Source organism: Notothenia coriiceps, unplaced genomic scaffold (genome assembly GCF_000735185.1).
Source record: "Notothenia coriiceps isolate Sejong01 unplaced genomic scaffold, NC01 NC01_scaffold00035484, whole genome shotgun sequence".
Taxonomy (NCBI): domain Eukaryota; kingdom Metazoa; phylum Chordata; class Actinopteri; order Perciformes; family Nototheniidae; genus Notothenia; species Notothenia coriiceps.
The window spans coordinates 547,386-613,664 of NW_011368185.1; the positions used below are offsets into that span (position 1 = coordinate 547,386).

General features: G+C 39.1%; 3 protein-coding genes and 1 long non-coding RNA gene across 6 annotated transcripts; all 4 read left to right on the forward strand.

Moving 5' to 3' along the window:
• The first annotated feature begins 5,459 nt into the window (after positions 1-5,459).
• On the forward strand, positions 5,460-6,699 carry LOC104962974 (uncharacterized). The gene is made up of 3 exons (XR_800263.1): positions 5,460-5,546; positions 5,674-5,762; positions 5,885-6,699. It is a non-coding gene; the product is annotated as an uncharacterized lncRNA (long non-coding RNA).
• An 860-nt stretch (positions 6,700-7,559) lies between these two features.
• On the forward strand, positions 7,560-13,457 carry btbd10b (BTB (POZ) domain containing 10b). 3 transcript variants are annotated; one of them, XM_010791506.1, is made up of 9 exons: positions 7,560-7,659; positions 8,083-8,226; positions 9,849-10,045; positions 10,511-10,823; positions 10,945-11,047; positions 11,443-11,563; positions 11,820-12,017; positions 12,106-12,216; positions 12,421-13,457. In XM_010791506.1, exons 2-9 carry the CDS (start codon positions 8,150-8,152, stop codon positions 12,747-12,749), a joined length of 1,449 nt encoding a protein of 482 aa, XP_010789808.1. In that variant the 5' UTR covers positions 7,560-7,659; positions 8,083-8,149; the 3' UTR covers positions 12,750-13,457. The 3 variants fall into 3 exon arrangements, with proteins under 3 accessions (XP_010789808.1, XP_010789809.1, XP_010789810.1); XM_010791507.1 differs by lacking the exon at positions 8,083-8,226 and having other exon boundaries at positions 7,562-7,659; XM_010791508.1 differs by lacking the exon at positions 8,083-8,226 and having other exon boundaries at positions 7,583-7,659; positions 9,852-10,045.
• A 15,334-nt stretch (positions 13,458-28,791) lies between these two features.
• On the forward strand, positions 28,792-48,643 carry tead1b (TEA domain family member 1b). Its single transcript, XM_010791543.1, has 14 exons — positions 28,792-28,910; positions 30,886-31,016; positions 34,950-35,014; positions 36,700-36,762; positions 36,853-36,915; positions 38,992-39,003; positions 39,901-40,032; positions 40,300-40,346; positions 40,458-40,516; positions 41,127-41,251; positions 42,440-42,613; positions 44,300-44,440; positions 44,545-44,697; positions 45,613-48,643. Exons 1-14 carry the CDS (start codon positions 28,792-28,794, stop codon positions 45,724-45,726), a joined length of 1,398 nt encoding a protein of 465 aa, XP_010789845.1. The 3' UTR covers positions 45,727-48,643.
• Positions 48,644-51,563: 2,920 nt separating this feature from the next.
• On the forward strand, positions 51,564-53,046 carry rassf10b (Ras association domain family member 10b). Its single transcript, XM_010791509.1, has one exon. It carries the CDS (start codon positions 51,564-51,566, stop codon positions 52,857-52,859), a length of 1,296 nt encoding a protein of 431 aa, XP_010789811.1. The 3' UTR covers positions 52,860-53,046.
• Positions 53,047-66,279: the final 13,233 nt, after the last annotated feature.

Below are 66,279 nucleotides of genomic sequence, written 5' to 3' on the forward strand. Positions count from 1 at the left end.
AGAAAAATAAACTTCAACACATCTTATTTTCACAAATGCATGCTATTGTGTCCGAGAGTATTACAAAGCATGACCCAGTATGTTACTTGGAAATCCAAAGCAGCCGCAAAGGTAGAGACTGGTTCAAGGTATGTGCTCTGTAGCATGCATTGAAAAGTGCAGTACAACCATGTTCACAGGAAAACATTATAATAAAAAGAAAGGATTTGGCAGTTGCTCAAATGCGCTGTGGCTCACAAAATCCTACACCTACATACACTTTATTCTATTTTAAATTCAACTAGCTTTCAAACCATCTTACTGGCATTGTATTTCATTCATATCAAACCACAGGAGTTCCGGAGGAGCCCAGCAGGAGGTGTTTTTATCTTCATCTGAAAGTGGTTACCTGCGCAGTATACTGTCGTATTTGTACATCTGGTTTTTGCAGTTTTTACCCCAAACAATACTGCTGTGATACTTTTCAGTTTTCATATAATCTCAGAGCAGACACCGGTTAAACATATGACTCACCCACTGTCCTACTTGCTTTCCAAAAGATATGTAAGAGAACTGTAGTCCGTTTGGTCAAAAGGTGTTTACTGCTTATATACTGTAGGCATGTGTTACCAATGGTTGACATTTGGCAAACATCCCTTGCGGCATTTTCTGATTTGATGTGTGCAATGTTCCCCTCTCGCTCATTCTTGCTGTGTTTTCTTTGAAATCACAAATGTTGAATTCGAGTTCATCCGAAAACTGTACATCACTAAAATTATCAGTGAATTATTCATTCAGGCTTTCTTTTCAACAAGTTGTTCTTTGCCTATTGGTCTCAATCCATTATCATGTAGATCACTTCAGCTCTCAAATTTGAAAACGTTTTTGATACCAGTTGCCCCACACAAAGGTAAAGGTTGTCCTTGGTAAGAATGAAACATCATTAAGTAATGCCATATTGGGAAAAATGAATAAAACTGAGATTGTAGAAGGGTTGTCGGCAGGTGTCTAAAAACATAATCTCCATGGTTCACTATGACATTTATAAAGAAAGGCATTGCATTTTTAATTGTGAAAGGGGAAACCAATGGTTGTCCCTCTTTTCAGACACCATTGCCAACGCAATAATAATACATTTCTTAAAGCTTTTGACAGCCTGACAATCCCTGCTGCGTCAGTAGCGCCCCTATCCACTAAGTAATTGAATGAATTTGCCTCATTCTTCACCGACATTATTCGAAAAATTAGACAAGCTGTCAGTTATTCCATACCAGGTAGAGTCTGCATTGTCCTTGCGTCCACTTAATGCCAATTCCATTAGTAGGACCAAATCCTATTAGCTATAAAAACTTGAAAGTGTGTTACATTTCCCACAGGCCCTGAATACTCCAGTCATTAAGTGACTCTTAGAAAAGAATGATCTTGCTCTATCGAGGTAGCTCACCTGGAAGAGCAGGCGTCACAAGGCTGAGTCACTCTTCAAGGCTTTTCCCTCTTGACTTACTGTCTGTTCACTTTAATGAAGACAAAAACAACAACTCACTTTATTTATTTAAGAATTACCCAGACTTCAATTACATACATAATGTATAAAATACTAATGTATAAATGCATGGCCATAATAGGCAAAACTGCTGTTGGTCAGAGGTGTTGTGCACATTTGAAGAAAATGGCACGAATACTGACTGATGTCCAAAAGGCGGCATAATAAGGTAAAGTTAAATAGAAACAGCTGTCACAAAAAACTGTTTTCTCATTGTATGTATTTCGAACAAACCTACCAAACCTTCCAATAGATGGAATGATTTTAAGGGGAATTTCAAAGGTCTCCACAGATAATGTGGGTCAAATATTAAATACAGTCACTCGTTTTTTAAATTCTGTGTTCTGCCCTTTATTGTAGTGTTATTGTATGCCGACTGTCAGGGTGTTTCATTATTTCATCACCTCTTTCTGTGTTTCAAGTTGTTCTGCTCTATAACTTTTTAATTACCTTTAGAGGTGCATATTAAACTCAGTGTTGTTTTAGGCACATTAATTAGTTTTTCTATCAAAGGAAAGCATTGTAAAAAAATAAAAAAGGAATCTCAGTGGATCTTGGTCTTCTTAACTGAACTGTTGGATAACAGCAACCTCTTGTGGATGAAACTTAAAATATGATGTGCAGTTTTGATAACATTTGACAATTTAATATACTAATAATAATAATAACAGAAAATCCATGACAAATTATATACTGTTGAAGGTCAAGTTAAAATGACCGCAAAGTAGCTTTTACCATGGGATCTATCAAGTTGTGTCTTAACTTATAACAACATGATAAGTTATTTCATTAATATTTTTCATCATATATATTTTTAATCCAAATCTGATTCTCCAAGAAAGTAATGCTGTCCGAATAAAAAGTACAATATTGGCCTCTGAATTATGGTTGTTGGAGTGCAAGTATGCAAGTACAGAGTAGACACAGTCCCTCTGATTGCTCTTTACCCAATCTCCTGAACATACTTCACTTTATGTAAATATATATTCTATATGGGTGTAATTGTTTTGATTCTTTCCTCAAATATGAATAGATCTTATAGTATAAGATATAGTATCTGTATAGTCAAGGTCAACATTTACCCACAATGAGTAATCTCACCGCATCTCAAGCAATGAAAACCAAAACTGCAAGACTTTATTACAAATGATTGTAGAAATACCAAAATGCTCAAAGATAAAAGCGTGTTTGATGCATTTTTGAGAGCTTTTGAGGAGTTGCAGCCTATCAAAATATCATAACTAATTTGATAATCGCATTGAAATAAGTTACTTTTGTTCTAAAATATACTTATTGAAATATTTAATGGGTTTGGCATAAGTAGCACTCCTCCATTAATGCAGCAGAACGAGAGATATCGTCTTTTTTATATCATGCAGACTTACTGTAAGTGAAGATTTAACGCAGCTCCCTCTGGGGCCACAAAGGGCGAAATACAGATCTATGCAAATATGCTGCAGCAATGCACAAGACGTGTTCATAGATTTTACAGATTGAGGTGTAATGGGGAAATGGGGAAAAAAGGTTGGGGGGATGAATAATATGTTAGAATTTGTAATGTCAATGAGAATAATATTAATGATGATAACGAAGAGATGTAAAGGTTTGCGGCAGGCCATGTCCTGTTGGGCTCTTTCTTTGTAGTGCATGGCCTCCATGTGCACAACAGTGAAGAGACACTAACTACCAACTTGACACCACCACCACCTGTGCCGGGTAGTCAGATGGACATTGCAAAAGTTTGTGATAGATTGATGTGAGTGTGGGTATCCACTGGCATGTCCCTGCAAAGCTGTTTCAAGAAAGAATACAAACATTTGGTTTGGCAAAGAAACTGTTGAATAGCTCCAATGATTTGGTTGCCCACACATCTGAATGATTTATTGCTGCACTGGATTCTCCCCCCTCTAGGCTTCACAATGTGTTTGTTTGGTTTCACCAGTGAAGTTGGGATGATGTCAACAATCTAAATTTATCCTGTTAAGTTACATGATATCTTTCACTGAGGTGACCTCATTTCATGAAATAAGTAACTCCATTTATAGCTTTCTGGGAAAGCATTATGTGATCGCGGTGTCCTTCAATATAAGGCCTTTAAACGTACAATGCAAAAGCCATACAACTATATGAGCAGGAAATATGAATCTGAAAATCAATGAAAGAGCTATCAAAACCCAAATATGTACAGAGGCAGCCTATTTACAGCCAACTCATTTATATATATATATATCAAAGAGATGAGCCATTTTAGGTAAATTACTTTCTTTGTGACTTGGGGGTGACCCAAGTTAATGATTTGCGTGCAATTCTTCCCATCAATCCCTGTCAGGTTCTCTAGCACACCAGCTGCATACCATTGCTGAGATGGCTCACATTGTGACCGCATGAGGTAATGAGAGCAACTCACTTGAGTATACTACACATGTACAAAAAATCTAGCCTAGTTGAAACCACAGGTGGTGCTGAGTGCTGTTTACGAGCATGATGGAGAGAGTGGATGAAACTCAGGTCAGCATCAACTATATGGCCCTACATGTAACCTTCTTTTTGAGTGAGATGAGCAGGTCTGATGTAATAAACTAACGCCTCACATGGATTTCTGTGGCAGATTGGTGATGGTAAATGGGACAAATCTTCATATTCTTAACTTAAATAGTGAGCCTGACACTGTGTTAATATACATAATAATGCAATAATGCATAATTCTAATTACATGGTGAGAATAATACACGTCATGCAGTGTAATGCACAGTACTCCAAATGATTAATAACACTTGAACTGCTGCATAATGAAACATTTTGAGTTTTGGGGGTTATATCATCAATTGAAATGAAAACAAAAAATGAAGCCTCTCTACAGAAATTATAATGTGAAAACATGCTTAATATCCTGAGGACACTGAAAAGACTGGGCATATTGTGCAGTGCAGCATTATGACAGAAAGATAAAGGTCCTTCTGTGGCACTCTTTTCTCCAGTCATGGCATAGCCATTCCTTTGCGCCTTTTAGAAAATGTCTTTCATGGTTACCTAATGCACCTTGTGACACTGTGACAAGGTTATCCCTAACCCATATGTCATTTAACTGCAATGCTGCATTACATATTTAAAAGTTAACTTTATGTTTTTCAACACATGTATTTTTTCAAATGTGTAGTCGACTCATTCTTACTAGTGTGGCTGCAGAAAAGGTACCTGTATTTCAATGATGTGTTGTTTTAATCTTAATGTGAAAAATCTGTTAACATTTACATTTGAAATACACCAGATATCTGTGGACACCTCCACAGCTGATGCAAGGTACAGTAAGTACTCTCCAGGTTCTACAGTGAAGTAATTGACAGACAATTTGGCATGTTTAGGAGAACTCTGCAGAGATTCAGTCAAAGAGCAGGTGCAGTCGTCTGACTCGATGAACATCCTGCACTAAATAGTCGTGGCCATCTCCTGTGTGGCTGACAGCACTGGATTGGTCCCTTTGCTTCATCCCCTTCAAGCTGGCCCAGTTTAACCTCTTCCTGACCTTTAGATGCTTGCATGAGGTGAACCATAAAATAAATTACATTGCTAATAAACTAAGCTTGACAGTCATTGCCATTTCAAAGAGTATATGTTTTCACTGCAGTCCCACTGCATGAGACATTTCTAATTAGGGATCAATAACGAAATTAGTTTCATAAATAAAAAGTGTTTCATTTGACACAAAAGTCCTGATATTCAGCAAGACCAGTACAAATGTTACAAATTCAAAAACAGGGTGACGAACGGGGCACTTTGTGGAGGTGTTGAAAGATGAGTTAGTAGTGACTGGTGGTAGAGGTGGTGTCATGCAGATGCCTGTCCCCATCGATGCATTTGAAAAGTGACATCAACATCAACAGTGAAAATGGCTTATTGATGACCAGGGGAGGGCTACGCTGTATATAAAGGAGAGAACCGTCCGTGCACGAAAGACTGATCAAGAAGTTTGCCGAACAAATCTTGCCAAACCCTTTTTTTCCTGGATATAAGGACAGAAAACCTGGTAAGAATGACATGAAAGTGGATCCGTTGTTGAATATATAATTGGATAAGTGGATATCGTAAAGATATATATTAGGAGGCAATGACATTTGTTTTTTCTAATCACTATTTCACTTTATTTGTTTCAGCTTCTCAACATGTTTTCATTGAGGTACTTTGAAGCATTGGTTCTGATACTCTTCCTCGCCAGTTTACACATAGAGGCAAGACCACTGAGGTGAATTTATTTTATTCTCATTGAGAATTCTAAGAATTATTATTTAATTATTAGAAATAATTCATTATAATAAATAATTCATTTATGATGAATTAATTTCTGGGTATTTTTTATTTCTACAGAAAGAGAACCATCAGTGAGGTACAGCTAATGCACAACGTTCGGGAACACAAACAAGTGGGAGACAGACAGGACTGGCTTCAGGAAAAGTTAAAGGACATCATCGTTGCTAGTGCCAAACCACAACATGGACAATCGGGAAATATTGTCAATATTTGCCCAAAGGATGTTCATGGATTGAAAAAGCGGAAAAGTTGAATTAAACCTATTTTTTATATTTTATTGTATCAAACAGAATGCGACATTTGAGGATCTGACAGTGAAACATTTTTTCTAGCTGTTATTATATTGTATGTCTGTCCTATTGATAATTTATTATTTTGTCAATGTTTAATTAGATTTGTTATTGTTTGTTTTCTTATTTTATTTTAATTTATTTCTCTCTCGTATGTTAAATATTTGAATTATATTAAATTAATTAATTTGTTTACATTATTTTACAATGTCTAGCGACTGTTAAATTAAATATCTCAGACCATCATATGGAAGAAAATGTCTTCACACACAAGTTTCTAAAAGAGGTGAATATTACCTCATACTCCCGTTCTGACTACATGTTTTAAATTAACTAAATTAATGTTTTTTACTGTGTAAACAAGGACCAACTACTGTAAACAGCTAGTCTTATATGTACTCTATGTATTGTTTCACTTGCACATAAGAGGCATCCTCTCATTTAATTAATATAAGGAGAATACATTAATGTTTTTGCATTCTAGTCTTGACTTGCACAATCCTTTATGCCTTGTATTTTCCTCTATACTAAATGGTTTCTATTGAAACATGTTCAGTGCTGATTAAACATTTTAAAATCATATCACCAAGCTGTTTAGTATTTTTTCCATGTGTCCCTTTTATGAGCTACAACATCTCAACAGAGATGCTAATTGTGTTTAACATTTCTGGGAAGGTCAAGGTCTTGAGATTCAACAGTAAAACAAACCATTGTATGGCTGGTTTATTCATTTTTATGAGACTTTACCATGCCTATAGACATACTCCAAAGTTGCATAGCTGATTTAAATTCTCTGATCTTTCTATTTGTTTTATTTATGTAGGCTATTCATTTTTAAAATAAATGAATCTTTTTATAATTATAATTTCATGCATAACCATTGTAATTATATCTGTTACTAAGCTATTTTCCATTCTAAAAACAATTATAGGCATATTGTTTATCTATCACAAAACCTCTTTATTAACCTCGATTTTCCACAAGGATTAGAAACATTACAAATCCTCGGGCAAAATTAGACGTCCAACTGTATCTGTACTAGTAGGTTAATGTGATTATTGAATTTGTTTGATTCATCATGTTTCTATATTCATTAACATTTCCTTGTCATTAGCGTTTATATCTTTTCAAATGTATGTTTATTTCCTGACGTTTTCATCTTTATATACGTTTGTATGTGCTTACATTGATAAATAAAGTGAGCGGAGAAAAAAAAAAAGGAACAAAGAAACATGCCGCAAGTCTCGCGAGACTTCAACAAACGATTTCCTTTTAGGGAAATAGTAAAACTCCTTTACCAAATGTCGAAAAATAAATCGATAACCTTCAAAACATTTACGTTTTGTACATCTCTTTTCATACGTTTCAGACAAAGTAAATGTGAATAACTAGCAAGTTTGGCAACAGCCATCATTTTAGCTTTGTGTGCGTCTTGTACGTCACGTCTAGCCGTCGTCACGTCGGACGTCAACTCGTGTTTTGAAAAGGAGATGGCTAGTTAACTGGTGGGATTAAACTACAGCGGAAAACGTTGCCAAACTGGTAACTATACTTGATATATTTTTGCCCTACCCGTCTCGAAAATGACCGCTCCTATGTCGGTACAGTTCGTACAACACCACTAGCCGCAATGCTATCCTAGAATACTATGCTAATAGTGTTGTATTGTACCGCTAGCAACACAAGCTAATGTTAGCTAGCTAGGTATGCTCACGCAGCAAAGTAGTTTAGCTAAGCTAACCGTCAGCCTGACAGGAGCGTTGATTTGGTTATCAGATGTGTACAACTCCTCTAACCATCAAACGTCAAGGACAAACCACTATCACCGAGGTGGATTTAGACTCAAGTCAACAGCACACGTAAACCCCCTGTCAAACTATTACGTTAGCTGACAGCTGCTAGCCCGTGGTTTGCTAGCAGTTGATCTTGGGATTGAACTGACTTGTTGATTTCGCCATTAACCAGATAATGTACGGTGAAAGATCCAGACCAGACTCCCCCCTGTACGGGTGATGGCAGCACGTCTAGTCATATGACAGTAACTCCAGTGACACCGAAAACTGGGTTCGAAACGCAACAAGCCGACCTCAAACTCTGCAAGCATTCGAGGTGAGCCAGCTGAATCAGCCCTCCTGTTCATGCTAGCAGTGTAGTGTCACTCACTGCTACGAGTCTGCACTATACATTACTCACACATGAAGTGTAAAATGACTATGTGGCATTAGAGTAAAGCCTTGGTATCACTCAAACCTTTTTTAAATATATGAGATGATAAACCTACAGTTGGTGTACGTATCAGATTATTTATCCTCATGTTGTACATGAATCTGGTTCTGTAATAAGTGATGGTTGTAATCTTAGTACAAAGTAAACCGTGTGAAGTTCATTTGAAAGACTAGAGTAGAGCTAATTTATATAATCAATAACAGTATTAGTTTGCCTTTATTTCACTGGTTTTGTGATGGCATTATGGGCAATTTATCTGTTGGCAGGTCTGTTATCATGGCAACATTTCAAACATGTACTAACACCCTTTAAAGGCAAACATTTCATACTAATGTTATTTTTCTAAGCATTTGGCCCTCTAAAAAGCAAGATGCTTTAATCCCGAAACACCTCCTATTCGCAGCAGATGTGCACAAAATACATCACGTTTAGCCTCTATGACACACATGTATGTCAGTCATAAACCAGCAATGCCCACCACTCACACTGTGGTGTGGTTTTCCTAATCGACAGCATTAGTTTTGGTGCTTAAAGTATTTCTCTCCACTTTGTTGACTTATTTGAAAACTCACATTTTTGGCATTGGTTCCTCCTTCCTGCCCAGTGAAGTCCTTTTCCTGTAGGGTATCTTTTGTATTTTTTTGTATACTGAAGGAACAATAGAAAGGCGGATATGAACAGGCAGGAAGTGCTGACACTTATGCCTTTGGTCTTCAGCCAAGAAGGGTGTACCTCCGAGGTTTGCCTGTGGTCAGTGGTTGGGTTTGTACTGACCGCACCTAATTACCCTCTAGCTGTGCCTATCACATCTCCTTTTTTCCTTTTATTGGGTTCAATACCCTGTATACTGAGGTTTTATTTCTGACAGTAGTCTGATTTGACCTTCAGGTTTGATAAGCCTACACACTTCTTCTCTGATCTTAAGCTTGTACATGTCTGATAAGTGTTCTGTATTAAACATCAAACAGGATGTCAAGCTGCTTCCACATCCAACTTGGCTGCATTCTTAGTCTTGGCGTCATACTCTTTTACAAGCTTACCGAATGTCGTTGGTCTGGTTGTTGTTTTTAGGCCACTTATGTTAGCTTGAAAAGGTCTGGAAAATTATTTAAATTAATTTTGTCTTCTTTTACTTAAGCAAGAATGACCCTATCGGTTTTATTTTCTGTCCAAAAATATGTATGGCCAAAACATATTGGACCCTCTTACTGTTGTGAATGATGAATATAATGTACAGACTTCTATTAAGTCATCTTATTTTACAACGTCACCAATATTTGTGTAACTATGTTTTGGAAATCAAGTATCATTATGAATCGGAATAATCTTCCCAGCCCTATTGAAAATCCTGTTTAACTGTAAATGGTGTGAGTGTTACACCACTTACAGTTCATTTGGACGTACACACACATGTTTGTGTGTTATATATTTTAGAGTTTAACTAAAGTGCTCACCCGGGCTTGAGAAAGAGAGAGGAATGTTTGTTATGCTTTTGTTTTGTAAAGCAGCAGTCCGGCCCAAGCGTCTCGAGTGGAGGCAGAAGAGAGGAATATGAGCATGCATGGTGCCAGTGGAGGCTCTGACCGTTCACGCGACCGCCGCCGCTCCACCGATCGCTCCAGGGACTCCTCACACGAGCGAGAAGGCCAGCTCACCCCCTGCATTCGCAACGTAACCTCACCCACCCGCCAACACAACACTGGTGAGTGTGCATGCATAGAATAGAGGGCTTATAAAAACAAGGATATCATGTTAGAGATTCACGGCTCTAGGCAGCTACTTACCAGCTGACAGGATTTATCAAGTTGAAACCAGACATGGTTTGTTGGCTGTGAAACAAATCCAGTCAGCAGTAATCCACCTGTTTATGTTTAGACCAAGATGGCTTGTTTTTTGGAAACAACACGCATGTTTTGAGTAGGGTCCTGTTCAGTCTGGTTGTTTTGGATCAGATGGTACTAACAGTGGACCCCTACTGAAATGTATCGCAAAGAAGCTGGTTGCTTAAAAACGTTTCTCATAAAAACTAAAATGATCCAAAACAAGCTTTAAAATAGTAGAAAATGTACGTTAATTTTTAAGTTGCTCTATGTTTCTGATAGGATGTTTGTCGTCTGTTCAAAGGGAACTAGTCCTGTGAGTCATTGTTCTGTCTGTCTGTGTGCAGACCGTGAACGGGATGGTCCGTCATCGAGGCCCGGCAGCCCGCGGCCCCAGAGGGTCTCCCCCAGCGGCTCCAGCAGCAGCGGGGTGGTGAGCAGTCGCACTAGCAGCCTGTCAAGCACTGAAGGCACCTTCAAGAGCATGGGAGTTGGAGAAATGGTTTTCGTCTACGAGAATCCCAAGGAAGGAGGCGCGGGTGCCACTGTGGGGAACCGAAACATTAGGTCCTCAGAAAGAGTCACTCTGATTGTTGACAACACACGCTTTGTAGTAGATCCTGCTATCTTCATTGCACAACCAAATACCATGTTGGGCAGGTACAGTTCACTTTGACCCAGTCAATTAAATATATATGGATATTAAATAAGGGTTTAAAATAGCTATGGAAAATTCCATTGTTTGTGATTCAGAGACTAAACTAAAGTTTCTTTATTTCAGAATGTTTGGATCTGGAAGAGAACATAATTTCACAAGGCCCAACGAGAAGGGGGAGTACGAGGTTGCTGAGGGCATTAGCTCAACAGTTTTCCGAGCAATTCTGGTCAGTCTCTCTTACATTTGCTCTGCTTATAAAAATGACGGTGGACTAAAATATGACTACAGTCATAGACAAAATGACCATAGTCCAAAACATCACCCAACAAAACAAAACAAAAGGCAAAATATAGTAACCTTCATAGGAATGGGACTCATAGAAAAATTATCCTTATTCACACTTTAATTAGAGAACGTGGGATTAATAGGCAGGCAAATACAATCATGCAAGCTAGCTAAAGTAGCATGTTAGCTTCCCATTGATCGATGGTGCCAGGCGTAGTTTATCCGCTTAAATATACTTCATACTTACGTAATTATTTTATTGATATTTCATGTGTGTTATGGTATTAATAAAGTGTTTGAAATGACTGCCTTCTGTGATTTCTCTCTAATTGACAGGATTACTATAAATCTGGGATAATCCGCTGTCCTGATGGAATCTCTATCCCTGAGTTGCGTGAGGCGTGTGACTACCTATGCATCTCCTTCGACTACAGCACCATCAAGTGCAGAGACCTTAGTGAGTATTTCCTCTGGGGGGCTAGGGCTGTTAGTGTTACCCATTAACAGAAGCAGCTTGAGTCAGAGTAAGAGACACAGCAACACTGCCTTGCCTCGCACTAAAGCCTTACACAACACAAATAAAGCGGATTATCACAAATCTAATCTATTGTAGCTAGATTTTTCATTACTCTTATATTACGTGGTGTAGAGCACTGAGAGCCAGTATGACTTGGTTCACATTGTATAACCCAAACGCCCTCCGTTGTTATCAGGTGCTCTGATGCATGAGCTGTCCAATGATGGAGCTCGACGGCAATTTGAGTTTTACCTGGAGGAAATGGTTCTGCCTTTGATGGTGGCCAGTGCCCAGAGCGGAGAGAGGGAGTGTCACATAGTAGTCCTTACTGATGATGATGTGGTGGACTGGGATGAAGAATACCCACCGCAAATGGGAGAAGAGTATTCACAGAGTGAGTACACACAATTACAGACACACAGGTCTGCACGTATACAAAAGAAAGACGTGTGTTCAAATGTTATTGTTTCCTTTCTTTGCAGTTATCTACAGCACAAAACTGTACCGATTTTTCAAGTATATTGAAAACCGAGATGTTGCCAAATCAGTTTTAAAAGACAGAGGATTGAAGAAAATAAGACTGGGCATTGAAGGTAAGTTCGACCATGTTCTCCATTCAATCATATGGAAATACCAAAGTCATAAAATAAACACCAGAATTATTTCCTTGAATTTTTTTTATTGTGTTGAGCACGTCGCCTCCTGGTTAATAAACCTTTGTGTCCTCATTCTGGTGTTTTTGTATTCCAGGATGACAGTAAAAAGCTAATGATACTTCCACACTTCTCTTTTGACAGGCTACCCTACATATAAAGAGAAGGTCAAAAAGCGACCAGGTGGACGTCCAGAGGTCATTTACAACTACGTCCAGAGGCCCTTCATCCGCATGTCCTGGGAAAAAGAGGAGGGTAAAAGCCGCCACGTGGACTTCCAGTGTGTGAAGTCCAAGTCCATCACCAACCTGGCGGCAGCGGCAGCAGACTTCCCCCAGGACCAGCTGGTGATGCACCCCGGCCCCCAGGTGGACGAACTGGACAACCTGTCTAACCAGCTGCCTGGTGGCAATCACTACAGCAACAACTACAGCAACGAGCCCGACCCCGATGCGCCGTCACCTGCTGTCTGAGGACTCACTGGCCCTCTTCCAATGCCTCTGCCCCCCCCCACCACTCCTCCTCTTCCTCTAGTCCTCCTCCCAGCATGCTGCAGCATGGAGCGCCAGGGGCACCATAACCATATTGCCTTGACACCTCCTTTGCAGCCTTAGAGCCTCAAGAACCTGGTTGGCGGTAGAAACAGAATCACGAGGGACATAAGACTGGTGAAAAGAAGTTGACTATTATTATTTTAGTTTTAGTTTTTTTTTTACTTGACCAAAGGAATTTATTTTTCTGTTTGGAAAAAAAAAATTGTAAAACACTTATTATTAACATTATTATTTAAAATGTTATTGTTCTTTCATTTGATGGGTTTGACTGAGCACTCTCACTGTTTTCTCACAGGGTTTTATTTCACTGATGATATTGATTTTAATTATCTCGGGTGGCCTAACTACTAAATGTGCTTTGGTGGAAATATGACTTTCTGGTCATGGAGAAAAATCAGTTATCACCGCATAGTGTCATGATATCCAATTGGACGCCGCTCAGATGTCTTTGAATCTTGTAATTAGGTATGTAGTCATTGGCTGGATCTGATTTGTGATGTTATGCTCATCCCGCAGCCCAGATATAAAGCAGAGCACAGGCTGCTGTGGTCAGAATCTTTTTGTGCAAAGCTTGAAATTGTTGTTAAAAAGAAAACGCAAAATTATCAAATAAAGACATCAAAGGAAGTTTGTGTATATTTGATGTATGTGATGTTCACTCGACACAAGCTACATGTTTCACAGTGAAGATCACAAGCTTCGTCGTTGCTTTCCTGATGATGGAAAAACATCCTCTTCATCCTGAACTGATGTAGCGACTTAATGTTTTATTAATCTACCCTGGGTTGTTGAGCAGTGTATTGCTTGGTGGCCTGGTCTCCTTTTCCATATTCCCCACCCTTTCCCTCCAACAGGTTTTTTTACAGAATAGCAGGCCTCCTCCTCCCCATGTACTAGACTCCTTTGGTTTGGGATCTTAAAAATGAACCAGCCGCTTCTTTATGTGATAAATGTGACTTGTTTTATTTGTAACTTGTAGAAGATTGTATTGATCCACTCTCTCACCTGCAGCACTTACAGCAGACAGCAACAGAGTGGGACTAGGACAGGTTATGGATGAGCTGTCCACAGATAAGATGGACTACAACACTTCTTTCACCCATTGTAGCGAAGCACTGTAATTCCAGCAGAGCCGATCAGACGGCCGTACATTTATCAGTATGTTGTCTTCATGTGGACAGCAGGAGCTTTGGGGAGCCTCATTAACGGTTGATCAAGTGTTGTCCGTTCTGTAAGATACATATCTCGCTTGTGACATTCTGCTAAATCATTCATGCTGCTGTGAATGGTGCAGAAGCTTTTAGGTGTGTTCAGATAAAGAAAAAGGTTTCATTCTAAAATCATAAGTAGGCCAGCATCATATTTTTTAATCAGAAGAGCAAAACTTGGTTGATGGTAAGGATCTGAGCCTTCTCATCGTAGTTGAAATACTTCATTTACATTTGTTGTCAGTTGTTCAGAGTGAAGAAAGTACATGTGGACAAAATAAGTTCATAAATTGAAAGTTAAAAAAAGACAGGATCAGATACATGAGGAAACAGAGCTTTAATCAATAACTCAGAACCCTTTTAAGATGAGCAATTTAACTTGAATTAAATAACCATCTCAGAAACCGGATGAAAGAGGGTTTCCCCTGAAGCATAACATCATCCTTGCATACGACATGACCTATTTGATACTAAACAGGATGTGGGAAGAATCCTTTTTGTGGTGATCATGTAAAAGGCTGCATTTGTTTAGCTCATAGTCTGCTATTAATTGCTATATACTTAACTATTTTCTTCCCTCAATCAAATACAATCAAAAATAAATGTTCAATTTTATAATAAAAGAATCAATGTCAGCCTGAAACTAAAGTGTGAAGAGTGAACAGATGGCAGAAGTAATCACATTATCAAGTCGGTCATATGAGCGTTTTGTTGGCTCTGGGGATTAAAGCGCCATCTTGTCTTTCTGCTTTCCAACACAGCGTCCACCTATTACCAAACATCATAATCCCTGGGTTTTCTCTCCTATTACAACATTACAAATCTGGTTTGTGAGATCAAACTTAATGTCAGAATGGAAAGATACATATTTTATCACAATTATTTTAAAGTTCTGGATCTCTCAGCAATAATAATACTAATAATAAATAATAACTATAATAATTATAATTAGTACTTGGATGTAACATATGAGGGGCTCAGGTCTTCTCTGTCTTTTCTTTAATTGTCACCACAGTTGAAAACATTTTTATATTTTTCTAAAAGATGGGCAACTACAATTCAAAATAGAGACATGGATATCATAAATGTGTGAATCTCGAACAGTAAGAGCCCCAGCCTGGATATAATTGAAGTAGTTTCTGCAGTTGATTTGATATATTGTATGCACTCCTTCTGATAAGAGACACAAGGCGAGGTTTATTAAAATGGTATTGATTGATGAAAAACAAATTTCCTAGAAGAATGAACAACCTTCCTCTAGTTTTCATTTTTACTTTGGGAAATGGCTTTTGAAATTAGAAAAATCAATCTCAAGAGAAAGCTGTTCATCTTTGATAACATGACAATCTGACTGACTGTGTTTGTTATTGTTGTTGTTCAGCAGATATAGTAGTCATAAGAGCATGCCTATTAATGTTTCTGTTGTTCCTTTAACACAGCAACATTATTCAGCATCCTTAAAAGTAAAATAAAGGAATAGGTCATGACATTTAAATTTTTGTCCTTCAAGCGGTTTTTTTATGTCAAACAATCCCATGCAAAGAGGTTGTCTCTTCTGAAGAGACTTTTGGGCTCTCCTCTCTTTCACCACATGCTGGCAGTAGAGTTCAACAAACAGAGGAACCATCTTTACAATTACTAACTCTAAATGAACTCTTCCTAACAGGTTTAAATTTAATTAAGTTACATTAAATTATAATCCACCAAAAGCAATACCTCACAATTATTTGTACATTTATTTTAAACATTATTAATTCTCCTTTGATTGTGTTTCATTGTATAATGTTGCCAGAGATTATCATACATGTTGGTATGTTAAAGAATTAAAGTAATAATTTATTTAAGCCAAAACAAAAGGCCTAACATGAATCAACGTTGGAAACATTAATGATACCATGAATAACTGTTTCCCTTTTGAGGTTGGTTGTTTAAGATGATCAATGTTGCTGTTTCACTATTAAAAATGGATGGTCCAACACATATATGTTATTTGGCGAGCTGCTGCCTGGTTCCAAAGCAGACAATGTGATTTACAAAAGAAAAATCTGAACCAGAACCATTCCACCCTTGCTTCGTAACATATCTGTCATGACATGCAAAGGGACCTTTAAACATAAAAACAAATCACACTATGAAACAGGGATTCAGTTACATGTTCAAATGTGATGCCATTTTTTAAGATGCAATTTACTTGGTAATCAAATGTTTAAGTTTACTTCTGGATACAAATATGTGTCCTCTGACTGGAGATGTAAGAGTTTCCTAATTGATAATACATTTCTTATAAATCCCATTCAAGACAGCCACGAGAAGAGCAGCTCAACTTCAGTCCTGTGCTCATTGCTTTCACTTCAGTAAGCCCACAAGGGGTCTCTGTCAGCAGATGTTGATGTTCAGTGTAACTACAGTAAATCCAGGATCAATCCAGTTTATACACTGAGGTCATTGAGTTCACACCAGTCTGTTTTACTGCTGGTTTCTCCTTGGCTGTGGCAAATCCTGGCTGGCGGCACAACCTCCGCTTCATTACATTACTTTTTTTGACAGATGTTCATGCAACAGTCAGCAATGGGTGTGACTTTGTTTTGGAACGTGGGGTCCACACCATTTTCAGCTAAAATAAAAACAACTAGTGTATTGGGCCCCAACAAGCATGAATGTTGGGGCCTGTACGAACAATATATCTTTTTTTATAAAATATGCAAACACATAACAGACCATGAAATGATAAATCATACATTTTAGCCTTAGGGTTTCATGAAGAACACACACATCATGTAAAGAGTCAAGTGAATATTATCATAACAGTGCTATAAAATGTGTGTTGACTAGACTTTTAGCTAAGTGGCAAAAACATAGAGCTGTTAAAAATAAGACAGATATTCATAGACACCTTATACTAATTGTTTGGCTTTTTGGTGGCATTCACCTTTTGTAACAGCTGGGTGAGGACAGGCTGTTAAATCTTCTAATTTAATATATTCCTGGCAGAGATGTGTGAACATGAAACATTATACCTGATTTTAGCTCCAACCCAATCCAACCATCTGCTCCTCCTGTGGGATAAAGAGCCAGTGTTCCTCATACTGCCATGTGTAAAATCTAATGAGAAATGTGTCGCTTTTTTAATTCTGCATTTTACGAGTCGTATAACCTTTTCTGTCATTTACATTTTTATTTACACTTATGCATATATTGAATTTTGATAGCTTTAGTTTTACAGTTAATATTTTAGGATTATCTCCAAAAGGCTCCTAGATCAATTTAGATTTATTTGGCAGATCAAACCTATGTCAAAATAATGTGAGAGCAGAGCGAATTTAGGTACAAAAGAAAAAATAGCCTAGAAAGTCAACCAAGCTGTTCATCATCTTTACAAAAGAACATAACAATGAATACTTTTTCAGATCTAGGCGCACAAAATGCTGTTGGACTCAGGTAAGAGAACTAAAATATGTTAAATATAGATTTGGGGTTTAAAATACGAGATTAGGCCAAGCAACTTCATGCTTGATAATTTATGTTCAAGTTGAAATAGTTTCGCTCAAAACGTTAAAACTGTAGCTGAGCTGTCTGAAGCCAATATAAAAATACGTTGTTCATTTGACAAAAAATCGAAACATCTAACATTATCAGTACGTACTAGTATTACTGTACGCCGAAGGTAACTAAAATTGCCATTGTATTAAGTTTTGCCACTGGAGCAATATAAAAAAGGCTTTGTCTCTTGCCATACTGATACCTGATACATAGTACCTAGAAATCCAAAGAAATCCTATTACCTGGATAGCCGAGCATCTTTATAGACGATAAATAAAAACCATGTGAAACCAGAGACGTGGCAACATCACAAAAGGTCAAATTTCTAAATCAGACAAAAGTAATCTGAGACTGAAGGGTAGAATGTATATAATAATGCCAGTTTAAGCTTGGGGTGCTCTTGTCTGATAATCATTGCCTCCGTCTCACATGGAGGCCTTATCAGGAAATGAATAAGAACTCTTGATGGAAATGATTCTGTGATTACAAGCTGAGCTACAGACAATAAAAAGACAGCATGCTGTATTTGTTCTATAGATTGCTGTACTGTTGCACAAGGTACATTTGAACATCTTGTTATATAAAGCAAGCTCTCTGTTAAACCTTATTGGGAACCCGCGTGCAACAACTGTGTCTTTCAGGAGTGAGTCATAAGGTACAAAATATTTTGGGGCATATCGGCATGCCGGGACATTTTGGTTTTGTGGAAAGTTTTGTATAAACAAATACTTTTTTTGGCCCCTTTCACAAGATGACTCTTGTTATTGTCGAAGTTATACTGGTGGACACTGTGACTGTAATGAAAGATTTTGAATCACATTTTATCTGATCAAACACTAGTCAAAACGAAATATCGTGGATGCTTTTTATCCACATATAAATGCTGGTCATCCCTTTTGTATTTCTTCTCATCTGACTTAACAGATTTAGTTAATACACCCAAGTAGCCTAATTGAAATTATGTGATATTTTAAATGAATAATGTGTAAGAATACATGTGGAAAATGTACTGCATACCAAAGCATGATTTCTTCTGTAGGCTACTCAGTGACCTGTCCTTGTTTCAAACAGCCAGCAGAGAAGCAGCAGCCGGTGACCACCTGACAGGAATGGAAATCCCAGTCTCTATGTTTTATTAAATCAAGAATTCAAACTGTCATTTTATTTTTGTCAAATCAACAGACACTTCGTTTTATTTTCACTGCCATGTCCTTCCCAGTTTCATTTAGTTTAAATATAACCTCAGATTCAAGTATGTGTGGTGACAAAGGGTATTGTCTACTAAGGTGAGCCCAGGTGAAACTGATTAAATACTAATTATCAAACCCTTGGACGTGGTCACGGTCACTGTTATGTGTGTATGGAGAGTCTAGATGTCAAAATAATGAGTGAACTGTAGCACTGGCCAAGCAGAAATTTCACTTTCACGTTGGCAACCACCTACGTAGCAAACGTTAGCTGTTAGCAAAGATGGAGGGAGGATATGAAGAAATGGATTTGTTTGTTTGTGAACATAAAATTACCATCACAGCAACAAGCGAAGTGGGATTAACATGTCAGAGAATTTGACTTATTTACCTCCATGAAGAGCAGGAAAGTGGCCTTGAAATCAAATAAGGTAAATTGTGGACTCTGCGTTTTTTTGTGTGTTTAACTTGCTTTGTGCTTGGTGATGTTATGGATGTTATATTCTTGTTTGTCTCGACACGGTAGCTGGTGAGTTGTTGCTGCTGACTTCCAAAGTGAAATAAGCACCAAAATAGCATTCATTGGTTATTCAGTGATTTGTGACTGAGCCTGTGTGCATAAGGGCTGCTAATTGTTTGTGCTTGTATGATCCAGCTATGCTGTACTTTACTCTACCTTGTATACTTGAAGTCTATTTCATGCATAGAACTAAAGGTGTAGCTATAAGTCATGTATTTGATATGCACTGATCACTTTTAAACACTCATTTCTGTAGATGGTTTCTGATCGGTTCTGGTATTTGAGTAAAGACTTGGTAGTACATTACATTGCATTTAGCTGACGCTTTTATCCAAAGCGACTTACAATAAGTGCGTTCGACCGACAAAATACAACCTTGAAGAAAACAGAATCATATAAGTACATCAGGTTTCATAGAGCTAAAACATTTCAAGTGCTACTCAACTGGCTTTAGATAAGCCAGTCCTTTATTAGTATAGTGCTTTGTTAATAGTTCTATCGCTCGAAGTGGAGTCGAAAGAGATGAGTTTTCAGTCTGCGCCGGAAGATGTGTAAGCTTTCTGCTGTCCTGATGTCAATGGGGAGCTCATTCCACCATTTTGGAGCCAGGATAGCAAACCCATAGTAGGCCTTCTAGGCTATGTGAAGCTTAAAGGTGGCCTGGGTATGTAATTTATTTCAGAAACACTTTTTGTTATATTCCATGGAATGCTCTTAACATCCCGGTAGCAATGAATATATTAAAAGCATTTAATATATTCATTGCTACCGGGATGTTAAGAGCATTCCATGGAATATAACAAAAAGTGTTTCTGAAATAAATTACATACCCAGGCCACCTTTAAGCTTNAGCATCTGAAGTGTACTTTTTGTGTACTTTCGGGTTAATAATGTGGCCTTTTTGGCAGATTAACTAAAGGTGTGCGGCTGCTGTGCTGGGGAAAGATGAGGCTGAATTTACAATGGGGTTTAATGGAGACATGTTGAACGTTTTTGTCACTTCATGCCCTCAAGAGGCATTTTTTAAAATTATTTTGCTTAATTCTTTTTTATTTTTCAAGCTACAAGATGTTTTTCTACGTTTTTCATGAACAATTATGTCTCAGGAATGTAGGGTTTGGGAATTATGGCAGGTTTAAAAGAAAATATGAAGGCAAAATGTAATCTGTCCCTCCACTCTAGCTGTGACATCACACACTCTAAAATCTGAAGAAGGCCTCTTTACCATGGTCTGAGCAATGTTTAATATCTCTAAAAGTACGAATCAAATTTAAAAGTTGTGTTACACGAATAATGTTAGAAAGATGTGTAACATTTTAAAGTTGGAATGAGGTTTCTGAGTGAAAGTATGAAGGAGCAGTTAGCAGTTGAAGAAGGAGCAGTTAGCAGTTGAAGTTGCATGAAGATTGTTGAAGTCCATTATGTTAAAAATGTGATGAATTATGGGATGTGTATCTCTGGAATTATGAAAGTTATGAATGATAAAAATAATAGCCATCGATTCACGACCGAGCTGAACGTTTTTATGTTTGAACGGAGTTTCTGCGATGTTCAATGTGGGAGAAGAAGAGGCGCAAAATAACCCCTGCAGAATAATAAAGAATTTTGTGCGTAGCATAAATAAAAACGTGCGTAGCATAAATAAAAACGAGTTGTGGTTTTACAGGTGGTTCTGTCTGGCACCTTTTTTTGCTAGGCTTTCATGTCATACTGAATTGAACAAAAAGATACAAGTGGTATTGAATTCATCTTCTCAATGAAATTGCGCCAAAAGAAGCGAATAGACATATTTATTTATTATAGTCCTTTTTAAAAGAACAATCAATATATGCCTGGGCCAAGTAATGTGATATCGTAAGACTGTCAAATGTATCTGTGATGTGCTCTGTGATGGTGACCATAGAGCCACGAGTCTGATTTAAAGGAGTGCAAGTTTATAAGTAAAGCAGCACAAACTATTAGTCAGTAGCAGATGGTACTGCGGCTGCCACCAGCTGTGCCCCCTCTCCTCCCTCCGCTTCCCCCATTCCTGGCTGGGTGATGTCATGGAAAGAGGGAATATTTTCTCTCTGCGGTGTTGGACTGTCTCACAGCCAGTCAGTCAGTGTCAAGTGAAAGAAGAAAGCCCCTCAGAGCATTTGCTTGCAGCTGTCATGTGACCCGCTCCGGCCAAACGAAATGTAAATCCTATGAGTTTCAGTGAAACCCCTCAGCTGCCACTACAAAGATGTGGGCTCAGACAACAGGACCCTCCCCACCATCTCTTCCTCCAATTCCCTCGTCCCCACATAGCGAGCTGCCAGAGAAACTGTCCCTCTGCTGTGGATTAAAGCATAACTGTTTTTCTTTTCAGTAGTTTTAAATGAGCAGTGCTCGATGAGGCCTAGATGCTACTCAGCCAATGTTGTCAATATCATGCATGTTACATCTTTTGGTAGACTATGACATTTAAACATGAAATTGTTTTCTAGATTTATATTATTTTTGAAAAGTTATAAAGCAAGGTGAAATAGGACTTGGCAAAAATATCAATATTATATCAATATTGTGATACAAAACTAGATATAAATATTGTCTTTTGATAGTTTCCTGTTTTTTTCCTTTACCCACTTAGTCATTATTATCTGAAATCTCCTGTTTGTAAAAGCACAAATAGTGCATACCATATCAACAATATCATACCATACAATAGGGCTGCACGATTTTGGGAAAAAATCTAATTGCGATTTTTCGGATAACTATTGCGATTCAATTTGCGATACTTGTTTTTAAGCGACCAAATGGAAGTTTATTGTAAAATGCGGCCATATCTCCGGCTAGGAAGGTTGCATCAACATGCTCCCGTCTCTAGCACCCCCGCACCCCGAGCTACAGGTGAAATAACTAAACTTGCATGAAACTTCCGTTGGGTTGCTTTAAAGTCAAGCTTCAGTTTAAGATTCACCCTGTAATAAATGTAAAACATGTGATGGAGCATTACTAACCTGACTCAGATGGTTTGTTTCACCAAGCAATCTAGGAAAGCTCCATTGGAAGCTATTTGGAAAAGGGCAGGCACTTTCAAAAATACTTGGCAGGTGATTGGATTAATCTGATCACCTTCTATCATGGGCCACTTCTGATGGCTGGTACATGTGGAGCACAGCACTTCTGATTGGTGTGGATGACAGACAAACAAGAAAAAAAATGTTAATTTAAAATCGCAATTTCGATTTAAAATCGATTAATCGTTCAGCCCTACCATACAATGTTGTAAGCAGTATCGAATTTGAGACATTTGGTCAAAAATGTCATGATATTTTATATTCTCTGTATAACCTAGAGTAGAAACTCAGCAAGACTCATACATGTTGATATACGTTTACTGCATCAAATACCAACAAAACCTTGAATGTTGGTTGCACAGTAAGTGCTTCTTTTTAAAATCATACAATAAAAACAGATAGATGACCAAATAAAATGTATAGTACATTTAATGGATTTAATGATGACTGAGGGAGAAGATAACCCACTGAAATATATCTCATGAAGATGGTATATAGACATTAAAGATATAATAAAAAAACTGATCGTTCAGGTTTATTTTCCTCAGGACAAAGAGTGTTGCTTCACTTTAAATTCAACCACCCCGTAACAAACCCAAATAATTGTCTTGTTTTTGTGTTGAATCTACCTTTAAAACCTGCAGAAGGGACGCCTGTAGTGATGGAAAGAGTTTGGTCCTTCCAGATGTTTCTCTGTATCTGGTTACATATCGTCTCAACAGTAGCAGAGTCATTGGGCTTTCTTTCCCCTGGGCGAACTCATTACTGAGTCACAACTGTTTGACACAAGACTTCCATGATTGTCTTGCATCTTCAAGTGGGTAAACTGAATAAACACAGTCGGGGTTGATTACAATACTGCTGACTGCCGGGGTTCAGCTGCTGTCTGTTGTTAAACAGAAGGGAAATGTTTTCATGTTTTTGTTTTTATATTAAAAATGCAGAACTATGGTTGCAGTCCTCTTTCTTAACATGTCAGAGTTTGTTGTGACCTTGTTAAAGAAGACCGATCGACATCACTCTTATAAATGGGTGCTAGTTCTGGCAAAGGGTCACGTTGTTCAGCCCCGCAACTGTTGCTGCCTCCCAGTGCCAATCCCATAATGACATGAAGCGAGACAACCCCCCAGAGCTAGGAAGGCGTCTAAGGTGTCCTGGGTGTTTTTCTTCAAAAATAAAAAGGAGCCCATTATATTTTGAATAGACTTTTTTGTTAGATATACAATATAAAATTAGACCAGGAAAATACCAATGCATTTTAGATGGTCTTGTGGTTTTCAGGACATTATTTCTGATGCTTCATTCGCTCTAAAGTAAGCAATATCCCATCAATCATTGACAATAAGGCCTTAGCTGTGGGAGTGGCCAGCTGTATGGATTACCTTTGTGTTCAAATGAACTCACGGTGTTGTGAATCGTTAGAGGAATGCTTGGAATGTGACTTATGTGATTACTCTTTCCCTCTAAGACACTGTTACAGATTTAGTAAGAAGAAAATCGTACAAATATCTACTGTTGTTGCCTAACATTTTTCTAGTCCTCTTTATGGCAAAATAAACAAACAATCAAAATAGTTTCTTCAATCAAAATGATTTAGTTACTCTTATCAAACCAGATTGACAATGCCCTCATTGTAGCATTTATTGATTAAATGCGTGAGAATACTGGAGCAGTAAAAATCAATATTCAGTATTTAATTGCATTTTTATTGTGTACGGTATTTGTGACATAGCAGAATAACGGTTAGCATTTCTGCTCAGTGTCAGAGATTAAAGTATATTGATTCACCTGAGCCTCCATGTCTGAGAGGGGAGTCAATTCAAATCTTGCACCTGTCCTGTTCACTATGGGGTGCAGGAAGTATAAGATATATCGTTAGGAATAAAGTATGTAAGGCAACTGTTTGGAAAACTCAAAAATAATGAATACAAATCAAATCATGGCTGCATGCCCTGTATAAAAACAAAGATGCTTTGTTTGCTGAGTGAATGCGTGTTCTTTGTGGTAAACCTCCGATTTCTATTTGTGCAGTGCTCCTTGCACTTCTTTGGAACGCCATCATGGAAGATAAGTAACTATTGGTGCTACAAGCTGCTACATGGGATTGATTTGTCTAAAACCAGCGATCTGTCTTTTAAGAGTGGAAGGGTTCAGCTAATCACGGTGAGGCTGATATGGGGCTGTAATCTAGGTCCATGGGGTTTAAAACAGCCACAGGCCATCACCACACGTAAACCTCTCATGGCATCTGAGATGAAAGTTGGCTACAAGGAGACCGGTATTTTGTCTTTGAGAGACCCTGGGGATGGCATAGTGTTCCATACACAGAGCTCATCACAAGAGAAGCTGCCCTGAGTGCCCTTAAGCCCTTTGTTATCCTGGGGTAGAGTGCAGTTAATTAGCAACAGTCTCTATAGCAACTGTGTTGTGGTACAAACAATTTCTAATTTCTGCTTCTTAGCTTATTGTGGTTTCTACCTGAAGTGTTTCGTATGTGCTGAGACCAGTGTTGGCTGTTGCTGTGCCCGTTCTCTGAGGCTAATTGTGGCTGCAATGGAAGACACCAAATCTGCATAGACTATATCAGTCGGCACTTGCCATGGCCCCAGAGTTTACTAAGGAGAATATTTTAAAAAGTAAAGGGAAATAGAGCACACTGGCCCCTAGCCAAAGGCCTACGATTCTCCACTTGCATAATTCACCTGCTGTGCTAGGCTGCATTCATTTATCCCAGAAATAGAGTTGATAAATGAAACAACACGCTTCACTCAAATTGTATGTTTATTCATTGAGTTATGTATTTGCACTTGCCCCGCAAGATAAATGACATTGGTGAATTTTTCTCAGTTACTGTTGAAAAAAAAGGTAAGAACTGATTTTTTTTACAGACAAATAAATATGTAAATACATCCTCCACTTGTAGGTTATACCACACCCAATTGTTTTTCTGCTTTTTGCTGCTATGAGGCGAGTCTACCACATGTATATGCATGTGTTGTCCTTTCAAGTTTATGGTGAAAACATATTCAATTTTAATGGGAATTTTAAGGTGACTTGTAAGCTTCTGTCATTATAAATGGTCTATATTTGGTAATTATTAACAGAAATGGCAACTTTGCCATTAAATGCATATTTCTCTCGAATAAAAGGAATGCCTGCACCACAGAGAGATATCCTCACTGTTGTATTCATCTTGTAGATGGACCATTCAACACTATGGTTCTGTCTACATGTGGGCTTTTGATGCAAAGATTTTCTTATTACTACTCTGTTGTTTGCTCTGCCATCTCGTCAGTGATCCAGCCCAGACCCCTCCTGTGGGAACTAAGTGGCACTTGGTTTGCAGAGATGCCAAGGATGAGTTAGATATAATGAGCAGACCTGGCTTGCCCCCGATGGCCCAGCACTGTGCTCCTGTGGGACTCGTCTCTCCGGGCCGAGCATGCTCTGAGACAGAGCGAGCAGACCCGATTCCTCCCTGCTGGGCGGATAATGAGGAATTCTGGGATCAGCTCAGGCTCTCCGAGTCACCTACATTCACGCAGAATGGAGTGTGAGGAACTTCATTGCAGGAGAGGCATCACACACCTCCAGAATAATCCCTCATTTGTTCCCCTGCCATTGTCTGTGTAAGACTACCGTGTTTTCACACACATGGTAGTGAAAAAAGTCCAATTATGCTATGTCTTCCTCAAAGGAGTAACTGTCACAAGAGTAAATAGTATTGATGCAGGTAGAATGAGGAAGGGTGTAAGTCATTTTGAATGAGTATTTTAGGGTTGCCTTGAGACAAAATGGTTATGTATTCATTGTGGGTTGCCATGGAGATGTTTTTTTTTTTTAACCTGACACGGTGACATGGAATCGAACATGCGTCTCTGGTTGATGCGAATGGGTCAACAAGCACAGATCGACCTGGTTTTGTGAGTCTTCTCCCAAACATAGTGTCTGACACTCTCCTCTGTGTCTCTATTACAGAAAGTAATTTGGGTTGATGTGATTTATGTAAATAAGTTGTTAATGAGAAGAGACAGAGACAAAGAGAAAGAGGAATATGTGAGAGATAAACAGAACCTCAATTTAGTTTGAACTGATTTTATGTAATTCTGCAGCAACATGTAATCTACAGGCTCAAACTCCCAGAGAATAACCAGAGATATTGGTCTCATATAAATAGTTAACATCATTTGAAAGCTTACATTAGAGAGCTTTGTACACGTTATATGAACGGTGTATCAGTGTGTCTTCCTGTGTCTTTAGTGGTGTGAAGCACTCTTTCATTTGGACTGATGCATTATTTAGGGTTCTGAGGCCTACAAAAACTGCTGATCTGTGTGATTCAAATATGTAATGTTTTTCTGTGATCTTTTCAGTTAAAAAAATATTTAGCTCACAGTCCTGCTGCACCTGTTGTTTTGCACTGCAGATGATTTCCACACATGGTTCCAAAATGCCCAGTGGACGCTAGTCAGAATGTTTGGTCAACAACAGACAAAAACATCAAGGCAATTAATCATTTCAGATCTAATTTATGTAATCTTCCGATTTTTGATTCCCTACTATCTTTAGCTTGCGACCCATGTGTGTTTCTGTAGCTCTGAAAACGTTCAATTAATGAGACTAAGCCCCCAAAATGGATCTGCATTTAGAAGCTCCCCTGTTGCTGAGCAGCAGAATTGATTTTGAAGTGCATATTATTTGATTTTGGTCTGTCCAGGAGAGCAGATTTCAGCTCTAACTCATGTCCATGTTTTGGTGACCAAGCATAACATGCTGTGGCTCGTGTGCTCACATCCTGCCCAAAGACTCATGTTGTCGGGGTTCATGCCTCACAGAGCTGCTTACCATGAACAACAGTGGTGAGGGAGGGGCTCAATGTGTGAGCAGTGCTGCTGACACTGACGAGAATTATGACAGTTTTACTTGGAAAGGATTTAATGGTGCAAAAGGCATTAATTTCTCAGGCTAAAATTCTGTATTTAGCTTGCAAAATGGATACGCTATACATTGACTTATATGGAAAAATTGCCCTGAAACATTATTAAAATGGCAAGTGTTCAGGCTTAGAGTTCATAAAGCACCTCAGATCATCCTAAAAATGTCGCCCTAACTAACATTTTTTTATTATGGTTCAATATTGTCAAAATGTTTCTTTTATTGGATGTATGCATTTCCAAAGCGGCCTTGTTGGAAAAAAGCCAGACAAAATGTTCAGTGACTGTGTGTTGGTGAGTTTCTGACCGTCTCCAGAGGAGTTTGTTCTGAATGGTTGGAGGCCGTGGCTCTCTGCCTGCTCGCCTGATTCAGGAGCACAGGGGTGTGTCCCTGCTCTGAGGTCTGTGTGAGGCCCTCTGAGGCAGGCTTCTGGTTTCAGGTTGCACGTTCTCAATTGGCTGCTTTTGTTTGACTAAAACACAGTGAGACTCACTCCGGGCTTCTTAAAGATGCAGTGTCGCTTTCATACTCTCTTCAAGAAATCATCAGTTTGGTGCTGATTACATCATATTCCATTGATGAAACCATTTTATTCTGATGAGATCATCTTATACTGATGGGACTATTTTGTGTAATCAACATATGAATGGAATCTGAATGCCAGTGTGATTTTCATCCAGAGCACAGGGACTACACTCCACCGCTAACAGACATCTCTTTCTCTGTTGTTTGTAGAGTAGAGAAAGGTCTCTCAACACTGTACATCATCCCTGGAAACAAAGGAGGACTGTTACCATGGACATAAAATGATCATACTCAATGCTTTGCTATGGACTGACCCCAATATAATATATGACCAATCATATTATTATCCTTGTAATGTAATATTAATTTCATGTTTATTTTGTCGTGACTATCAGGGGCCTTGCCTTTTCCCAACCTTGGTTTAAATCACACCTTTCAGTCCGTATACCTTTTTTTGGGCCCCGATTCACACAAACAAAAACTGATACTGAACACCCATCTTGACCACAGAGTTTTTATTTTCCCATGTTGGTCAAAGCCAAAATGTCCTCCGCTGTGCTCAGATGCTGAATTGATCCTGAGAGATTGAAAATATTGATTTGCCTCTGTGTCTTACGTTGTTGTGGAGAGGGGGGGCAGTGCACCTTCCTCACTGTTAGTGCCATGTTCACACATCGGGACTCGCCACACAGCCAGTTCCTCTGAGACTCATAATTACAGCCGTCCTTTCAGATTAGTCCAGCAGTCTGTCCAACTGTGGCTTCGCTCTCTGATCGTTTATTTCATCCCTTTCCCTCTCCTGAGAGGCGCACCTCAACACAATGGCCAGGCCAGCCTCTACAATAATGTATGTGATGATAAACACTGTGGCTCCTAATTGATAGAGTGATTCAGACAAGGGCTGCATGTGCAAATTGGTCCCCTGTGACTACCGTACAGAGTTGGGACTAGTGTTTCAGCTCTGGCCTCGTTTGAGAGGAGCTGGGAGAGAGGAAATAGAAAATGCTGGACCTGCTGAGTGATAAAGAGGCTCTCTTTGCCTCTTCAGCCCGTCTGAAAACAGGCACAGTTCAGCAGAGGTTGGCTGCTGTAATCCTCTCTGTGTCTCCAGGAAGGCTCAGGTCAGTGACCCGCTGCTTTGTGATGTCTTGTAAGATTTTGAGAGAACACCTCACCTTTGATCCCCCACTGTTCAACCAACACATTAGCTCAACTGCTCCTGACCCAGCCCCTGCAATAAAGCCTTTTATCCAGCTCAATAAGGTCATTTGAAGTTAAGTATTGATTTCCTTTGGTGTCCAGAGAAAAAATTGATTTTTAAAGAGCTGTTAATTACAGTTGCACACTGCATTATGTAGAGAACTTACATGTACTGTGGCTGTTTGTTTGAACTCAGAGTGATACTTATTAACTTTATGGCCAAGATAGTCAAATGTCTTTACAAAAAAGCATGAAACAAATGTAAATATTTACATCATGGCTTTCATATTGTTTGTTTTACTGGCTTTTTAAATGACGTCATCTTGTTACGCCCTCTTCTTCTGTAGTGGTTTAATAGCCCCCAACTGGAGAAGGTGTGTCATCAACTGTTATTTCAATTTGCCGACTGGGACAAGTGAAGAACAACATTAACATTGAGCCCCTAACAGTGGTGGATGGTCATTTGATGGGACGCATTAAGATGCTGTTTTCCGGAAAATCTTAAAAAATGTTGTGACTAATTTTGGATTGACAAGTGAAAGAAAACGACTTGGTGAATATTGGCTTTGTAGTACCATTTTACATTTGAATACTGATACAAACTGATGCTGAAAACGCTCTCTTTACACAATTTCCTCCCGGGATGAACAATATTTTGATTCTGATTCTGATTGACTATCTCTCTTCACCAGAAAGACGTTTTATTATACCAAAACACATTTGACAACAAATAAAGACCATGGCAGTATAACTGTGGTCATAAGATATGTTTTAAAGTCACAGTGTATGGAACATGTATTTTCAAAGATACAAATACAAATAGATAAAGGCAAGACACTGAGTTGGGTTTTGTGTAAATATGTCTTCAGTTCTCAGGCTTCAAATAAACGTTTTAATTGTAGACTTTCTTGTTTTTATGTCCCTTCAGTTATTGTCTAAATGAGGACTGAGTAGAGTTGTTTCCTGTGGGTTTGGGAAGGAACACCCATGTACATGTGAGGCCAGAGCCAACACAGCTGTGAGAATTTTATGAGACATTATGCTATGTGTGAATTAGGGAATTTTAGAAAGATAATAATGACCATAACACTCAGCATAGCCTTTGGCCTCTAAGCCAGGGCTAACATAATGCTAAACTGATAGCATGGTGTTTTCCCTCCAATAAAGGGCACTGTCAATTTCCTGTCTTGCCACAAGTCACAGGTTCTCCTCCACTTGGCAAGGGGTGGCTTCCCATTGATGTTGTTGTAAAAAAAAAGGCTTCCTGCCTCTGCCTTCTATTCCCAAAACCTGGGACGAATGCCTTCATATTGTTGGTTTAGTCTATTGTGATGCTAATGTCTGCCTGAGACCCTTGAGTCATCTATCACGGATGACAGGAAAGCTCGGGCCATTGTGTTGGTCCACCACACACACACACACGCACGCACGCACGCACGCACGCACGCACGCACGCACGCACGCACGCATATATATTTATATATAAACTTCCTGTTTGAGATTTGAATCTGCCCATATTTGGAATGATTTTCTTTCAATATATATTATCTGTTTGTTTCTGCAGTATATTAGGTATTTATAATAGGAATACTATCATATGATTATTTTCTTGAAAAAAGACCTAGACAATTTCATTTGTAAAACCCACGGTGACACCATCATCTGTATCTTAAATAATATTGATTAGAAAGTGAAGAAACTGCATGAAGGGTTAATGATAGATCTGTCGTTACAGTGCAGAGTCACATGGTGTCTCTCTGTTCTGTGAGGCACACACACACACACACACACACACACACACACACACACACACACACACACACACACACACACACACACACACACACACACACACACACACACACACAGGCAGTCTGCCGGCTGATTCTCGGCCAGGCCCAGCGCCGTCTCATGGCAGAGTGCTGGGCCAGATGTGGCTGTGGTTGTGCCTGCATTAGAAAAGAGTGCAGTTACAGGAAATGGATGCTTTAAAAAGAGGAAAAGAAAAACCAAACTGGACCAGAGAGGTAAAGTATTGTTCTTGCCTCTCAAAGGACAAAACCAAGCCAGTTGAATTGTTTAATATGCCATTACTTAAATTAGCCTGAGTGTTTATGTTGGACAGGTGCATACAGGCTTAGCTAGTCAATTCAATGACAAGCCTTTGTGTTTCTTTCAGTGCTGCTTTACTTTTATCATGGAAATTTAGAAAGATGGTAAAACAAGCCGTGTAAAATGCATCTGTGGTATGTATTTTGCCTAGTAATTCTCTTTATTCTGTATTGATTTTACAAATAAATTGTAATGCATGGAGGAAATGGTTGGATATGTGCTTAAACACTCGTTAAAGAAATGTAAGGGTAAAATGCATTTTACAAATAACTACATCAAAAGAGATGTAGCTAACAATAACACCCTCATTTTGTTGTGTTTCAGAAGGCTTTTCTTATTGTAGACAAACTCAATTAATATCCAAATTGTGGTGTAATTACCTTGGTTCTGCCAGGTTATTATAGTGCCCCACAATTGTGAATAATAACTGACATTATTCTGAATGGGATTGCTGTGTATAAATTGAAGTCAATTACAAATGGTAAATATTGGTCGTATGTGGCAACCTGTTTATTGGCTTACACAGCAGCAGTCACTATAAGGAAGAGAGAAGTCAGCTGTTTTTTCCAGTGTGATTAACCTCTGAGACTACGGCAAACTAATGTTTAAACATATTGAAGGTAGAAGAGCATATTTAGGTTAATTCATTAAAAGTTCATTTAGAGGGACGGAGTAGGATGGTGCATCTCTGAGGTTGGTCTTCAATTGATGTCGACTCCACCCCATTGTTATTCGCGACAGAGAGAGCCTGTCCCAGGTTCCTTGTAGGAAGGGTGCTGAGGGCCAAATCGGATTTCTGACTGAAAGAGGAATCCGCTACTTGGGGAAGGTCTGGAGAAAGTTGAACCATCACCTCTTTGTGGGGCTGCTGCTGGAGTGCCTTCAACATGTCGCTGATCCTCCAGAGTCATTAAGATTCAGAAGGGAGTTCAGTACGGCCAGGTGGAGGGCTGCTCCAGCTGCTGAACAGCACAAAACTGCTCCGGGGTCACTCCTTAAATAATTAATCCTTTCCTTGTTTTGAGTGACAGGAACACCCCATAAAGAGTTCATTTCCAAAGGCCTCTCCATGCCTTACTAAAACAGCAGGAGTCAATATAACATTGTGAAAAAGCTTACAGGGCCGACTGTAAGATAACTCTGGTTGGTCTTCCGCTCTTCTATATTGAACCTATTTAAATCATACTGATGACATAATGCATTTCAGCCGTATTAATGTTTCAATAGATTGGCAGAACATTTTAACTTTTAAATTATTTACAGCATGTAAAACATACAAATGTTGACACTCCCAAGTCGGTTTAGCGAATGTTTAGCTAATAAGAACGGGTTTTTAGTCAATACAAATGTAATACAGTGCAATGGTGTTGCAAATATGAGACATGTTGTTGTTGAAATGGATAAAATATAAAGTGCATAAGTACTTTATCAGTTCATGTTTCCTTATCTGAAGGGGTTTGTTCGATTACTATTTACAAAAGCAGATCTAAATTTAAAGATATCATTGTAAATACAAACAAAAAACACTAACCTAACTTTGTGGAAGACATCATCTTTATACACGTATGGGAAGATTTTGCACTTTTATGAATTGCATGTGGAAAAAGAGATGTGTCAAAGGCATTTTTAGTCCTGAATGTGAACAGTCACATTTGTTCAGCAATTGTTGTTTTGCAGTGCAAGCACAGGCAAGAAAACAAGATATGCAGGCCAGCCAGGACCCACTGAGGTTTTTTCCTCCAGCCTGGTGAAAATAATGAATTATTCAACAGTAAGCAAGCTTTCAGCTGGCCATTTGTATGCTTTGATCTAGGAATCAGGAGTTTGCATGAATGCCTGTATTGTCATCTTATGTTTTCACAGTGTGTGTATGATTGAAAAATAGTGCTGGCCCCCGCTTCATCTAGTAAAGTTTACACCGCTGTGGACAGGCCGGCCATCTCCAGATGTTGTTTATTTGTCCTGTGAGGTCACGTGGCTGGGTTCACTCCGGCTGACCTCACCTAAATGTTCAGTGTGAAAACAGCTTTAGGGTCAACCTTTAACAAACTGCAGCTCCACGTCAAATCACACCCTCCCCTCGTGTAGCTCAGGGGACATTTTTTTTTTTCTCAAGACAATTTTTATATTTTACTAAAGAGAAAATATGAAGCAGACTGTTGTGGCAATGCTAAAACAATAGATACATTGTTGGACAAAACAATAAACAACAGAAAATGCTAAAAACCAAAAATGGGCTAAAATTCTAAGGTTAATTATTCCCAAATAAAACACATTTTCTGTTTTTCTTCTGCATCAGACAAATGAATATGGGAGGGCTTGAAGTTGTGAACTCTAAGAAGTTGTGTATATATTTTAATTCTTTTATTATATATTTCTGTGATTTTATGAACCAAGCAATGAATTTTTGGTTAACGCTTTCCTATAATGGGTTTTGGAGCTTGTAATTCACACTTGTATACCTAGACAACCATATCTTTCATTTAGCTCACTTGAGCAGCGCACAAGAGCCCTGAACATCACAAGATGATGCTTCACGCTGCCTACAACGTGATTCCATTATACAAACAACAAGCAGATGGTTTATTTGTCTTATCTAGATCCAACTTGTCTCCAACATGTCTCCAACATGTCTCCCATATCCTTTTGAGGTGATCTGTCACACTTTGGGAAAATGCCTTTTCTCGTGATTACCCAAGATACGGCTCATTAGCACATGTGCGCTACGTTGTGGTCCCATTGTGTCATAACTAGAGTAAAGCCTTAATTGATAATGATGTGAATGTAGAAAAATGTGTCATTGTATTGAGGGTTCTCTGCATTTCATAGAGGACACATCCATGGCATTGGTTGGCTACAGCTGGACACACAATTAGAGTGCCTCCTTACCTATAATTTGTGTAATAGTTTTGGTTGGCGGCATGTTATTACCATATGAAAGGGCTAACCAGGGGTCATGTGCATTGCTACAACAATTAGAGCAGAGCTGAGGGCAGAAGAATGTTTGGAGCCGTTGTTAATTGGAAATCTCTACAAAGCTATGCTTTAATTATAATTTAGTCGGAGCTGCACTGTTTTAAACCCAATATATTCAGTTGCCATCATGTTCTGTAATAGTATGAACAGCTAGGTCTGTTTCCTTTCAAAACGTAGTGCTTTGAAGAGAACGAGATTGAATTAGATTAATTTGAAAGGCTGGGCTGCTGCAAGGTTTTTTCATGCTAATGTCACATGGTGTTCTGACAGGATCTGGTTTGTTGAGGAGATTCACATACCTTCTGATTTGAATGCACTTTAAAATATGGTTCTAAACCTTATAATTGTCTCTGTCCATATTTGTATGATTCTATCGTTACTTCCTAAATCAATTGTGAATGAACAAGTGATGGATTTTGTGACCTAAAGATATTTTAAATCCCAATTATGTTCAAAGGTTCTAAATTATGAATTGTCTTTTGAGTAAAATTACCTCATTATGGTTATTTAACTGCTGCTTATAATCACTTTTACTGGATCTTAAAATATTTTACAATTAGTTTGTCAAATTTCACAGTAAGGCCGGGAAAACTGTTGGAATCAGAAAACAAACCAAGAAAAAGCAGCAGCGGGGAAGAGGGTGTTTTTGACAGAAGCTCTCCTATCTTTTATTTGTTGATGGCTTATGTTTTCCTTTATTTGAAACTGAAATGTGTATGAGCATTCTAAACATGTTCATGGCCGTGATGTTTTTCTTTTTTTAAATGTAAAAAAACATGTCCATTCCTCACTTGATATTTAATATTATGTTAGGCACTAAATGTGAAATATTTTTGCATTAATCCACATTTCTCATGTTTTGATTTACACAGGTCGAAATGAGCTGATAGCCAGATACATCAAGCTTCGAACCGGGAAGACGAGGACTCGGAAGCAGGTAAGACGAGGGGAGAGACGTCTCTGTTGCATGAATGTCAGAGGGCTGTCAAATCTAAATGCACGCAGACTGCTGCCTTTGTTTCCAGACAGAGAATAACACAATGCTCAGCTGTCGAGAGGGCTTCTGAGGCTGACAAGTCCCCCGTCAATGCTCTGGTGCATGAACAGATGTCCCTGGGTTATGACATTCTCAAAACTGTCACTTACTGTAAAATTACTGCGGAAGTCATTTTAAAAGCTGCCTTTCATGTCCTATTCTGAAGCAGCTATGCGCAATAAATACAAGGGCATTTAAAAATCTCAGTAGCTTAACAGTGCAAGTATTCCTCCTCATGACTAACCAAGGAGGTTGTGCACTTGGTCGGAGCGGAAGCCTGTATTAATAAGCTGGGAAATATGAACAGATCTCTGATCAGAGAGTATTCGCTGGGACACTGTGTTCACACCGCAGACTAACAACTCTTACCACAGAGGTTAGTGCAGATTTCTGACTCAAGTTTTCATGTTTCTTTCAAGTCTCTTCTGTAAGAAATCAAGATAATTTATAATATAGAATGCAGGGCTATTTTTCTTTCTCTTATATCTCATAGGAAATATAATACTAAAATAAATCCAAGAACAGTTTATTCTTGTATTTACATCAGCTGATAATAAGCATCTCTGATATTTGTGTTCTTAATATAGTTCGCTATCTGTGTACTTAAATGTTTTGCTTTATATGTTATGTATGCACCATGACATCAAGTCGAATTCCTCGTACGTGTGAACCTACCTGGCAATAAACCCGTTTCTGATTCGGATTCGGGTGGTGTTTGAATAACAGTATGAATCACACTGACTGATCCGAACCTGTAAACAGGAACTCCTCCGTATGACCACTGACTTGAAAGACAATGAGAAACAAGCCAGTGTCTGCAGAGACATTCGATCACTGAGTGTGGATTAATCAGTCTGACACACAGTGTGGTTTGTCTCTCTGCGACTCTTCCCTCTACACACAAGTCACACAATATAGACAAGTATTACATTGGAGAAGTTATAGAACCAGAAACTGTCTGAATATCTTTGCTTGAAAAAATATATATATATATATTTGCTGCTAAATTCTCTTCCCTTACTTACTTACTCAGCTCTAGCTGTCAACTGGAATAGCCAGAAGTCATAGATAGTGAATAAATACTTACCTGAACAGAAAGCCATTGCTAAATCACTTCGCCTAAGCTAGAAATATAACCGTGGGTTTGATTTTCCTGAATAGTGTCAGAGGAGACGCCAATCAACAGACATGTCTTTTTTTTTCTTACTGCTACTTGCACTGCTGAATGTTTCATGTGAGAATATTAAATCATTTTGCTCTGTGTGAACGTTGGAGGCTGAACTTGGCCGATGAAATGCCTCGTCCCGCTCCCGTAAGAATACTAGACCAGCCACTTCTCATTCAACACACAGCAGATCACATCTGGGTGCTCTTAATGTGTGCTAAAGGGGCCTGCATCCCCCTTAATCAGCTCACTTAAGTGACGACAACACACAGCATAACGCTCTATTGGCTGTTAGCTTGGTGTGTGTTTGGAGATGCTTCTGTTATTCACCTTTTTTCCCTCAAGTGCATTTTAAACAAAGAAATGTATAATCGACTTTTTTCTTGTTTTCTTTATTTGTTTTCTCTCTTTTTTTATGGAGGTGTCTAGTCACATACAGGTCTTAGCAAGAAAGAAAGTTCGAGAAATCCAAGCTGCCATTAAGGTACGTCTGGCTTTGCCCAGTTGCAGGGGGCTTTTCATTGCCATGGTTACAGGCTCTTCCTTTGTTTTCCTCCCCTCCCCTTCCCCGCAGGTGTCTAGTCACATTCAGGTTCTTGCCAGAAGGAAATCTCGTGAGTTTCATTCCAAGCTAAAGGTATGCGCTTTTCTGCTTATGGGCTTGTTGGTTGCTGTGCGACTAAACTTCCTGTTTCCCGTGGTGACAGAGTGAATGCCTGGTGCTCTGATTCCCACTAACCCAAATCTTCACATGCTCTAACCCCCCTCCACCACCTCTCTGACCTTCACTCAGACATGCTGTCACTTGCCTGTCTACTTGGTTTCACTTTCATTCATTTACTTCTCTGTGCGGGCCCTTTGCTCAATGTGTCCATGTAGTAGTGTACAACTAATGACCCTTTTTAGATTTATCAACAACAAATTATTTGATGAAAAGAAAAAGAGGCAAATTGGCCAATAAGAGATTAGAAAACAAATATCAAAATAGGATCATCACTTAAATGTGATAGAGTTGTGCCCAAGCTACAAGATGTACTGAAGGGGACATTTGACTGTTAAACAAAAATAAGCACTGCTAGCCCTTTGTGAGGATTCACTTAATCGTGTGGTTGGAAACTTTGATAAAACTATAGCTTTTTCATATTTGTTGAAACTGAAAAAAAGCATCTTCCTCTGCCTTCCCCCCAGTGGTCCCATTGGCATTTTCCAGATTCCCAGTGCTATAAGAAAATGAGCAAAACTAAGCACCCACGGGCCAGAGCAAACTTTCGATCTGTAAAAAGACAGTTTGAGTCTTGTTAAATTCCCCGACTGAGCACAGCAGGGCTGTGAGCTAAATGCAAACACCAGCCAGCTAGCATGCTAATATCAATAGCGTCAATAATGTTTACTATTTTGGATTCTCCAACTGATAGTGTAGGAATTAATGTTTCTACCAAATTATGACATTCCATCCATTTCATTCATAGTGACAAAAACCGAGCTCACTGTGGCACTAGAAGACAATTCTCCTTCTGAAGAGTCAACCAATAGTGACCATACATGTTTGCACCTAATGAATAAAAAAAACTAAACTAAAATGTAGAAATATTTCACTCTACAATTCTTTAAAATCCCCAAAAATCTGTCAAATCTGTCAATACGCGTGTGTAATGTTCAGTGTTTCTTAATAATGTCAAAAATAATTTTCAGATTTATTTTCTAATTTTTACGCCAAGCATTATTCTAATAAACCCACAATCAAAGTGTCCAAATGTTGGGAAGCATGCTGGCAATGGCTGTGGGTGAGCTGCTGAGAGCTGAAGCCCCGAGGATATCGGTCTGATGGCCGACTCTTTGTGAAGCGCTCTCTGCTTTCTTGTTTCTCCTTCAATCTGTTGATCACTCCAGACTGTCACAAAGCCATGGCTGTCAGCCGCTGTCCTTGCTACCAGTTCAGAAGTCTTCAATTCAGAGCATTCTTGTCACTTATTTCAGCAGTAGTGAATTGCTTTTCACAATGCCACATTAATTTGGAAGAAAAGCATTGTGAAATAAGTCCTTTTGAATCATTTCAGATATTCTATGAAGTCATTTTGTATATCAAAGGCACACTACCCCTGTGCCTTTACCTTTTGTTCCAGGGAGCAGACTATACATTTTGACTTCCACACTTTGCTCCACTCCTTGTATTCAACACAAATGAATGACCCCTCATTAGTGTGTGTGTGTGTGTGTGTGTGTGTGTGTGTGTGTGTGTGTGTGTGTGTGTGTGTGTGTGTGTGTGTACTGAAATAGTCAGAAATTAATGCCTGATCTTTCAAGGGCACATGAGGCTGTCTGAAGAAAAACAGACAGCTTTTGTATGAATCCCTGTGTTTTCTCATTTAAAGTAAATTAGAGTTCAGGGGCGAAGAGAAATAAGTGTGCCTTTTTTTTCTGGGGGCATCGATGAAGACCTGCTCTTCCTTGTCTTGTCTATTGCATTTAAGTGAAATTACCGTCATTACGTTACTGTTCTGTTTTGTGTGATGACTACTGATCAGATTGTGAAAATGTCACCACAGAGACCTAAGGATATTTTGTTAATGAAACAAATCGTAATCCTTTGGTTTTAAGTGTTCGTTACAAATGTGTGTTTTACTATGTACTGTGTAATGCTAGACTTTTTTTAATAGGGTTGAATACTCATATTAAATGGATGTACATTAAAACCTTGTTTGTTTGCATTTAGGTTACAAACATGGTGAGTATTTATTTTTTGTTTGGGATGCTGTTTGGCTTGCCTTCTCCTTTAGCTGCTAGTATTGCATGTGTGCTCCTGCCATAGTGACACAGTAGCTGCTGCTCAGTGTTTTCCCAGTTTAGTGTTGTCTCTTTCCCTTTGTGTCATCATACCGTCGTCATACTGTAGCTCGACTCTGCTCCACCATCATCTGTTGCCAGCATGCTTACCTTTAGCTTCGACCACCACTGAGTCTGCATGACTTTGCTTGTGTTTAAGGGTTTCTTCTGCAGATGCACTGAATTAAGCAGGTTTAGTAAGACTTTAAATAGCTTGTGAAAGCACATTAACAAAAGACAACATCCAAAACAACAACAAATTCTGAAGGGTTTTGTGTCTGAGTTGCTATTCCATTAACTAAGCATGGCCATTTGAAATTAATGTAGTAAATATACCCTGATGATAATTAAAAACAGAATCAATGAAAAAAAGGAACTAGCTGAAGCTGTGAAATCCTCTGAACCAAGTAGCACTGGCGTCCTTCAGTCTTACTTTGTAAATCTTTACAATGTTTAGATGACTTTTTTTAAATGCAGACAAATGCAGCCTTGATACAGTAAGTGCTGCTGAATGAGTTTTCAAAAATAATTATATTTGTAGATAAGTCAACAAGTAAACTTTCATTGAAGTGCATACCACAGCTTTTGAATTGTATGGAATTCAATAGTCAGTGTTAGGCACATTCCTGCAAAAACACTTAAATAGTGATGCATCTTCTTTTAACCTGCTTGCAGTGGACCGTTGCGAGAGGCCGCTGGTGCTTTTAATGTGGTGTTTAGTCTGTTTGTTGCTACCTCTGCAACATGCCCCCCTCCCCCTTCTGTGTGAGCGCTAAGCCTTTTGTGACTGCTATTAAAGGACCAAGCCGTGAAGGACAAAGCCCTCCAGAGCATGGCCTCCATGTCCTCGGCTCAGATCGTCTCTGCCACGGCTATTCACAACAAGCTGGGCCTGCCAGGCCTCCCGCGCCCAGCCTTCCCCGGAGCAGGGGTAAGAGCCTCGTACTCACCCTACTATTGATCCATCCTGTCCAGCCTCACCCGGGCCGCCGAGAGGCCAACCACACCGTCACCCGCGCCAAATCTCATTACACACCACAGCTTTGCAACACTGACACTATCAGATAAGCACAAGATCAAAAGGAGTGCAATTCAAGATAACTACATCCACTAAACACTGAGCTGAGATCCATTTGATCTGGTTGCTAACAGCTGCTGCTTTGTTCTTTGGTGTCTATTAATATATGTAACTTTCCAGTTATGGCAGGGTATGATATCAGCTGGTCAACCAGGATCCTCACAAGAGTAAGTATTGTTCTTAAACTTAAAATGTACACTAAAAACCATCAAATTCAATATAGTGTGTTTTAATAATGTTTATTTCTTTTACTAACGCTGGGTCTTTCTCTGTTCCAGTATAAAGCCTTTCACTCAGCAAGCCTATCCAATCCAGCCAGTCACAACAACCATTTCAAGTAAGCATTTACCTGATTAAAAAACTGACCCAAAATGTAAATCGAAAAACCCAAATTCTAATTCACAAAACATGCACAGACCACTCATTTATTCTTATTCCTTTTTTGTGAATTAGGATTGATTGTAAGCGGACAATCCTGTCTAAAAGTAAACATAGATGCTTTCTCTTTAAAGTCGGAAAGCAAACCATCTGTCTCATTGAGACAATGGGAGTACAAATAAATATTGACGAAGCGTACATAAGTATGATTCATCAATATTTATTTGTATGTGACATGAAAAAACGATTTAATTCATATCGTTTCTAAAGTTTCTGAATTGCTTACTTGTTTTTGTTTGAAGTAAACGGGAATGTTGTCAGTAAAAAACATGTATGTCCTTGAAACGTCTCAAACAAGATCTTTGATAAAGCAGGAGTTTATTTTTTTCCTCCTGCTTCTGCTGTAAAGCATCCCAACGACCGGACACATCTTACATTTATGTTTAGTGTTTATTTTGATTCCGTTATAACGCCTTGTCCGGAACGCTTTGGTAACACTATGTTTAAAATGTGGTCATGCCAATAAAGCCCTGTTGTATTGTATTATTTTTATTCTGGTGTTCCTGCAGGTTACGAGCCCACATCAGCTCCAGCTCCCACAGCACCAGCATGGCAGGGGCGCTCCATCGGTACATCCAAACTCCATCTGGTGGAGTTCTCCGCTTTCCTAGAGCAACAGAGAGACCAAGACCCAGTGAGTGAAGCATTATCCCAGAGCATGAAATATCCCTATCTCATGGCGTTCATTCCTACCTCTTATCCTCCAGTCCTCCTCTATGAATACACTGGGACAGTTTCCCAGGCAGAGAGTCAGCTGCGAGGAGGCCAAAACAAGCCGAGAGGGGCGAAGCCTGGCCTGCAGGGACACACAGCTGAAAACCTGCAGAAATAATGAGGGAGTGTTTATTAATCAGTTCCTACAAGGCTTGCTACAAATGTATTAATGCCACAGACTCAGCAAGACGATCCACACTCAAATCAGCTCCTTCACGTCTCACATTTCTTGGTTTCTTAAGCAATGTTTTTACATTTCTTTACCTTATGCTAAGCACTTTGTGGTTGTATCAATGCCACATGGCAACAGCCAGAAATCTTCCATTCAGCTTAATGCCTGAAATTGTTGCCTTTGCCCTAAAGGCACATTGAAGAGGCTGCTCTGTGAGCTTTTAGACTGAAGCGCAGCGCCACATGACAAGAGATCCAAACAGTCACGACGAGAGCAACAAACCTGTGAACATGTTATCCTGTGATCCGCTTCTGGCTCATATCGTGGGTTGGAGGTCTAACAGACCTTCATTTGTATTCACTTTGTGAAAGGAAATCCAAATATTGTCTGTTGACTGAGTAGAACAAATTAATATCTTCTTTAGGTAAGGCACTTACCTTTCATTCCATATTGGCAATTTAGTTTGATTGTAGTTGCCTTTGATGCAGAAATATTGCTTTTTATGTGAGTGAAGGGTTAGATCTATCTTGGTCAGAAAGATGGAGATTTGTGTTTTATATGGCTTTCTTGTCTGTCTAAAAAAAAAATGTAATAAAGGTTTATAGAATTAGTGTGAAGCAGTCTGGCATTCCCAGCTGGGGTTTATACTAAAGAGCAGATTGGTTTGTTTGTGGCTTCACTGGTGCAGAATGCCCTTTCCTAATGTGTACACTCACCATACAACCTAAGAGCTAAATAAAAAGCCATGTTGCCTAGGGTTATCAACATGAGGGTTTATGTTACAATCCCATTTGAGTTCCCACTTGCCATAGGTGGATTGTGTCTCAGAACCTTTTGTGTTGATGATTCTCTGGATATTAATGAAATCATGTTCATTTTTAAATAACCCCATATTTTTGAAGTATGTTTTCTAATACAATGTATGTTTCTTTTCAGTACAACAAGCACCTATTTGTACATATCGGACAGACAAATCATTCCTACAGTGACGCCCTGCTGGAGTCGGTGGACATTCGTCAGATTTATGACAAATTCCCAGAAAAGAAAGGAGGACTGAAGGAGCTGTACGGAAAAGGTCCTCAGAATTCCTTCTTCCTAATAAAATTCTGGGTGAGTGTGAGGCAGTGTAACAGCTGAACTGCATTTAACACACATCAGTAATAATCTCATTGTGACATGTTAGATGGCAGAATCAGGTCTGTCTTCAGTGATTGGCTGTAATCAGTGTACACAGAGAAGATTGCTCTCTTAATGTTTGCAGAATGCACTTTGCTATATTTGGACTTGCATAGCAGGAGAGCGTTTGATCAAAGCTCTCGCTAATTCAATGTAATATCTCCAAACAATGGAGTGACCTGGTTGCACTCCTAATGGCTGTTTAAACATTGCATGTATTTCCTCCCTGATGCAAAATGCTAACTAGCGGCAGCCAACAAAGTAGGAGCGTATGCACTTGGACCAAGTCCCCTCAAATTCCTTTTGAAGTGACCGACCAATCTACATTTCAAATGAAAGACAGAATCTGCACAATAATGAATGTATAACTGCTCTGCTTAATGAAGGAGGAGAATGTTTTAGGAGGACGTCTCCTCTTTTTGTATCCCTAATGAACAGGATGTTCAGGGCAGAGAAAGGCTGCCCTCCGGGAGCAGGCCAGTTCAACCTTGTATATCAGTCTTCTAACGCAGCTTCATTTAATCCTCTTTAGAATCTCGCTTCCAAAAAGGGACACATTTACATGATGTACTTGAGATATTCTTATTTGATGTGCGATTTGCATGTTCATTTCAACAACTCTTGATTAAGAAGGGGACTAAAGACATACACATTTTTGTACAGCAGTTAAACCACATTTTGACTTAGTCCAAAAAGGCCAAAAACAAATGTTCCATATTACACTACATACCTATTGTATACAGAACTAAACACTAACCTTTATATGTTGTCTCTCTTGTAAGTACCGGTATTCAAGAAATATGGAGCTGTTCAAGACAAAAAATCACAACTAAAAGAGAGCTCATTCCAGCCAGTGATCAGAAACACAACTCTGTTATTGCTGCAGTTCTCAGATATTTCTTGGGTGTTCTTAGAACGGTGCTGTTTCAGCTTTCCTTTTTTTTTTTATAGTTCCCCGCCAGACAACCACCATTGCATTATGGGGGAACACTTAAAATGATGTAGTCAAAAATCGTCCGGCTAATATTTCAGTACATTTTCTGTACATGACTTAGTTTGTACACCAGAGAGCGCTGATAAGTTTATTATTTTCATTTTCCGAAGTAAAACTAATATATTTTGGTCAAGGATCTCAAAAATTATTTTTGTTTATTTATTTTTAAATATTGATCAGATTTTGTTCTGCATGGGGTTAATTGCTCACAGATGATTATTTTCACATTTTTATTGGCTGTGTTACAGGTAATTCACATTTATTTATGAGACCTTTATGATAATCAATGGTTTTGATGGTTGTTCCCCAAATAATGTCCTTACACAAAGGTTTGTTGTGAAGTGCAGATATACGGTTGCATTGTGATGAAATAAGGATGTAGTTCATACTGTACACATAATTCCTTAATAAGTTACATTTGAGTGCTGGCTCATAGCTTATTCGTTTTTTACTTAACTTCATAGCTTACTCTTCTTACATTTTGTATGAAATGGCGATAAAAGAATATTTGCCACTCCCTACAATTTGAATACATTGCATTTACCTCTTTTTACCATTTATGTGTGGTTTATTCCTGTAAATTATAAATAATTCTTGCAACTAAATGTTTTTTCTCCGGCTCCCAGGCTGATCTGAACTGCAACATTCAGGATGAAACCGGATCTTTCTACGGAGTCTCGAGTCAGTACGAGAGCTCGGAGAACATGACCATAACGTGTTCAACAAAGGTCTGCTCTTTTGGAAAGCAGGTGGTTGAGAAAGTAGAGGTACGGAAACAAATCTGTTCATTCCTACTGAACAATGGCTGTGTGGAGTTTAGCTTTAAAAACATTCTGTATAATTAATCAATTGTTTTCCTCTTGTTCTTCAGACTGAATATGCGCGGTTTGAGAACGGACGTTTTGTGTACCGGATAAGCCGGTCTCCCATGTGTGAATACATGATCAACTTCATCCATAAACTGAAACATCTGCCAGAGAAATATATGATGAACAGCGTGCTGGAGAACTTCACTATCTTATTGGTAATCACCCCGCTGACCTCAGGGGGCGGGATCCCATTCTTCTCCTTCTCTTTGCTGTCAGGGTGTGTTGGTGGCTCCAGGTGGGGGGTGGGGGTCCGCAGGGCCTTGGGAAGGCTTCCTCTCGCTGATCTTACATTGCTCTCATTCCTCAGGGGATGAAACACAGTGTGAAGAGGCTCATTATCTGCAGGGGGAAAGGGAGGATAAGAGGTGGCAGGAACCCCCGTTATTAGCCCTCACATGGGGTCTTTCAGCACTTCTAAGACAGCAACAACAAAAAAAGAGACAGTCAGAGATCTTTACACGTAAAATCGCAACCAAGGCTGAACATCCCTACCTTAAGAAGTGTTCCCCAAAAGCACCATGTTCGAGAGGATGGTCGTAGATTAATGAGAAAAGCATTTTAGAAAGTCTGCTGGAGGAACCACAAATGACACATTTCAGTCTGAAGATCTGCACTTATATTTCTTTACTTTGATTATGACTACTGCTCTATTAAAAAATGGATAGGTAATCTTCAAAAGTAATGTCTTAAGAGCCACTAAATAAAATAGTTTACTTAATAAAAAAGGGAAATCCACCCAATAACTAACATTATGCTGCATATTCATCATGAATGATTATTAATACAACACATTTACATCCATTGCTTACCACATGTATGCCCGGTGATGCATGGATTTTTTAATATATAACATTAACAGACGGATGTCTAGTTACTTTAAAGTGTATTTAGTATTGTTTTAAGCACCATTCTTTCCTGAAAATGTATAAGGATTCAACTTTTGAAAGAAAAACCCATAAAAAATACAAAAACATTGTAAACTTCCAAGATTGAAATCAGAAAACAGGACCCTGAGCGTTTGCTGAGTTTTGAAATTGTATTAAGTCCTTAAATTGTGCGTTGTGTTGCAGGTGGTGACGAACAGGGACACCCAGGAGACGCTGCTCTGCATGGCGTGTGTGTTTGAAGTTTCAAACAGCGAGCACGGAGCCCAGCATCACATCTACAGACTGGTAAAGGATTGAGAGGCTCCGAGCCCCCCCGCCCCCTCTTTTCATGGATTTACCAACGTCAATCAAGTGGCAGTGCCTCTACCTGAAAGTCACACCTACAATGCTTTTTGGTCATGGTATCGGGTGAAGTCAGTTGTTATAAATGTGTTTTAATTTAAAGTGTTTGTTATTTGACTGCAGCTGTGAATTGCGGTACAGTTGTTTTATGTTTAAATGCGGGAATTCTCTCTTAAAATGTTATCTTGGTCTCTGTTGGGTATAAATGTGGCCGTTTTTAAAGAATTTACTAGATTAATTTAGTAAATGGAAATGTGTTTGTCGTCTTGTTCTACTTTGTTGCGTAAACTAAGAAAAAAAAGGATGCTGGCCTTTTCTTTGAGTGGCCGGATGTGGTCTGTGTAATTTGTTTGAGTGTGTTTAGTGTGTCTGTAGTTCATCATTTGTGAGCGTACATACTGTAGATATACAGACATGCAGCCACAGCTAATAGATTTCCCAAAGAAACTATACTGACACAACATACATTAGCACATAGACAGTTGCAACAAGTAGCTACAAATATTACAGAATTACAGGTATTTCTTTAAAAAAAACTCTGCTTTCAGTAGTACATGTATCTCCATGAAGCACTCCAAGTCGTAGACACTAACAACAGAAAGAATGCACTGTGAACATACTACAAACATTAGCCTGCATCTGCATCATAGAAGTCTTAAACTGTCTCACAATGCTAAGCATCTCTGTGCTGCAAACATTTATTTTCTCTGAGACAACAAATAGGAGAGTTTTTAGGTTTTAGACAGGTGAAAGTACTCAAAAAGTATCATCTTGTCCAAAAGCACTTTGTACCCTTTCCTGGACTTGCTTTGGTGATATAAGGCAAGCTCCATATCGTTCAGTTCAAATATCGTTCCCCTCTGGGATCGCAGTGTAAAGACTCCCAGCCAGAGTGGTGCTGCCTTCAGGTTCACACTATGTTCCCATGTTTCTGTGGCCTACGCCGATCCCGAGCCTTAAACATGTTATAGCTGTGACAACTCCAAAAGATGCCACTTAAACTGTGATTAAAGAACTCTATATGTTTGCGTAAGAAATCCACAATACTATCTGCCAAAGTGTAGATGTACAGTGCCTTAGAATACCCTCTGACATTACCCTTTGCTTTTAAGTCTGAAATCAGTTTGTGGATTAAACAAAAATAACTCACCGCCATATATTCCTTGGTACATCTTCACATCCTGAGAAATTGTTTTCTTATAATTGGTACACTCCTAGAAATACAGTTGTGTTGATGTTAAAAGGCAGAACACTTATGTTGTATTAAGTTTGCAAATTTAAGCTCCAACTGTTTTCTCTAACGCTGTAACAGGTTTGATAGTTATCAGCCTTTTTTACAAGATCTATATAAAAACACAGACTGACTGCCTTTCCCGTCGTAGAAGACCAAAAATACCGAGATACAGTCGATCTTTTGTCCTGTGCTGCATGGTAGCAAGGAAGTGCCTTTGGTTTAAAATGTCCTACTTCAAAGAAATCTAAGAGAAATTACAAAATTAAATGTTGCTAGACCAAAAAATTAGACATAAGTGAAACCAATCACCGCTTTGCCTTTTTAAAGGACTGTGATGACAGCAGGAGGAGATCTGGGTAGTGGTAAAAAATAAAGGATATATTCATTTCTATCACACTAATTGATTTCACAACTGATGTATTTAAAGAAAACCTATTTCTTTGCTGATAACGTACAGCTGCTGACTGCATGCAGGATGTCGACACCACAGCTGTTTGCTTCGTGCACACTTGCAGGTTCAAGTGTTTTTAAAAAAGGTTTTTGGAAGTATGTTTCTCCTGTGAAAAAACAGAAATATAATGTCCCCTTGCAGAAACAGCCGTGATGTCGACAAAGGTTAGACACAAGTTTTTATTTAACACTTATTCTACAGTACACGAATAATTTTATAAGAATGTTTTGGAAAGCTGTTTCAGAAACTAGTTTTTCAAAACTGCTGGTGTGGACGAGGCCGTCAAGGTTAATACTTTTCACTTTAAGGACCATAGCTACTCAAACATTAGCTGTTTTTTATTAAAATAAATATAATCATCTAAAGTATTTTAATGGAAGAAGCTCTAAATAATTGCTGACAATGTCTCTGGAGAATGCAGTTATAGTTCAATCATTCAGTGTTTTGCCACAGTCCTGTGGACACGGTGGACTTTCTTTTCTTATGTTTACCCAGTATCTGTTCACATTTATTGATTACTTATCGAGATGTTTTCCTATTGTACTTGTATACAGTTGTACTTGGTTTTGTGATGACATTGTCTGTATATTGCAAGCCTAATAACATGGTTATGATGTTGCTGCTGTAGCCTACTGCTGGTACATTTTGACCTGTCGTTTCAGAACAGCAGGACTGATGCCTTCTGTGGCGCCCGGTGGACCATTTGGAGTAAAATGGACACATTAAATAGCTGACTCGAGGAATCATGCTACAAACATATCAGCAGTTTAGCTCTTGTTATTTGTAATTCTGTCGAAAGAGTAGGTACTGGTACCTTTTTTTGTTTTATGACCATTTTCCGATGGTGGCTTTAACGTTATTTTTCACATAGCTCACGTATAGTTGTCATACACACGTTTGGGTTTTGTGTGCAAACTTGTTTTTTTGTAAAAAGGTGCTTTGTACAAAATGTTATATCTTAGCTTTTCTTGGTACAGATGTGTGATATCTTTTCGTATTCCAGGACAGTAAAGTGTTGGAGCGAAGGAGAGAAATTAGCTCTGCTATGTTTCTGTGTTCTGCATATGGTCTTGTCTTTGCTCCGTAACATTATGATGCCTTCTTGACAATAGTAGATATTTTGTAGCTTTCTAGATACTTTGTATGTATGCAATATTGGAGTTAAATAAATCAAAAAATATATTGCCTTCTTTTGTTGTCACTAAGAAAGTAGTATAACATGACTGTGTGCATTGAGGCACCACTTAACTCTTAAACTGCAGGAACCTCCCACCAACAGCAGGTGGAGCCTGTTCCTGTATTTATGTGTTACCGTGGTCCTGGGTCACATGTAAAACAATATATATGTTAAGTACACTAATGTAGTTACAGGAAATATCACCAGAGGGAGACATTGTTTATTTCAAATTAACTGCATAATGATCTTCCTTCAACACGTAAAGAAAACCAATGAATACTAAACTATAACATATTGTACAGTGTAATCAGAATCGATGAAAGCAGAAACAGTTTAGAGATTAAGTGATAATAATTATTCTGACCTGTTTATCTGGTATCGGAGAATATTGTGTTTGTCAACTAAACAAATATTAGCCCATCTTTAAGCTGTCTATAAACTTTTATGATAACAAACTGACAACATCAGTAACTAATATTTGGTTGTTGTCAATGTAAAGCTCGTATTTTAAAACTCCCCTTAAGGTAATATGGGAATTATACCAGGATGTTCCTGTGGTTTTGAAGTAAAAGCTCTAAAAAAGGGTTCACATAGGCAACTTTTTACACTGAAAGCAGACTAAAAAAGTGAAAGCACAAAACCAAAATCGTCCCTGCTGGATGTTTGAAGAAATACTTGAGAGTTCAATAAAGCAACAGTGCCCATGGACCGAGAGAAGACTCGAGAGTGCACAGCTCCACCATGTGGTCATCTATTGAGTTCGAGTGATAACTCCATACTCCGAGTACAATGTCATTCTGAAATACATATCGTGGTGCTGCAGAGAAGTCTCGGCCTAAAAAAGGTATTCTAAAGACTTAATAAACAAATCCTTCTTTGAAACGGATCACCATGATCATTATAAAAGGTTTTTTTTAATGATAAAGTGATTGATGTTTCAAAATTCCCTATTACAAATCATATTGCTAAATCAGTCAAACAATCTCCTTTAGCACTCCTGATTTATACAAAACTATTATTTCTATAATCTTCATGTGACATTTATACAATCGAATATAAATCCACAGAAGCAAACTGACCCTGAATACTTATATCACTAAACAGTAAAGCGTAATCCAGCAGAAGGTCACCGCTGCTCCACTGTAGTTTATTTGTGTCTCTGCCACACAGCCTGGATCCCTGCAGGAAGTGGCAGCTCTGCAGTAAACAGTGTTTGGCCTTAGATGACAGTTTTTCAATATTTGACTTCTTTTTTTCTAGTTTGCAACGTAAAGAATCAGATCCTGTGTCTGGATCGGATGCATTCAAAAGATAAAGGTCAATACAACATTTTTTATATCCTTTAAAAAAAATATATTAAATCTGTTTTTAAATATTTCCTACTGCCTCTTGAGGCAGTAATACTCAGCTTTCTCAGTCCTAGTTGTTCTATATTCTTGAAAACACACACTCTGCAGGTTAGGATTGCAACCAAGTGAATATTCGAATAATTCGCTCACCGCTCCGTTTACAAGTAACAAGCCTGCGAGTGCAAAACGGTACTGTGATATCTTTCAGGACCTTGACTCTCAGAGACCATCCTTATCAAACAGAACGTAGGCTACTTCAGATTACTTACAAACGGTGCAGCTGTGAAAGGGGCCCGCTCTGTATGTACTGTGGATATGGAGAGCTCATTCTAAGGTTACAACATGATTTGGGGTTTTAAGTGAGACACTAATTTAATGAAATATTCACAACAGCCAATTTCTGAATAATTAATATTATTGCATCAAAAAGGATTTATACGTGAATGTGTTCATCATTTAAAAGTGTCAGCTTTCTTTTACTGTATATATACTGCCCAGTATCTTGTGATTTTCATCCAAATATTAAACAGCTTTATATTGACCCATAGTGATAACGCTCTTATACCCCAGAGATTCACTTAGGGACCATCAATTAAGTACACTTTGAATGACAAAAAAATTGGTTTTTAATACACTTGGTTGTGTTTATTTGCCTATATAAAAGGTTGAATGATGCTGAATTAGTAATAAATAAATTGCAATAGCTTCCAAAATAGGTGTACTACTCGTCCAGTGTAATAATACAATGCTGCATTGATTTGGAGGTGTTGTGTCACGTGGTATGGACCCTTTTTTTAACTTGGAATGAAAAAACCAAAATGTTCATAAAGAAATAGAAGAAGCACTTAAATCCAATAAAAAGCATCAAGTGTAGTAATAATAATATCCGCTTTGGATTCGTCACATGACATGGAAGCTATAAAAAACTGAAATGATCATCTAAAATAATGATGTAAAATGTATTCATGACACATCAGCAAGCCATACATTGTGCCACACAAGACATTAATTAAAGGATATTTAGCAGAATGTTCTCCATTATGGGCAAGTTGGCACCGAGGTTTTGAAAATAACATTGATTTTGTCAATCAAACAGTAATTTAATGTTGGTCCCTACTAGTGAAACCCTGTAATGAACAGATAAGGCTCGGCTGTGAGCTAACGATGCTCTGACTGCAGACTGTCTCTGAAACTGAGGCAGAAAAAGCTGCTGGACCCGGATTGGATGTCTGTCAAATATCCAAAACTTCAGCGCGCTAAACAAGCCAAAGAAAATAGCAACTGGTTTCTGAGACCTGGTCATGTGATCACAGCAGAGGCAGTCTCATGAGAGGGAACAGCATAAACACACCGAAATCGTGCCTTATGGCCTCTGAAGTACAGACGCCCACATGGTGCTCTCTAAACCCGCAGCTCCATCAGAAACTTCTCATGCGTCTGGGACGCAGCGCGCATGCACGCACAGGAGATGAGTATGGACACAGCTGCGCTTTTCTCCAGACATGCGGATTTAAATCTATTTTAAGAACTACTTAATTCTCATTTCTGTTGATAAGAAATAGGGTTTAGCAGACATTCATGATGGAGCCGGAAGAGAGTAAGATATCAGTGTGGGTCTGCCGAGAGGAGAAGCTCGTCTTCGGCTTGTCAAAGCGCACAACCTGCGCTGATGTTGTCAAAGTGCTTCTGGAGGACCAGAACTCTCAACACGGCCTCTCCACAGCTGCATGCCCGCAGTCTTACTGCATCGTGGAGAAATGGAGAGGTTTCGAGAGGATTTTACCGAACAAAACAAAGATTTTCCGGCTTTGGTTCGCGTGGGGAGAGGAGCAGGGGAATGTGAAGTTCGTGCTGGTGAAGAACGAGGCATCGTTGGCGAACCACGGAGCCCGGAGCGCAGAGGCGCGCGTGGTGCTCAGCAAACAGAGCCCCTGTGGCGCGAAGGGCACCTCGCGGTCTCCCATGGGTGGCATCCCGCCTGAGAAACAGCGTCGGGTCGTCAGGAAAGCGTTCAGAAAGTTGGAGAAGATCAACAACAAGAGGGCGCAGAGAGACGCGTCATCTGCGGAAAAGATGGAAACTTTGGTCCATGTTGTGATTTCTCAGGATCATACGATCCGCCAGCAGGTCCAGAGGATCACTGAGCTGGACTCAGACATCGACAGGTGCGAGGCAACGGTGCATTTTGACAGAATTAAGAGACATGGAGTTAACTATGTGCAGGACACGTATTTAGTGGATGGTGCTGAGACAAAGGGAGACAGAGTGTGTTCAGCTGAGACTCTGGCCAAGTTTGAAGAGTATGTCCTGAATTGTGAGGAGGTGGTGAGACTACAAGAGGAGCTGTGGGAGCAGGAAGCCCTGATAGACATCTACACGGTGCAGATGCAGGAGGAGCTGAACCACAGCTGGATGCAGAGGAGGACAGAGGAGCTGCAGAGCAAAGACACACCGTCCGTCCCCAGCTCCGAGGCTCTCACAGCACCAGAGAACGAGCTGCTTTTGGAAGAGGAGAGGATCAGAACACAGCTAGATGTGAGTTCATACATTGGTATGCGCCTCAACACGGATTTAGAAGCTATTAGGAGCGATTTAGATTTGACCCAGGAGATTTGCGGGGCGAGGGAGAAGGAGATGAGGGATTTGCTGGAGAAAGTGAACACTTTGGGCATAGAGGCAGGGACGGGCAGTGAGGATGGGTGCAGCAGCCTTGGGACAGAAGATAAGATGGGGATGATGAGCAAAAACGAGTGGGTGGAGCAGGCCAGGGGTCTGTCCAAATCTCACAGTGGGAACGACGACGACTCGGACACTGGCTTAAGTTCCCTGCACAGTCAGGACTCAGACATCCACCCAGTGTGGGAGTCACTGGTTTAGGGTGTACCATGATGGACAGGCTGTTTTCAACTAGAATCAAAAGGACTTTCTAGAGTCTCAGGGATCCTATTGACTTTTCTAAACATGGATGACAACTGAGATTTTCATATAGTGTTTTTAAAAGAAACTGTTCATATGGCAACTCACATATCCCTATATTTTTTTAACATCTTGTGAAGAACTACAACCGTCTTTGTTTTTTTAAGAGAGTTGTTTTCACATCAAAAATAAATGCTGTTTTTTAAGCTTACGTTCACTTGTTTCTTTTTGCAATGACCCAAATCAGATTTGTGAAAATGTTCCAGTCAAAGGGGCAATGTTAAGAGATGACATGAGATGAAAAGCATAAATGTGCCACAAATACTTTGAGGCAGATGATTTTGACAGCCTATGTCAATACACATAACACACACTCAAAGCTTTTTATTTGCAGATTGTGAGCTGCACTGTGACCCAGACACTGTGAGAGAGTAAAATGAATGAGTGAATCATGAAGTCATAATAACGTCTGACGGCAAATCAGGCACAGACAACACAGACGGTCTGATAGAGAGACGCACTGCAGCTTCATCCCCCATGATGTGTCCTAACTCAGAATGATTGCTTCTGAACTTTAAGAGAAAACATTTCACAGCCAAACCTCTTCAGTGTAGTTTTTTAAGAGCCTTTCAGAGTTTTGGAACAGCAGCACTAAGTCTCCACACTTAATCTGCCAGCTGTTAAAAATGTTTGCCCCCTATGTTTCATAAATGTCCTGCAGTTTCCCTGCTTAATACACAGTCACTGTAAGTGTGTGGTCAAGAAAAAAAGTTCCTTCTCTTTTGTTTTTGATTGTCTTTCCTTCACTCCCTCTCACTCCTGATATCAAATTAGATATAATATGAGGTATATTTGGTAAGCAGTAAGCTGTCCTTCTTCACTATTCGTATTAATAAACACTGCCACGTATTACTGAAAGTTAGTGCTTATTGAGGAAGTAATTACAAAAATAAACGTTTTTATTAATTAGTTCCACTTTCAGTCACATTCATTCAGTCACAGCAGGCCTCCAATTAAATGTCTACCTCGGCCTGCTTCATGCTACTATACATAAGAGTTTCATAAAATATAGTGAACTGTGGGAAAGAGCGAGCATTGCTATGGGATCAGTACAATGGAGGTGATAATGGTAAATGTTTGGTATCAAGTGAAAAAAGGATTGATCAATATACATCCATATTAATGATTGAGAGTCCTTCATGGCATTTTATTGTGTTCCCAAAATAGGCTTGTACATTTTCAGAAGCTAGTTAGTGCTTAATAAATATAAACAAGTTCAGAGACCTGTACATATAGACAAACAAGTATAGTGTGACTATAGCTGTGTACCATGACACCATATGACACAGTTCTGAGTTTGATACACCCTGAAACACTGTCCAAGGCCTTTTTAAATAAACAAAGATGCTGTGTTTATATTCAACACGGTACAGGACGTAACATCCCTGCTGCAGCCACTAAAAAGCTTTCCATTATAACACATTGATACTACTGCTCCTTCCTGATTTCATTCCTTTCAGAAAAAGTTTCCACACTCAGCGGGAGAGAATAAAAAACGTTTGATAGCATTAGAAAGAGTTTTGAATTTCCACCCTCAATAAACCCTCTCCGAATACACAGTGATACACAAGACGAGACTAAAGTATACATTACTTCCTGTCTCCCAGGTGCCGTTTACCTACTTTTAAAGGTGTATTGAGTTATTCGAAACCACACGAAGGAGAATAGATGTTAAATGCTTTCTCAGCATATACAGTGACTGTGCAGAGAAACTGTTACATAACGGTCACATGTGTGAATATTGGAGAACCACTTGGAGTAAAGTTTGGGTTCACATTGTACTCAGTGATGGGGGTTTGGTTTTGTTTAGTACTGCAATTATATTATTACTCTGGTACTCCTCAGACACTTTCTGTTTATTATCAAATTATTGACAGAAAACTTCTTATGTTCATTATGATGAGCAGACATCTAGACATAGGTTAATATGTAAATGATCTGCCAAGCAAACATCAGGTGGCGTTAAACAAAGTGTAAAAAGGGGACAAAGATGCAAAGCTGAGAAAATAAATGAAGCAAAAAAGAGTAAGAAGGAAAACTTTGTTGTGATTTGTCATTAACATTTGTATACTTTTTTTCCCAGGTAATTGCTTCCAGACACTTTACATTTAATGTTCACAGTACAGACACTAACCACACCAGCTAAAAAAAAGATTTAAATGCAAAATAATATTCATGGTAAATGTGAATTGTGCCTTTTTTAGTAACTTAAATTTTAGCCACTTCTAATAGCTTAAAAGGTAGGGTATAGAATGGGGAAGCCAGCTCGAGTGCGCTAGAATTTGAAAGTACGCAGCCGAAAAAAAATCTGCCCCTTCATTCAGACTTCCTTACAGAGTCCCTCCTCCAACACACACGAACGCGCACATGACCAATGAGGGCACGAGATAAGTTTGTGCACAGGTGGAAGGCTGACATGCAGGTAGGCCACCCAGTTATTTTAGCCGGGCCGGCTCAGATGATTGGTTGTGCTTTTTACAGCGCCACGGCTTCCACAGATGATATTTTTTAAATGTATTTATTCTCAAAGCATGTAATGTATTCATTGCTACCGGGATGTTAAGAGCATTCCATGGAATATAACAAAAAGTGTATCTGAAATAGATGACATACCCCACCTTTAATATTATCAAATGAAGGTTTATTTACGAGTTAGCCTACTGATGCCAAATATCTATGTTTCTCAACGTAATATATATTTAAAATGCGTCCAGACGGATAAACATTGGCGAAATCGGAGCCCTGTTGTTTTGTGATTAAAGTAAATTGAAACAACTATTTGAGCAGTAATTTCAGAATAGCTGCCACTAGAAGCATTTTACTACAGACTAACCTATAGCGCATCAGCCACTAAAAATGTAACAGCTCCAGTGTGCACTGAAGCAGATAACTGCTTTTGGAGAGGGCTGCAGGCGGCTCATGTTAACTAATGGGTCCACAGCTGCTCATTTTCAGAGCTCTGATGTTTCTATATGCAGTGACTCGTTTCTGTCTTGCTTTGCAGATGAGGTCGCCCAGAAAGCTTTCTTCAAAAGGACACAAAAGGAAAATGATGAGTATGGACCTTGTGTTTTCCAGGGTAGAGATTGAGGGCGAGTTCTTGGACACATACTATACATATTCCTCTGTCATAACATAAGGCTGCATCACACGGATGTTTTTATTATGGATTTATATTTACAAAATGTCAAAATTGTAAATAAAAAAAGATGATGCCTTAAAACTGCATCCAACCTGAAACCCAGAGATGATGAGTTCACAATCATTCAAAAATGCCATTATTCTATCAAAGAAGATGCTGATCAATCTGCTGTCATTCAACTGTTGGATTAATGGAAGTTTTTTCTGGGGGCCATTATTTAAGTTTCAGTTATAGTCATTAAGATTGAGAAAAATCTGAGAATGATAATGAAAGAAAGTATTGATGCACTCTCAGTTTCCCTAGATCTGCCATAACATGTCTTGGACTATCTACTCTGCTTTGCAGCAACCTTGGTCTTGTGTTTTTAAGAATGGACTCAGATACTGTCCATGTCTCATAAACCAATCCACCTGCTGTGTTAATCCACTGCCAGAGCATCAGGTGTAACACAGTTCCTCACAGCAGGAATAACATTACCTCCAGGAGAGGCAGAAGCCCATCTCTCCATCCTGTCAGCAGCCTGGAACCACCTACTGTCAACGTGAAGTTCTTTAGCTTAGACAGATTCTAACAAGGCAAGTATTTTTCTTTAAATCATCGTGACAAGCAATTACACAGATTTCACTTCAGTTCCTGTTTCACTGTCCACTGAGTGAGGATGTTAACATCCTTGGAAAGTTGGATAATAGAAACGTTAACATGACACATCATAACATGTTACCATTGAAACTGCATCCTATAACCTCATTCTGACATTTAATCTAAAACTATAAAACATTCTTAACCCTTCAACAGCTCTTTGTAGGAGTGTGGCCTTAATATTCCAAAAAGGTTGCAAAAGATGCCCTGTCACTCAAATTGGTCATCACAAAGACATAACACGTCTATCCACAAATCACACATACAAGCCATCTTAAGTGTCCTTGTCCTTTGAATTTAGGGCAGAATCATTTTCAAACAAGGGGAAGTACTGTGTTACACACCCTGTGAATGACACACAGCAGTACTCCGCTCTCTCACGTGTCTCTCTTTTCATTCAACACTTTGTTACACAGAAAGCCATAAATTAGCCTGACCTGATAGGAAAAAAGGCTTTACTCTTACATGTGACAAGCACAAATGTAATGTGTACAGTTTTCTCAGAGAAAAACATGAGCACATTCCTTGTCTTTTGTTTCAGAGGTGGAGTCACCCACTGGAGCCACTCGAGACTCAACTCAGGAATCTGAAGGGTCTTTCTCTGAAGCTATTTTGCTGAGAAGACATAATTAAAGAGGAAAATGTTTTTGAGGTCAGTCATAATTCCAGCAGCCTGCCTCTTTGTGTCTGTTATCGCATTAGTATATCGCAAAAATAAATGTCTTTCATTTCAACTTCCTGGCATGTCTTTAAACATGTACAACCAACATCCTTGTGCACACTAACAAAAACATGCCAAGCCCTCACAAAGAAAATGTCACAGTCTTTGTCCTGGGGTCATCACAGGGTTCACAGGTCACGTTATCAGAGGTTAAAGTTACTGAAGCATCGCTGCCATCTGACCCTTTCTGCCCTGGAGGTCATGAAGGTGACCGGTGGGGAGGTAGGAGCCGGCGAAGGAAACACACTTTAAGCAGCAGGATGCCCAACACTGGATCTTCAAGGACAGAGCAGAGGGTCTCATGTGGGGGTCCGAGAGCAGCAGGAGCCCCTAGGTCTCTGCACTGCCTCTAAATCATTATGTCACCTGCAGTTAACTTCATAAAGATCTGTGGGACTCTTCCCATGGATCAACTCCACGTAAAATGAAGAAATTACACACTCAAGATTATCCTCTTCAGTGATGACTTCAACATGTCAGCAGGTGTTGTGTTGATGATTCAATTATAACCTGATTAGGGCCATCTACCAAGGGGTCAAATTCAAAGGAAGCTTTGTAAGAGACTGTGTTACTGCCATGCACAAATTCATTTTAATAAAAGAATCTGAGTTTCTGAATAAATCACGATGGATACAACCACAGAATTTGTATTGGCTGGACAGTTTTTCTTTTTTTGTATTTGCCGTTGAAGACCAAAAGATGGGTGACAAATGTTCCATGTTGTTTATTTATGGTCAACACTATTCATGTAAACCAAAAATATGACTATGCTGTTTCTAATTGATTGACAGATAATACCCTCAGACATCTGAGCGATGAATGGAAGATAGCTGTTAACAAAGCATATGAAGAAACTATAGTGCAGCAAAAGAATGTCCACAACAAGCAAAGCAAACACACACTTTGTTAGAATCATTTCAATCTTTTGTCTGTTGCTTTCAACTTTCAAGACTCAAGCCTTAAATGTGTTAGTCACAAGAATGCCTCTGATATGTTGAAATATGTCAACCTACCTCAAACTTGTGTAATTAATTAAACTGAAATGTATTCGTTTTTTCTGTTGGCAAAGCAAATTTCTTTCAAGAAAAAAATGAACTTCCTCTAATGGCACAAGGAGCCGGAATGTTCTAATTCCCAGGAATGTGTCACTTTGTCTTCCTGTTGTTCCTTTGTCCGGCATCAGAGAGTGACCTGCCATGAAGTCACTAATGAAGGTATTGACTCGAGAGCCAGGACTTGAATGTGAGCGCGGAGGTGTGAGCCACTCAGAGCACTTGGCCTGCTGCTCGCAGACCGGGGCCTCCAGTGTGCGCTCATTAGACCTCTTTGTGCCGGTGGCAGGTGTTTTAATCCTGTAAGGCCGGGTGCTGACCCCGGGACCTCGCCTGTGGGATACTGTACAACCTTTTTCCGAGACCCTCAAGGCCTGTCACCTCCTGTAGGAGCTGACACAGCCCAGATATGTCAACAGCAGGCTCATTACCCTCCAGTAAGCTTCTTCAGAGGATCACCACTGAGTGTGAAGGGCTACCTTTTATTTACCAAACATTAGAAAATGACAATAAAATACTGGTGTCAAAAAGAAGATACTGTAACAGAAGGTCCTGAGGAAAAATAAAACGAAAGCAGGCAGATCTAGTATCAGAGTACGTTTAATACTTAATATCTTTGATGTCACTCTCCCTGCGCGACAAATTCCACCTCTGCATGGCTCTTCAGTGACGCTCATTACAGTGCATGACTTCAGTGAGTGTGTGATTGGCATGAGATTAGGGTTTGTTAACTTTCAATTGGGGAAGATAAGCTTTAAATATGTTCGGATGGGATTAGGGGTTTTTCTTAACAGGCAGGAAAAAAAAAAGGGTGTTCACTTGTCTAAGTTTGTGTTAAGAAGACTTCAAAACATGCTTTTCAGGAATCATTAACTGTTCATGGAAAACATTTGAAAGATAACGGCATCACTTGATGTGTGGTCTTAGACCACAGCGGTCTGCAATGGTGATGCGAGTGGCTCTGAGGATGTATTTGGGACAGGGGTGCTTTTAGCTAAAAGCTAACTTAAACAGTAACACGGTCAAAACCAGAATGCTAACATGCTTTGTAGCATACAATGCTATACCATGTTCAATAATAACAATAGTAATAGAGTAAATGAGAACATGCTAACTTTTGCTAATTTGCACTAAATGCAGAGTATAAGAATGTAATGGATTGTATAACTAAAAAATGTGACCTTTGACCAAAGTCATCAAGATTATTTCTAAGGAAGATGTCTTTCTTGGAATTTCAATCCAACAGGCGAAATGTTTTAATCCGGACTAAAGTGGTGGACCAACTGTCCTCTCAAGAGCTTTGCAGCTAGCATACTGTATCTTTTACGAAAATATCCTAGAAAGCCAAGGAAATCTGTTCGGTTGGAATACAACTCCCTCATAAGCAAGCTCTTCTAAGCAGACTCTCAATGACTCTTTGCATGGCTTCTCTTGGTGGCAATGTATTCAAATGTAATAAAATAGTGTATTAAGGTTTAGTCTATAACCACAATACACACATTGCATTTCACAAGTGTTTAACAGCTTCTGGTTGTCAGGGCCAAAAGGTGCCACACCCTTAAATGATGAAAAGAGAGCTGTAGGTAAATTATATTTATCTTCTGTGACAACACACAGACAATCTCTTATCGTATAACAGAGGGTGTGCTTGGTGTATCCGTTTCATAAAAACTCACGAAGATGTCTGGGTGTTTGTGAAATAAACTGAATTATCTTCCTCTCCATAAAAGTGAATAGACTCTGCTCTAGGCAACAACAACAAAAAAAATCATAAGATCTTTACTCCAGAACAATTGCTGTAACCCCTTCCTTATCATCTAATGGGATCGTTTGGTTTCACATACAATGGGAATGGGTGTGTTGCAGCACTTTGTGGGTCATACCATTTCTCCTCTTGAAACCAAAACATTGTGTGCAGTGGAGACTGAAATAGGATCAAACAACAAGGATGTAGCAAGTTTCTGATTATGTTGCACCTTTACAATGCAAGGATAATAAAAAAATTTTGACAGGAGGATCTGTAACAACCTCTTACACAGCAGGCATGTTGATAATAGCAGGAAAAGCAAAGATGCTATTAATAACATCAGTTTCATTGCATTAACTTCCTCACATGCATTTTTAGAAGTCCCTGTAAGTTTCCTTATTATCATAAGGAAGTAGCCGAGAGAGGAACATGCCCCCATCGCCATCAACGCAACTACAGTGGAGAGAGTCTTCAGGTTCCTCTGTATCCACATCACTGAGGACCTGACATGGACTCATCCCACACACAGCTCGACAGCGGCTCTTCTTCCTCCGCAGGCTGAGGAGATTCAACATGGACTCCAGGATACTCTGCAACTTCTACATGTCCACCATAGAGAGCACCCTGACCGGCTGCATCACGGCCTGGTACGGCAGCTGGACCGCCCTCAACCGTAAGACTCAGGAAGAAGGTCCACAGGATCATCAAAGACCCCCACCACCCCAGGAACAAAGTGTTCTGTCTGCTGCCGTCTGGCAGGCGGTACCGCAGCATCAGGACAAAAACCACCAGACTCAGGGACAGTTTCATCCCACAGACCATAAGAATGCTATAGTCCTGAGTTTGCACTATTTGTATTGTTGTTTTTGATTTTTGTATCTTATATATATTTATTTTGCATTGTTGATGAACCTGTGAGCCAAGTTTTCCATTCATTAAATCATTAAATCATTACATGTTACTTGTTAGATGCTTTTATCCAAAGCGATTTACATACTCAATACTGTGAGCAATCCCCACAGGAGCAATTTGGGGTGAAGTGTCTTGCCCAGGGACACGACGACATCATACCTTTTGAATATCATTGGTTTGGGATTTATGCAACACAAATGCCATACAGTGGTACTGTCCCTGATGGTACACTCCCTTAGTCACTGTAGATAACTAGTCTGGGAGAGTAAACGCTGATTATAATCAGGATAGGAAAGTTTACAGTTTGTCACCCAGTTCAGTCATCATCAACTCATCATGTCTGGCTCATCCTCGTCTTTGGCGTCGCTCTGGGCCGAGCGCAGGGTTCATCCAGAGACTAGATAATGAAAGTAAAGTACATCTCCAGTGAAGATAATGCCCATTAACTTTGTAGAGAGTATGGAAAACCAAATATCTGGGCCAATTGCTCTTTTTGCAGAACTGCATGTTCAGGTTTAGGATAAAAGTTAACATATCATCATAGTAAGGATGTATGCTGCCTGCCTCAGTTTAATAGTCTAGAGCAGGATTCAGATGGAGGAATTACAAATCTGCTTATTTTAAATCCGTTTTCTACACAGCAATAACGTGAAACATTGTGACTTGTTATTCTCATCTATAATTTAATAAGACTTGGAATATGCCAGCAGACTCTGCGTTGTGTGTGAAAGAGAAACAGGAAAAGGGACTAGAGCAAAGTAATTTATTTGTTATGTTTGCTTCTTAAGTTGCACAAATATACAGAGGCAACACCATTTATGTTTGTTTAACAGTAAGATATCAAACAATTTATTTGTACATGAGACAACCAAGTTACAATAAACACGGTGAAATGTATGAACTGATTTTGTCTTTTTAACTGCAAAGAAGAAGGGGGAGAAGCTGCTGGTGCATATTTACATTTGACTTATCAGTATTTTAAAACAAACCTGACACAGGCACAGCTTGCCACTGGTGTGATATCTGACCTCGAAAGGTCATTTTTACAACAACACAGTGCCTGCACAGCTCGTCTGAAGGCCAGAGTTTACCACATTCTTTGATACTGATTGTTTAACAAGTCTTCAAAACATGAACTATGTCTGCCTCCAGAACCAGACGTGTGACCATCAGAAAAACAAGTTATGTTTGGGTTAGGAGTGTCTGATGTCAACAACAATTTACAGCCGAATATAATCACATCAGGGCAGGCTTTGGAATCAACGGCCGATGGTAGTTATTTTTACTCGATTGTTTTGGCTAATTTTGATACAATTATAAACCTAAAAGACTGAACCTGGGTGGTAGAGGGCGTACAGAGCGTGTTGTGTGCTATAATATCTTTGTGAATTGGCACACCAACAGAAGCAATGAACATTACCTTCACCATACTACATGCTAAATGAAACAGCAAAAGCACTGCAAGTTTAAAACTTTATATTAGGGCCATTACAGTCAAGAAAAGTAAATGAAAAGATGGAAAAGACAGATGCAGCCTCATTGTTGATAAGATTTCAAAATGAAATGTCCTTTCAGGTTCTCTCCTATCTCCACCAAACCACAATCATTCCCCAGATGAGTTTTGTAATGCTGAACACTATTCCAAAAATAGAGCAACAAATCCGACCCACAGAAATCATTTTTAGCCACACCAGCTACAGAACCATACCTATAAAGCAATTTGGTCCTTCCCCTTGTATGCCACTCAGCAAATATCTCCAGAGATGCTGATCAAAGATCATATCGTCAGACTTTGAAGTGAGGTCTCTACTCACTCTCTTTGAAATTCTCACTCTATAGTTGTACAGTTGTGAGAACAGAAAAGCAGCCAGTCTCTTAGTTTCCATCTTTTGCTGATGCCATTCCTTATTCTTTGTTTCTAAATCAAAAAATATATCCAGAGAAGCAAATATCCATTTCCTTATAGGATATCTTTTTAAAAACTTAAAAAAGCACAATACAAATGTAATTGACATTTCCATCCTTTAAGCTTCAAGGACAGACTGAAGAAATGCTAGTAAGCTGCTCCTCATTTAAATAAAAACAATTACAGCTCCTCAGTTTGCACATAAAGAATAAGGAATGTCTGCCGGATCAATATGTGCAGGCAGGAGAGCACTCTTGACACTCAAGTGCAAACCTCCTCAAAAGGATAAAAGGTGGCGTCTGCAAAAAGTGTTGTCATGGAAACCAGCCATCTGGACATCTGTGTGAACCCAAACACAAATTGAACTACGAGTTATATATACAGTCTATGGTTAAAACATGCAGAAAGAAGACACCTAACAGGGATCAATATTAAATTAATATTTCAGTTTTGTGTTTCATTTGTTCTTGTGAGGGTTCTTCATTCTGTTTACTACATGGCATTTATGTGATCTAATATTAGTGTACTCAAATATGAAAATATATGTCTTAATGATAGATTGTAGGACTGCCTTTAAGCTATGAATCAGTGGAATGCTCTTCCATATTTAACCCACAGAATGAATACACTTTAAAACCAAGCACTCATTTTAGCAAGTAAAGAAGCCAGAGAGGTCTTTGAAACTAATAAGTCATTAAGTAAGACGAGGTTGTGTACATATTGCCAACTACAAAACATTCTTAAAGCAATCAAGATATTGATCATATCAAATGTCATTCATAAATAAATGGCTTGCATTTGTGTATTGTGTATCTTCTTATGGCATACAAAAATAAGTCTGTGACTAATGTTTATTTTTAATCTGCATGTTCAAGTAATTGTTTAATTGATTTTCAAGAAATGGTTGAAAACCAGAAATCCCAAAATATAGTTAACTACTATTGCTCTTGATAAATTAAAGGTGGGGTAGGTCATTTTGGAGAAACCAGCTCGAGTGCGATAGGATTTGCAACAACCGGAAAAAATCTGCCACTTCCTTACAGAGCCCCTCCTCCAACACACAAGAACGCGCACATGACCAATGAGGGCACGAGATAAGTTTGTGCACAGATGGAAGGCTGACAGGCAGGTAGGCCATCCAGTTATTTTACCCAGGCCGGCTAAAATGATTGGTCGTGCTTTTTACAGCGCTATGGCTTCCACAGATGACATTTTTTAATGGATTTTTTGTCAAAGCACTTAAGATATTCATTGCTGTCGGGATGTTAAGAGCATTCCATGGAATATAACAAAAAGTATCTCGAGCCGGTTTCTCAAACTTACCTACCCCACCTTTAATATCGATCTAACTAAGAGTAAAGCTGCTAAAGTCTAGAAAAATCACCTTAAAAAAGCCCCCTAACAAAAATGACAAACCTTTTAGTGGTGGCTCAAAGATATTATTGAACAATTTGAGGTACGAAATGCGAGTTGTTCCTCTATTTAACTGGTACAACTTAAGTGGAAATAGAAGTGAAAACACAATCGTTGATTCCATTGTACAACCGATTGTCAGTACATCGGACACTCTTGAAAAGTCGAGGCGAAAAGTGGTGCAAAATTCCTCTGAACTTTTTTAAGTTTGAACAGTTGGCATTTTCTGAAGATAAGTCCGGTATTTAGTATCCTCTTTCAACCCAGTAAAAGGACAGTTCTCAGATTAAGTTAGACTGCAGTTCCTCAGCGGGGGACGACCGGTATCGCTTATGTACGTCCAAATACAGAACCAACACATACACACACATACTTATACGTAAGTAAACTGAATAACAAAAACTATACTATATAAATCCACCTTTTACTGCCTGTCTATGAACCTAGGTACCACGGATTACACATTAACGTAATACAACGGTCAGACCCACACACCAACACACCAATGACACGAGTGCTTGAATGCTGTTGAAACGGTGGTCCTCGACACACACATAGACAATCCGGAACCATCCAAGGAAAGGCGAGAATTACACAAACAGACCGAACTTTGAATGGAGGACACAGTGAAGTTACGAAAGAGTTACTAAATAATACACAACCGTGGTTACAGACCATGTGACACAGACATTAGACGCGACGGACAACACTGGGGGTCCCTAACCAAACTACCCCCTAAACGAAAAGTTAAATGTTAGAGTTGATCCTCTTCACTCTCCTGTACTCAAAATAATCCTCCCTAGTCAAACCACACACACACACACACCACACAACACACACACAAAACACAACAACACCAAAACACAAACACACAACACACACACCACACACAACACAGACACACAGACACAGACACAGACACAGACACCAGACACACACACACACACAGCACCACACACATTACACACATTAATTCAATTACACCCACCGTGAGAAGAATTTCGTTCACAACCACAGTCACAGATTTCCACGTGTGTGTGGAGTGACTGACTAAATTAGTATAGGAAAGTAGTTAGGTCTGTAAGTGTGTCCTTGTGCCGATCGGCTGTTAACTAACACGACTTATGTCCACACACAACACACAACAAAAAAGACACACACACAACCACCACACACACACACACACACACAACACACACACAAAGGAATATGCGCACCCACACACACATAATTTATACCGCCTAGTGTCCGAACAATTCCGTAATCGGTGAATACGTTTTCATTATAACATGGTTCGTTTTATTAAACTTACTTACACACAACACAACACACAACACATGACACACACACACACACACAACACACACAAAAACACACACACACACACACACACACACACACACACAACACCACACACAGACTACTAATGTAAACGAAATGGAAAGAATTAGGTGAAGAACATTTAACATTCATATAAAGAGTTTAAGTAGAAACGGTTACAAGTCACACTAACCTGACACACACACTTCAATCTAAAGAGTATTTCATTTGTTGGTTAAAAACACTTTAACTTGAGATATAATGATATCATATCAAAAATGACTAACGTGGAGAGAGCACAATCCGTTCGACACTTTGATAAACATTGTCCTAAAGACACAACACAATATCGTCCGGAACTCTGCGTTTTCAAACATACACGTATTTTACACGAGATACATATACCGACCGAAAATCAAAACCTGGAGAAGAGTCGACAAACAACACAAAGTTATTGTCATTTTTGTAG

Bases quoted from the DNA above. Each gene is read 5' to 3' on its own strand.
- rassf10b (XM_010791509.1), top strand. From the start codon at position 51,564: ATGGAGCCGGAAGAGAGTAAGATATCAGTGTGGGTCTGCCGAGAGGAG.
- btbd10b (XM_010791506.1), top strand. From the start codon at position 8,150: ATGACAGTAACTCCAGTGACACCGAAAACTGGGTTCGAAACGCAACAA. The intron at 10,046-10,510 runs GTGAGTGTGCAT...GTCTGTGTGCAG, and splicing joins CACCCGCCAACACAACACTG to ACCGTGAACGGGATGGTCCG. The intron at 11,048-11,442 runs GTCAGTCTCTCT...TCTAATTGACAG, and splicing joins CAGTTTTCCGAGCAATTCTG to GATTACTATAAATCTGGGAT.
- tead1b (XM_010791543.1), top strand. From the start codon at position 28,792: ATGCTGGACCTGCTGAGTGATAAAGAGGCTCTCTTTGCCTCTTCAGCC. The intron at 35,015-36,699 runs GTAAGACGAGGG...TTTTTTATGGAG, and splicing joins AGACGAGGACTCGGAAGCAG to GTGTCTAGTCACATACAGGT. The intron at 44,698-45,612 runs GTAATCACCCCG...GTTGTGTTGCAG, and splicing joins AGAACTTCACTATCTTATTG to GTGGTGACGAACAGGGACAC.